General features: G+C 40.2%; 1 long non-coding RNA gene across 1 annotated transcript; it reads left to right on the top strand.

Moving 5' to 3' along the window:
* The first annotated feature begins 18,216 nt into the window (after positions 1 to 18,216).
* Positions 18,217 to 68,705, top strand: LOC117882054. Its single transcript, XR_004646927.1, has 3 exons — positions 18,217 to 18,538; positions 57,497 to 57,576; positions 68,653 to 68,705. It is a non-coding gene; the product is annotated as an uncharacterized LOC117882054 (long non-coding RNA).
* The last annotated feature ends 3,384 nt before the right edge of the window (positions 68,706 to 72,089 follow it).

Raw genomic sequence — 72,089 nt, 5'->3', positions numbered from 1 at the left:
TTGATGCAAAATCTACCTAACTCATTGCTTCTTTCTGTTCAAATACCCTCTTACTCTCAAGCCTTCTGAAAGTCAAATTTGCCCAGATGTCACCTGTTTGTTATAGCTAGGGTGCCATCTAGCTCACATTGAAGTTGCTTTGGATATATTGGATAAATGAGGAATAGAACTCCTCCTAGTAGCTGGGGGAGGGGAGGTATTAATTTGTATGTATTTAAATAAGATCAAGTTTCAGGATGCCCTAGTTTACTTTCTGCTCATTAATAAAGTCAACTAAATAGTTGCTCCCTGTATGTGCACCTTGTACTGCAGCTTCTCACCCAGGAAAGGAAAAGATTCAGGAGAAGTCATGGGAGCTCTGCCATTATGACCTCATGGGGACAGGCCCTTACTCAATATGTTGCATTGGGGGGGGCAATGATTGTGTCTTGCAGAAGGGCTTATGAAAAATGGTCACATGATGGGGTCATTGCTCCTCCATTCTGTGGCCTCTGCAACTTCAAATATCTTTCTCTCCAAAGCAAACTCCAAACCGTAGCACTCCTATATTTACAAGCACTGTGGTAATTGGACATCCTTTCCCTTTCCCCAAGGATCAATTGAGAAAAACATCAAAAAGTGTAGTGACTTTAATTAGCCAGTTATTCAGCATGTTTTTATCATTAAGCAGCTCTGTAACCACCATCTTAATCACAACTATAATGATGGAGTAAATTAAGTTATAGAGATTGGCCAGATTTAATAAGCAATTTCAAAGTAAACTGGATTTAACTAGAATCTAGTGAGTCAATGGGTCTGGCTGTCTCATCACTTCAGATTTATGTCAATCTGAGCTCCCCTCATTTGAAACCAATCCAGTATAGCTCTGAATTAAAACATCATAATGAACTCTCACACTGACAATATGAAAATCAAGATTAATCTAAGGAAACCTATTAACAAATTTAATATGTAGGGAGAAAAAACACTCTCTCCTTTAAATTAAAAGGAGTATAGCTGCAATATTCAGTAAAAGATTGATTATTTTATTTGCTGGTGTGTGTTTTTTCTAATATTAAACTGATGTTACTAATTTCCTACTTTAATTACTAAGCATCTTCAGAGATGAGAAAATAATAAATGTTTCTTAGCTGGATCTCTCCACTGAGTTTAGGAGAGAGTAAACTAGCAAAATCTCAAACTCTGAGAATTCTCCTCTTATATCATTTAAAAACTATCTAAAAATAACAAAACTTGAGTTAATTCAGACTAATCTATCTGAGGCACTAATAGGGCCCCCATTACTGTAACATCTGGACTCCTCACAATCTTTAACATATTCATCTTCACAGCATAAGGAGACCAAGGGCTAGACTCACAAAGGGGTTTGGACACCTAACTGTCACTTTCATAGAAATGTAGGGAAGGGACTTCAAAAGGTCATCTAGTCCATCCCCCTGCCCAGAGGCAAGGCCAAATATACCTAAAATATCCTTTACAGGTGTTCAACCTGTTCTTAAAAGCCTCCAGTGATGGGGATTCCACAACCTCCTTTGGAAGCTATTCCAGTATTTGACTGTTCTTATAGTCAGAAAGCATTTCCTAATATCGAGCCCAAATCTCTCTGGCACCAGATTAGGCTGATTACTTCTTGTCCTACCTTCAGTAGACATGGAGAACAACTGATCATCATCCTCTTTATAGCCACCCGCAATATGTTGGAAGTCAGTTATCAGGTCCCCCCGCATTCTTATTTCCTCAAGACAAAACATACCAAGTATTTTTAACCTTTTTGCATAGGTCAAGTTTTCTAACCCTTTTATCATTTTTGTTTCTCTCTTTTGGATTCTTTCTTCAATTTGTCTACATCTTTTGTGGCAAAGTACCTTCTTCTCCTCAGTAGGCTCAGTTCTTTTTAGCCTTGGAGACACAGGCTTGGGCAAAGCAAATCCTTATAGGTAGCACAGGGTCCAGCTGTTCCTTTCCTCAGTCAGTCCCTTGTGCTTGTTTTCCTTCCCTTCTGGGGAGGGTGTGCAGTCTTCCTTCCTGGGAGGGTTCGGTGTCTTGCTGCACCTAGCCTACTAGAAGCTTCCCTGCTTCTCTCACTCCCTCACCCCCCTCTTCCACGTAGGGGAGGGTTTAAAAAAGTCTCAAGCTGAACCTAATTAGTTCCCTGATAACCCCTTTTCCAGGTGCACCTTATTTCCCTGTGGTTCTCTCTCCTCAGTGGGTAGGGAGAGGCCTTTTAACCCCCTGGGACTAATTACTACCCCCCCTTGTAGCTGTTTGTCCTGGGTTTACCACATTACCCCTGCTCAACACTACGTGGTTGGGCTACTTGGGTCAGAAAGCAGTGCACTCTCGACAGGCCATCCGCATTGCCATGTTGGGTTCCAGACCTATGTTGTACTGTGAAGTGAAAGGGTTGAAGCGACAGGAACCATATTGTTACTCTTGTGTTTTTGTCTTTGTTTTGGTGCATCCACTGCAGAGGGGCATGGTCCGTGACAAGGGCAAACCTCAGTCCCATTAGATAGTAGCGGAGGCTTTCTACGGTCCATTTTACCTCTAAGCATTCCTTTTCCACTACGGCGTATTTCCATTCCCTAGGCAGGAGCTTCCTACTGAGGAAGAGGACGGGGTGTTCATCATCTCTGACCATTTGTGAAAGTATCGCCCCCAACCCTACTTCAGAGGCGTCTGTTTGTAGGATAAACTCCTTCCCCCAGTCTGGGGCTACTAGCACGGGGTCTGTGCAGAGGGCTGTCCTCAGATCTTCAAAAGCGCCTTCGGCCGTGGTAGACCATTTTACTATGTCTGGGCCCCAAGCTTTTGTTAGGTCTGTTAATGGGCATGCCCTGGTGGTGAAGTGGGGAATGAACTGTTTATAGTACCTCACTAGTCCCAGGAATGCTCTGACCTGTTTTTTCCGGAATGGTTGGCGCCACTTCCGTATAGCTTCGAACTTCTTGAGTTCGGCCTTCACCACGCCCCTCCCCACTACATACCCGAGGTCCTTGGCCTCAGCTAACCCGATCGAACATTTGGAGGGATTTGCAGTCAACCCTGCCTTCCTCAGGATGTCCAGGACCGCTTCTACCTTCTCCAAGTGTGTCTCCCAGTCCGGGCGATATATAATTACATCGTTGAGATTGGCTGCCGTGTACTTGCCATGCGGTCGCAACAGTTTGTCCATGAGCTGTTGGAACGTAGTGGGAGCCCCATGCAACCCAAAGGGGAAGACAGTGTACTAATACAGACCTTCTGGAGTTGCAAAGGCCGTCTTCTCTTTGTCGGCCTTGGCCAGGGGGATCTGCCAATAGCTCTTGGTCAGGTCAAGGGTAGACATAAACCATGCTTTTTCCAGTCTATCAATTAACTCATCTATCTGGGGTATATGGTACTCATCAAATTGGGACACCTCATTCAGCTTGCAAAAGTCATTGCAGAACCTCATACTGCCATTAGGGTTAGGCACTAAAACCATGGGACTTGACCATTGGCTATGAGATTCTTCAATGACTCCTAAGGTCAGCATTTTCCTGACCTCTGTCCTGATCTCTTCTCTTTTGGCCACCTTCACTCCAGGCTCTGTGAGGATGTGATAGTGAACCTCAGTAGTCCTGCCTGGCTTTTCCGAGAACACATCCTGGTTGCATTTGATCAGGCTGATCAGTTCCGATCGTTGTTCTGGAGTCAACTCCGGGGATATTTCCACCTGGTCGGGCTGGTTGCTTTTAGGGGATGATGCCCCTAGCGCAACAACAGGAGCTTCTCTATCTGCCATGGTTTCAGCAGATTTATATGGTAGATCTGCTCCAGCTTCCGGCGACCCGGCTGTCGGACCTTATAGTTGACTTCTCCTATAGCTTCTATTATCTCGTATGGCCCCTGCCATCTGGCCAGGAGCTTGCTCTCCGCTGTGGGTATGAGCACCATTACCTGGTCTCCCACCTGGAACTTCCGGGTCATTGCTTGGCAATTATAGTATGTCTGTTGTGTCCCTTGAGCCTTCTCCATGTGTTCGTTCACAAAAGGGGTGACTTGGGCTATCCTGTCTGTCATCTGCATCCCATGTTCAACAACATTTCTCCTTGGGTTCGGCTGTTCTTCCCAGCCTTCATTGGCCAGGTCCAGTATGCCCCTGGGGTGGCGACCATATAACAGCTCATAGGGGGAGAATCCAGTGGAAGCCTGAGGAACCTCCTGTACAGCAAACAGCAGGTAAGGCAGCAGGATGTCCCAGTCTTCCCAGCTTCCCTGCTTCTCTCACTCTCACCCGCCCCCTCCTTCCATGCAGGGGAGGGTTTACAAAGGTCTCAAGCTGCTGGAGCCAGCTGAACCTAATTAGTTCCCTGGTAACCCCTTTTCCAGGTGCACCTTATTTCCCCGTGGTTATCTCTCCTCAGTGGGTAGGGAGAGGCCTTTTAACCCCCTGGGACTAATTACTACCCCTCCCCCCGCCATAGCTGTTTGTCCTGGGTTTATCACACTTTCTTAAAATGCGGCACGCTAAACTGGACACAGTACTCCAGCTGAGGCCCTCACCAGTGCCAAGTAGATCAGAACAATTACCTCCTGTGTCTTACATGATACAACAGTCCTGTTAATACAGCCCAGAATATTAACTTTTTTCACAACTGCATCATATTGTTGGCTCATATTCAGTTTGTGATCCACTATAACTCCCAGATTCTTTTCTGCAGAAGTATGGCCTAGCTCGTTAATTCCCCTTTTTGTATTTGGGCATTTGATTTTTCCTTCCTTAGTACTTGCACTTGTCTTTATTGAATTTCATCTTGTTGATTTCAGACCAATTCTCCAATTTATCAAGGTTGTTTTGAATTCTAATCCTCTACTCCAAAGTGCTTGCAGCTCCTCCCACCTTAGTGTCATTCTCAAATCTTATAAGCATACTTTCCACTCCATTATCCAAATCATTAATAAAAATATTGACTAGTACGAGACCCAGGATTGACTTCTGTGGGACCCTACTGGATACATCCTCCTAGTTTGACAGCAAAGAATTGAGAACTTTGAGTTAGTTTTTTAACCAGTTACACACCTCTCATGGGACAGTGTCAAAATCTTTATTACAATCAATAGAAATCACATCTACTGCTGCCCCCCCATCATTAGACCAGTAATCCTATTATAACCCTATTATGCTCTAGGTGTGTACAAATTGACTGTTTAATAATTTGTTTCAGTACCTTTCCAGTTCTCAGTGTTAGGCTAACTGGTCTATAAACCCCAGGTCCTCTTTCTTCCGCTATTTAAAGATAGGTACGTTTGCCCTTCTTCTCTCCTCCAAGAGTTCTTGATGATAATTTCTGCTAGTTCCTGAAGTACCCTAGGGTGAATTTAATGAGGCCAAGCCAAGTTGAATATAGCTAGTTTAGCTATATATTCTTTAACCCATTCTTTACCTATTCTGGCTTATGTCCCTTCCCCCTTGTTGTTAATATTGTGTTGAGCATCCAGTCTTTTAGTGAAGAATGAAGTTAAATAGGCATTAAACACCTCAGTCTTCTTTTGTGCAGTCCTTACATACTAAGTAATGGACCCACTCTTTCCTTCATCTTAAAGTGTCCAAATCAAAACAGATCCTCAAAACCTCCACTGTGCTTCTGCCTAATCCTCTAGGTGCCTGAAGTGCCTAGCTACATACATTTCTGCCTGTGGACATGCACAAAACCATCTAAATCCTGATACCTCTGAGCAGCTCCATGCCTAGCTCATGCCTAAGCCCTGTTGGGTTACTCATTAGAGCAAGGACTGGAACCTGGGTCTTCCAGAAGAGTTTGCTAACCACTAGGCTACACAGTCAGTCACTCACTCTGTGGCCCAATGAATATTTAAATATTTCATATAAAATGGAACTGCTCTACTCTACTCTACAACAGTAGAGATTGGGAAAGACCTCCTGCTCCCACAGTAGCCTATAGCTCAGTGATCAGGGCTTGCACCTAGGAGGTGGGAGACCTGGATTCTATTATCTGCTCTAAATCAGGAAGAGTGAGGATTTGAACCTGAGTCTTCTACATCCTGGGTGAGTGCACTAACTGAAAATGTGTATGGGGTGGAGAGGGGCTTGTCTTTCTCCTACTTTTTTTTTGGAATACGACCAATCTGTCTTAGGCACCTAACTCCAGGGAAAGCTTTTAGGCCACAGCCCTCTCTTTTTGCCTTTTTTTACTGTGTAATTTATGCAGCTCCCCACTCAGCTTGCTTGAATCTGTGATTCTCATTCTTTCATGCCTAATCAAGGTCTCATATGAGTGATCCCATCAAGACTGTTCAGTGGGACAAGGCATAGTTCTTTTATTCCAATATATATTAATCAGTTGGGGTCCTCAGAAGATACATGCAAACTTAATGCTGAATCCTATAGAGTATCACAGTAATTCCACTGAGGCCCCAAATAATCATCGAGGTTCTATTGCTGGGCCCAGTAAAGTTGAAGGAAGTTTTTCCACTGATGACTTTGGATCAAGATAAGTCCCAATTTCCCCATTTTTATCCTCTCAAATTATCTAAAATACTACCAAAATCTGCAATGAGATGTTTGGTTAAAGAAATATCTAATGAAGTCTAAATCACCTCCTAGCTCCAGAGAATACAGCACATTTTTTTTAAAACAGAATCTTCTGTTCCTAATATTATTAGCTGCAATTATCCAGTATCTATTCTTAAAGCACAGTTATGTAGTATACTTGGGTTTAGAAAAGTGACAAGGTAAAAATGGCACCTTTTTACTCAGCAGATCTGCTTCCTGTTTTTATTGTGGATTATACTTTCTGATATAGTGCAAAGGTAAATCGTTTATTAGTTCTGCAAAAGCAAAACAGCTATGGGAGCTGGAGCTGGATTCTATTCTAGTTAATACAATTATTGACCATTCTTGGTCAAATTCTAAATGTACAGATATTTTTTGTAAACAGTTACACTTCTAAAACACCATTGAGGACAATGTAGGGGTGCATGTGTAAAATGAGTGAACTGATTTCACTGGTGTATTGGAGGTAATCATCTGAGCCACAGTATCTTAATTACTTAATGATGACATACAACCAGGGGGGACACAGCTTGAATTTCAGAACCCAGGTGACATTTGCAGAATTGGCATTTGATAAACAAATGTTTATGTATAAAGTGATAAAATTTGATCTGGGTATCACACAAATATCTTCCTTGAGAGATAATGAACATGGCAACCCATGATGCAACTTTTTACCATCATTTGCCAGAGCAGAACTACATGTTATTCCGGAGACTGTTGATTTAAATTTTTATGGAATAAAGGGTCAAAGGCATTGACATAAACCAGTCACTGTCCAATGTTAAAGAGTGTTAAACAAAGTTTGGGGTTTGGTATCCAGAGATGTTAGCCTGCTTAATACCATAGCAAACATATCATTAAAAAATCCTTTAAACCTTGTATTAAAGCTAAAGGAAAAACAGTTAAAGCATTTGAAAGTATTAAATAAGGCTTTCATTTTAACAACAGCCCTTGTTCCCTTTCCCTTTAACTGGATAGAAATGTTAGAAGGACCTGCACCCCTCTTATCTGACAGTTTCTTAGATGGATATCAAAGATGGTAACAACTGTCCTTTTGGGAAAAAAGAGAAATTAGTTTAGTTGGGCTTGAGCTGCTGTTGTTACTGATGCTGTTAAAGTCCAATCCTAGCAGGTTTTTGGGATACAGCTGAGCCTGGTAGAGGTGGTGATGTCACATGGGTCCTTCTCTCAGGACCCCAAATACCACTGCACATTTTTCTTTAGATACACACAAACAAACATGAATCGCAAGCATCAGCATTCAACAAATAAAACAAAAATGATACGTTATTTCCTCCTGAAACATAGATATATTGGGCTCACAGGCCCATTTCCTATTTCTAACCAAGTATCCAACACCCTTTTGCTCCTAACAGCCAGGCTTTCAGAATTTCTGAACCCCTCTGTGAGGAATAAGTTTAAAGGCCCCACGGAGTGTTAAATATAAAGATTACAATGAACTAGCATCTGTTTTTCAAATCTTCTAAACCAATTTTATTGCCATTATTAATGCCCCAATCCATCAAAGCATTTAAGCACAATGACTATGAGAAGTTATTCAGTATGTTCTTAGAATAAATGCTGAGTCCAGCACAACCACTGTGACACCTCAGGAAGAAGTGTGATAAACACTCCATTGGTTCCTATATAAAATTGCTAACACTGACATTAGAACAATGATACAAATAATTATGTAGATAAACCAACAGCATTTGATACACTAATAACCCTAACTTTAAAGATTTTATATATATATATATACACACAATACCAATGTAAAAGAAAAGCAAATCAAACTAGTTTCCTTTAGCACCTCATACAAAAACTATACCATAAGACCAACCACAGTCACAAACTGATCACATAGTGGGGGGGAAAACACAGAAGATTTAAGGTGAACAAGTTAGCCTATGCTACAATCATGTTAGGGGACTTAGTTACAAAGTGATTGTCACTAAATGCACATTGAATATTTGAACTATATTTAAATGTTATAGGTCCAGATATTTAAAGGTATCTAAGCATTGTTCCACTCAGCCTTGAAAGGCCTACGGTTATGCCACCAAGGTAATTGGAGGTGTGATTTGTGGCTCATGTATGCATACCTACATTAGCTTTAGTTTAGCTAGCTCCCTAAAAGTATTAGTAAAGATGTGGTGGTGCAGTCTTCTGCATGGTCTGTATTTGGGCATGTACTCATGTTGTCTTCTCACACTGTGGCATTTTCACTAGTATTTTTAGGGAGCTACCATACGTGAGCTGCAAATCACACCTCCAATTGCAGTGTAGATGTACCCTAAATGATGAAGCCAGATAAATAACTTAGGGCACAGCAATCAGAAACCTACGGCAGCAAGTCTCAGAGCCCAGGTCTATAGATGCAGGCTCACAGGACTCACACTACAGCACTAAAAATAGCTTTGTAGACATTCAGGCTCAGGTTCGGAAGCCCGGGGGGAGGGCTTCAGATCCCAGGCTACAGCCCAAGCCCAAATGTCTACACAGCTATTTTTAGCACTGTAGCACGAGCACTGCGAGCCCAAGTCTGTAGACCCAGGCTCTGAGACTTGCTGCCATGGGTTTCTGATTGCTGTGTAGATGTGTCCATAGACACTTAAGAGCCCAATGGGATAGACAATCAATGGGACTTGGACTCCTAAATCCCTAAGTCACTTTTGAAAATGGAACTTAGCTAAGTCTCAAAGGTGATACAGACCTGTCCTCGCTTACAGACAACCCCCCAACCTAAAGCAAATACTCACCAGCAACCACACATCACTGAACAAAAACACTGACCCAGGAACCTATCCTTGTAACAAAGCCTGATGCCAACTCTGTTCACATATCTATTCAAGTGACATCATCATAGGACCTAATAACATCAGCCATACCATCAGGGGCTCGTTCACCTGCACATCTACCAATGTGATATATGCCATCATGTGCCAGCAATGCCCCACTGCCATGTACATTGGCCAAACCGGACAGTCTCTACGCAAAAGAATTAATGGACACAAATCTGACATCAGGAATCATAATACTCAAAAATCAGTGGGAGAACACTTTAACCTGTCTGCCCATTCAATGACAGACCTGCGGGTGGCTATCTTACAACAGAAAAACTTCAAAAACAGACTCCAACGAGAGACTGCTGAGCTGGAATTGATATGCAAACTAGATACAATCAACTCAGGATTGAACAAGGACTGGGAGTGGCTGAGCCATTACAAACATTGAATCTATCTCCCCTTGTAAGTATTCTCACACTTTTTATCAAACAGTCTGTACTGGGCTATCTTGATTATCACTTCAAAAGTTTTTTTCTCTTACTTAATTGGCCTCTCAGAGTTGATAAGACAACTCCCACCTGTTCATGCTCTCTGTATGTGTGTATATATATCTCCTCAATATATGTTTCACTCTATATGCATCGGAAGAAGTGGGCTGTATGCTCTATGCTCTAATAAATGTGTTAGTCTCTAAGGTGCCACAAGTACTCCTGTTCTTTTTAAAGGTGATACACTAAGTCACTTGCAATGTTGAGTGGAACAACACGTACATATCTTATAAAACAGGGGTAGGCAACCTATGGCACGCGTGCCAAAGGCAGAACGCGAACTGATTTTCAGTGGCACTCACACTGCCCGGGTCTTTAATTTTAAATGAAGCTTCTTAAACATTTTAAAACCCTTATTTACTTTACATACAACAATAGTTTAGTTATATATTATAGACTTATAGAAAGAGACCTTCTAAAAACATTAAAATGTATTACTGGCACGTGAAACCTTAAATTCGAGTGAATAAATGAAGACTCAGCACACCACTTCTGAAAGGTTGCTGACCCCTGTTATAAAATCTAGGATATAGTGTGTAAGAATACATCTATGCTACAAAAAATACACTGCAACAGTGAGTCTCAGAGCCCAGGTCAGCTGACTCAGACTTGTACAATAGGGCTAAAAGTAGCAGTGTAGATGTTTAGGCTCAGGCTGGAACCCAAAGTTTGAAACCCAAAGAGAAGGGAAAGTCCAGGATCCCAGGGTCCTGCCCAATTGGGAATGTCTGCACTGCTATTTTTAGCCTGTAGCGTGAGCCCGACTCAGTTGACGGGGCTCTGAGATTGACAGCTGCGAGCATTCTTTTTGCAGTACAGAGGTATCTTGAGGTACTTTATTATGCCTCTTACATTGTCTTCCAAAAAAACAACAAGGAGTCCAGTGGCACCTTAAAGACTAACAGATTAATTTGGGCATAATCTTTCGTGGGTAAAAAAACTCACTTCTTCAGATGCATGGAGACTGAAGAAGTGAGGTTTTTTTACCCACGAAAGTTTATGCCCAATTAATCTGTTAGTCTGTAAGGTGCCACCGGACTCCTTGTTGTTTTTGTGGATACAAACTAACACGGTTACGCCCTGATAATTGTCTTCCAATGATACTAAGCCTCGATAACTAGGTGAAACTAGGGGCTGGTCTTCACTACGGGGAGATTGACAGTGCTGTAATAGATGCAGGAGGGACTGATTTAGTGGGTCTAGAGAAGACCCGCTAAATCGATGGCAGAATGCTCTCTGGTCGACCCCAGTACTCCAACTCCCCAAGAAGATTAAGATAAGTTGACAGGAGAGCATCTCCAACCAACGCTGCATAGTGAAGACATGGGGATAAGTTGACCTAAGCTACGTCGACTCCATCTATGTTATTCATGTAGCTGGAGTAGTGTAACTTAGGTTGACTTACCCTGGTAGTGAAAACAAGCCATAAATTCCCTGAAGTAAGTGTTGCATTTTCATTACTGAGATGATTCTGACTAGTTCTGCTTTAACTAGACTAGTAATCTCCTTCCCCATATCTATTACCAGTTAGAATTGAAGGAGATTTTTTTTCTTTTTTACTAAATAAGACAATTTAACAAGTACAGATATCAATTTGAATTTCTCTAGCGATAAACCTTCCCTGTCAGCTTTTCTCAGAATTAGTTTCTCTAGTCGTGCATAATGTTCTGCTATAACTATGTCATCTATATAAAAAAAAAATAATAAAAGTGTTATCGGGTGGAGGAAGGGAAGATTTTTTTCCTGAACATCTTGTGGGCTTTTAGCATACTAGAAAAGAGACTCTTGACCAATCAGTAAGAAGGTTTCATTTTCAGGAGTGTGATCTTAAAAGTTTTTAACCATCCATTTATCTAATTCAGATGTAAACTATAAAGCATGTGGTCAAGGAGACTTGAAAAAGAGTTTAGCTCCATGGTATAAATCTAAATGTTTCCATCCTGGCAAAAAAAAAACCTCATCAACTTAAAACATATTTTAGTAAGTGTGGCTGATGTTGCATAGTGTAAAAATCTCCCACATCCATTACTCTATTCTCTCTATTCCTCACTGCATTAAAGTAGCAATTAGAAGTTGATTAGAAATGTCCAAGAACAATAATACATAAAGATCAATTAGGAATACATGCTGTTAGGAAGATTAAATATTTGCTAAAATAACCACAGCCTTACAAATAATGGTTGAAACTTCATTATTCGAATACATTTTGAACTGCTATTTTCTGCCTCACTTCACTGTAATTGCAAAATATAATAGTGGCAGTAAATGTTTCAGACTGAAGAGCATAAAATACACAACGCATTTAGGTTAAAATGACAGCAATTGAGATATTATAAACAGATGCCAAAAGGTTTTTTGTTTGTTTGTTTTTTTGTTTGTGTGTGATTGGTTTTGGTTTTTGCCTGTGAGTTTCTAAAAATCTTTTTTAGCTGAAAATGGCAAAATTCTAGTTAACCTAAATTTAGCTGGAACTGATAGTATGAATCTACTAATCTTCCGGTTGTATAGTAAAACAATCACCATAAATCAATAATAAAACAATCACATATCCTTCTTCCTAACAGGGCTGGAGGAGGACAGAAATTGGTCGAACTGGGTAAGAATGGATGGAAGTGGGTGAGCAACACTTTGCAGAATAAATGCTACTCCCTTCTGAGCTCACTGCTGAAGGCAAGGCACTGCAAATCAACAGGACACAAGGCCCAATTAGACAACTGTGACCATGGTTGTGACTGGGCAATTATACAACAGTGTGGGAGTTTCCCTAATCATGGAAGAACAGAGAGGCAGCTACAGGTTCTGCATGCATCTGCAGTAAGAAGATGTCCAAACTAATCCCAGAGAGAAAGAAGAAAAGGAGGACAGGATTCTCAGATTACAGCACGGGTATTGCATGGGCATAGCAGGTGTTAAAGTGACTCTAAGCAACCCTACCACAGAGTAACAAAAACCTGTGAGTAAGTGGACCCAGTGGTGTCTTATATAACACAGTCACTGGTACTGTTTTGTGGACATGTGCTATAGGGATGAGGGTATCTTCAGTAGCTCAGTAGTGACTCCCACCAATTAACAGGGAATTGATGGCACGCTCATATCACAGTGACAGCAATAGATGACAGGGATCCCAAGAAAGGAAGATACAGGCTCAGAAGCCACTGGATAGGCTGATCCCATGTCATTGTCATCCAGTGCCATGTCGCTATCTGCTTGGTTATCCGTTCGTTCAATAATGCTCTGACCATATACAAGTGCACTCTGTCATCCACTGTCCATATCTGCCTGTGAACAGGCTGGTTTCTGCTCAGATTATTGAGATGGATATGTAAGACACCACATTTGTCACTATTTTTCACCATATACACTTTTATGCACAGATTCACCCAGTCGGGACCTGGCTGCGGGAGAGGAAGGCATGAGGTAGGGGTGGAATGTTTTATAGAATGATGTAGACGGATAGAAAGATCCCATGAGTTTGGGATGACTGCACAGCTCACAAATGCTAAAAAAAAAAATGAGCAAATGCTAGGAAAAGCTCATCCTTAGAAATAATACCATTTACCTCTGACAAAAATGACACTGTTGAGTGCTTGGGCTGCTGCAAAACATATTTTGTTTTGACTTTTACAAAATCCTAAACCTGACAGAAGTGGCTACCCAGTCATTGGAAAACTGTTTGAGCATATGGAATGAGCTATAAAAGGAGAACACATGGAGCTACAGCTAAACGAAAGAAGCATTAACAATTATAGCGATACTATCAGGACTGCACTAAATCATCCGTTACTGTGAAATGCTATGAAAAACTTTGCAAAGTTTATGCTCATTTTCCCCTTAGGTGAAGAAAGGCTGCTACAGAATGTTTGACTCTGATTGTTAAGAGGTGGGCTCAGTAAGCTATTTACAATGCATAAAAACAACAACTTTACTGACCCTCCCAATTTGAACAATGGCACATATTCTAATGTGTTAATCGATAGGACTCTTTCTATTACTATATATGAAGTGCTCAGAGTTTTTTGGATGAGATTTTTTGTTAAGAAATGAGCTTTTGAGGCCAACAATTTTTATTGGAGAAATTGTATTGTTGAAATATTGTTTCTGGAAATTGTAAATGACATTTTATTTTAAAAAGTCATTCTACATGGTGGGGAAAATATCCTGCTTTCCCTCATTTTTTTTTCTCCTTTCCTTCCCTTTTTTTGTCCCCACTAGAAAAAAAAAAGATGAGAGAAGGGTGGGAGGAACAAATATTTGAAATGAAAAATTGTCAATATTTTTCATAGAAAAAATGACAAATGTTGAATGAAATTAAAATTGTTCATTAAAAAAAATTAGCCTGATTTTTTAAAGCTTTATTATTTACAAAGACATAAATGTACAGCTCTTCACTCTTATATACCTAAAACTCACCCATGTGGGGTCTTAAACCCAATGCCAGCTGAAGCACACGTTAGGGCTGTAAGTCTCCATATCAGCCATCCCACAGGGGTGAGTCTGATCAGCACCATCTCACCTAGTGTTAATTCCCATGGCATTTAATGAGGGAAATCCCACCAAGTTTGATGTAAACCGATCCTCAACTCTCAAAAGAAGTAGTGAAATTGAATACAATTGTCAACAGATGCCATCTCCATGTGGCCTACCTTCCAGATGAACAAAACCATCAACCCTTCTAAAGCAGTCTGCTAGAGTATTTCTAAAGGAGGCTTTCCTTCTGGTAAAATAAGCAGATTTTGCACTGATAGTGCTTTCATAATGGGATCAGTGATCCCATAAGCAAGTTTGTCCTGCTCAATTCACATGAGACAGTTCTACTATCAGTCTTTTCAGTCTTTTCTAGCAAGCATAGAAGTAAAGGGAAATTGCTATTTTATACCTTGACCGAATAAAAATGGGAGTCTGTTGCTTGTAGGGACCATCAGCATAATGCAATAAAAGATACAAATGCATCCACAGATCAGAAATCTATTACAGAGATGCACCCCTCAATTGATTTTTATTTTTTGTCCTAATAGATCACTAGGATATTAATAATATAACATGAATCTGGCTTACACTTACTTTGTCCCGAGACAAAAAAACAAACCATACCCCCCCAAAAAATCAACAACCCCCACACCAGCCTGTGGCATTAGACTGTATTCTATTATCAAAGACTATATTGCAAAGCATCTCGTAATAATAAGTATTTTATGTAACTATTATTTTCATTCACATTATTTATGATAAATATCTAATGCTTAGGAAAATTAGAAAATGTTAATCTGCTGTACAATCATAAAATAGTGTAACGATTTTGTTCCAACATTTTTCATGATTTTAAATATTGTTTCCTTACACTGAACACATTCTGTCTCAGAATCTGTAAAACCAACAGTATTTCGCATTGCTAGATCTATATCTGACAGTGAAAACATGCTAATCATCTTGATACTTCTAATCAGTGTTCTGAAAATGGTTTCCTTCAGATTGTGCCATGCATGGTTATAATATGAGCATAAAAGTAACAGATTCCATCTCCTATTATGTAAGCATTTAAATCCCTCCTAGAAAGATGACTTCCTTTCATACTAGGAGTTAAATGTATGGCAGCATGACTGAAGAAGCTTCAAATGCTACTTCATATGGGTCATATGTCTAACTATAGTTTTCACAATTTTATTGAATTTTGTTTTGGTTTTCCCACCCCTTTAATTACAGATTCCATGCTCTGTAACACAGAAAATCTAAAGAAGTACTTGACTTTAGAGTGGACCTTCTGACTACCTGTTCAAGTTCATGTTAAAATGAGCCCATGGATTACAGATATAGCTGTCCCCTCTCATTTCTCCCATCTGTTTCTGGTTTGTGATCCTTATGTGTTAAACATAAGCAGGAGTGTACATTCCTTGGGGCAAGGATGTGCCCTCTCCTCACAAATCAGAAAAGGAAATGTAGAGGAAACTGCAACAAGAATTGGACTGTTACCAGCAGGAAGTACAGTAAGCTGTTCCTGATTGCAAAATGCTCTCATTAGGGTTGCAACTCATGATGTCTGACAAATTAAAAAAGCTAGTCCCTAGAAGAGGATGCTGGGGGAAAGTTCTCACAAGAGGCCAATCCTATACTGGGGATAGTCAGCACAGCTCAGGAAGCCACAAGGGAACATGATGATTTATGTATTTTTGTGGATCACCACTGAATCAGAAGGAAGCACTTTGGGCTTGATTTACTACTGTGCTGTATAGTTATTTACACCTGTGCAATTAATAGGGCAGTCAGATTACAAAGCAACAGCTAATAGAATCATACTCTCTCTTTGGGCTAGATCCTTAGCTATAATAGGACTACTGGCTTGATTTGAGCTATGTGATTTAGATTAACTAAGAATCTAGTCCTTAGTCCGCTGGATTTATTGGCTAGATGAAGCACTTAAATCCTGCTTTTGAAGGCTAATTCTTCAGCAGCATTTGAGTGGGTCTAGCCAATTTGTCTAGCAAGAATGGTCAAAGTTGTAAATCACAATGCTATGTTTTATAGAAGGTTTTAGTCATTTACAGTTGGTTAACTTTTTATGAAAAGGTTATAACAACAGAAAATGACAATATTTTTTCTTACTAGTGACAAACATAATGGGAAAGCAGAGAGAATAGACCAATCCCACTCCCTTTAGAAAAGAACAAATCTTGGAGTGAATCAAACTAAGACTATAATTGTTTCATTAAAATATACAAAACAATATGCCATACTGATGATATAGCAGCCTGATTCTGGAGGAAAAAAACAGAGGCTTGACTAGCTTTTTTTGCTTTTTTTTTTTCTAATTTGCCCGTAGCAGCAATATTGGAGCATGGGAAACAAGGACATTCAAATTTAAATCCTGAATTTAGCATCTGTATGTGCAGGGTCTGCATGCCCAAGAGAGAGACTTCTAAAAATAAATCTTTAAAAAAATTGCTTCTCTTGTATTTCACAAACTCATTATTTCACATACTTATAATGGTAGGAGACAGTACATAAAAGTTTTCATATAATAAACTTCCTGACTTCTCTCACCCTTCCCAATCATGCCAATGAAATAAATACTTTAGATAGATATAACATATTTTAATTGTCAGAGCAATCTCACCCCACTATTAAGAAATAGAACAATTAACTGTAACACATTAGCATTCATTCTATAACCAATAATTCATATTAAAAGAAAAAAAACACCTCAGCCACTTTGGCTATATTTTACTGCACAAATAAATAAGAATGTTAGACTTATTGTACATAAATAATTTGTATGGTATATATGTAAAACATGTAATCTTGATGTAAGGTAATTCATTTAAGTCCTAATAAGGCTAACTTTTTGGTAGCAGCTTACCACTGCTGCTGCTTCTAGCTTGATTGAATAAAATATAATTGTGGCAGAGAAACTCCAGAAAATTAGGTGACCCGTCAGAGCAGAACTGAGAACCTGAAAACTCTACATGGGTTTAAGAGAGGTTACCCTGGGAGGATTCATTTGGGATGGTGTGCAACTCCTGTTGATTTACAACAAATTGAAGGTATCAGTGGGTGCAGGTTACCTGAGTCACAGTCCCATTGTCTTCACTCATTGATAAAGAGGGCTAAATTTTACCCTATCACAGTTTCAGCTGAAAGTGGGTAGTGTAGCTGGTTGAATAGGGGCTTTTGGGGCTGGGAGGGAGGACAGGGAAGGGCAGGAAAAACCAGATCCATACCTTTTTGGCTTCTCCTGCCCACCCTGAGGGGGAAATAATTGAGTGATTCTCAATGATGGGAAATGTCACATATGGAACTTAACAAGACCTTTCAGTGAGGAAGATTACTCCATTTACACGAAGGATAACCTGCTGTCCTTGTATTTGTGTTTGAACAGTAAACTGTCCTAGTCCTTATCTCTGATCCCAGAAGTGCTCATATGTGTGGAAGAAAACAATGTGCTCACTCTGAGTTTGGAGCAACAAGCCAGAGGCAGCTTTATTACGAGTAATTGCAATTTGCACGGGAGAGTACACACGGGCAGGGGTTCCCTCTCTAGGCAGGTCTCCAGTAGATAAACAATTAGGGCAAGCTTTTATACTTTTTGTTACAAACAATAATGAGCAACAGCTGCATTTTGTTATACATATTTCTTCCTGATATCTCACTTTTCTCATTAATTTCTGCCACAGTCTACATTCCATTCTTATCTAACACAAGGTCAAAACAGTATCTCTTACAGTCTGTTCCCACTCGCTTTCCACCCTCCTAGGCCATGCCTTCAAGTCTCGCATTATTAGAGTCAGTGTCAGCTTGACTTTGTTATCCTGACTCTTGCTCTATTCCTAGAAACTAAGATATCTATGTTCAAATTCCCCATTACCCTTTCTCCACTTCCACATATGTAAAAGAAGTGAGCAGGAGCAATGCATGATGTGTTGGCAATGGATGCAGGGAGGATGCTCTTGAGGCAATGCCAGACAGAAAGATCTGTGACTGGGGCCTGAATACTTTGGATAGCTTCTGGCATTGTTGACCAAGCAGAGCTCCTAAAGAGGTTACAATAAAAGAAAGAACCTTTCCTACTCACCCTAAATGAGAGAATGTGGCTAAGGATCTTATCAACCATTGTCCTACCATCTGCCCGAGTTGCCAGCTGCCTAAAGTGACCAAACGCCCTGTATGAGGTAAGTCCCTGAAGTGCATTAAAGGTATGAAGAGTCAAAGAGCTACTGGCAGATAAGATCTGTTTTACACAACAGGAGCTATAAAGGAGGCTCTTGCACAACAATTGGAGAGACTGCGTGTGAGGCAGAGGAGAAGAGTGCAACATAAGTAGAAGGAATAGGAAGGGGAGCAGAGAGAAGCCAGTTCCATGTGGTAGGATGGGGCAACTCCATAGAAGATTTTGAAAAAGAAGGACCTTTTTGAGTTAGAACCTGAAGGGAAGCCAGTGGAGTTGTTTGGAGGGAGGAATTAGGAGATAATCGGGGAGCAGACAGGTTCTGAGAACAAGATGTCTTTAGTAGAAGCATGAAGTGATTGGGGAAAACAGGATATATTTTAGGGGAAGTCATACCTGAAGCAAAGAGGAAATGGTCAAGCAGTTTCAAGGGTATGGAGCAGGAGTGGGATGGGAGTATGAAAGTAAGGGATGCTCACCCTACCAATACAATCAGAGAGCAACAGAGCCCATTAGCGTGAGAAATCTCATGTATACTGGATTTTCCTCTGGTTTGTTCTATGTGGAAATAAATATAATGAGGCCTGTTTACTGATGTCTGTATGTTCTGGTTTAGGGAATACTAACCCAAAGGGAATAGAATGAATAGCCACCTTTGAGTTTAACACATTCAGATCTAAATGATTCATCTAGGCAGCAGTTACATTTCTTTGACTGGGATCATTAGTATAGTGGGTTTTACAAAATAATACCCATCGCTAGCACATAGAACAAAACCAAACTACTTGTATATGTTTATACCTAAGCTGCAGCATGCCAGTCTAATCTGATTCCAATTTAAATTCATTTTAGCCAACCTGTAACATTTCATTTTCCATAGGTAATATTATTTCAGGGGCAATGCTCTACACAAATTCACACATTTGAAAAAGGGATGATTTAAAACAATATTAATTGTAAAGTTCAGAACCATCTGCCATAATGAAGGATAATCAGGAAAAAAAGTTTACCTCAGAAGACTTCAAAATATTATACATTTTTCATATCCATATCAAAATCAGAACATTTATTTAACTATCATGTATTGGGAAAGTTTCAGGCCAAAGTATGTGTCTAACCATGTAGAAGAGAAGACTGGCGATGAGCGCATTAAAGAGATGTGCGCTGGAATCAAGAAAACTGCAGAATAAATAAATCCTTTGGCAGAGTTTACAAGCTCAGAACCCCATTAAGTTTTTCTACATTTTGGCCTGATGCTTAAATATCTGTACAATGACATACTGAGGTTAAAGTTCCCCATGAAGCAAAGTTGTGTAACTGACGGCATCTATATTGATTTTTATCACCAGAGAGCTGCATTGTGATAGCTGATGGATTGTAAGGAACACACTTCGTTAACTCTGCATGCCTGTCTCTTGCCAGTAGCCTTTTAAATTGCCTCACTTTTAAACACCCCACTCAATATTTTCTCTCAGAAGCATGTGTGTGTGGCTTGTACTTTAATAGTCTTTCAGGCTGAGGAGATCAATAATATTAATTACTCATAGAATGGGACTAAATAAGCTTGGTATAAATCTAGTTTTGTGTCTAATATTTTATTTGATCTAATAGCATTATGCAGAGTAGGATTCTATTCATGAAATTAACACTGATATTTATTCTTCTTCTTTAAGTAGTTATTTTGGAAAGTTTATTGTGTTCTCTTAGGAATTTCTTAATGAAACCCTGTTTCAGTAACATAATACATTGCAGTTCACTTGAGAAGAAGAAATAAGCAAACAGCTCTAAAAGAGAGATTTTACAGTTGAGTCTAGATTACATCCTGTACACAATTATACTTTATGAAATGAATCATCATCAAATTCTTATATCAATACAGTGAACACCAGAGGTGGCAAATTAATACACTAATTGACAACATGATTAGCAAACGTGTCTGTTGCGTAAGGTGAATATTTTTTAAATGAGAACACTTTGAGATGGAAGAGATCCTGCCATGGTCCATTTTTTGGTGCTTAGTCCAGGCTAGTTCTAAATGTCTCAAGTAATGGGGCTTCCATCATTTCCGCTGGATATTATTGAATCATCAAATAGACCAGAATATGAGAAAGATTTTCTTGATATTTTGAACTTTTTTCCCAAGGCAAAGTTACAATAAACCATTAATATATTATTTAGCACTTATTCAGTGTCCCATTACTCCTAATTATATCTTTGCATCACCTTAGATGCCCAGATTGATTCACTGCCTCCCAGATTCCAGCAGAGGGCCTCTTGGTGGCTTCCCCAAATTCTTTACAAACTGGACAAGCCTTAATGTGTTAAATTCACTCCAGGGTAACTACATTGGCATCATCTGGAGTCACCCCAGGAATGAATTTGGATTCTAGGAGTTACCTTGTGACCGAAGGGATAAACTATTTATTTATTCTTGTTTTGCACATCAGATTCATCAGCAATGTTAAAGAAAAGTTAAAGAAGCAAAATAGAATGTGATCTCTGTGAAGTATACTCTGCCCTGGATTCAGACATATATATACAACTCTCCTTGACAGTGATGAAAGCAGTCTGCCATGGATCATGCATAGTTATAGTCCTATATGGAATGGTTGGTTGGACTGCCTATTTATAATTTTTTTTGTAAAGCTGTTTCCCTAGAGACATTTTTACTATCCTGTATATACCGACGGCTTGATTCACCACCACATTATTTTCGTTTTATGTCTGCTTAAGGACATTGAAATCAATAGAGTTACACCAACATAAAACTGGAGTAGTGAATCAGGACCCACTTCTTTAACAATAGCACTATGATTTATAACAGTTGAAACATGGTCTTGTCATTAAGTGATGAGGCTGGGAGACAGGCAACCTAGTTTCTAGTCCCAATTTTTCCATGTGACAATAACAAATAATCACAGAAAGAGATACAGTTTATTTTCAATGTTGGAAGAAAGTGTTAGAATAAGGAAAATAAGATTTTCCTAAAGCTACTCTGTCTTTGTGTGTTTTACTGTAGGGGTTTTCCCCCAACTTCTCTCCTGCCTGGTTTCCTGATACAGTTGAAACAATATAAAATAAATAAAAAAATACACATATCAAAATGAGCTCTTATTCAAACTTCTGCATGAACATGGACAAATCACTTAAGTAGAACTTGGTTGTAAAATGGAATTTCTGTCATGTGGGGAATTTGGACTTTTCAAAATGTATTTACATGCCAAACTGTTTTTTTTTTGTTTTGTTTTGTAGAATGGAAATTCTGCAAAAAATTATTTGGAAACATCAAAACTACCTTATTGAAACATTTTGTTTTGATAATATATAATAAAAAAATCAGAAGACAATTAAGTAAGAGAGTTAAAATGAACTGAGAAAGCTGAAATGGAATACTCCATTTCAATTTAGTATCATTTCAAAAAATTTCTATTTTATTTTTTTTAATCAACATGTTCCCACAAAACAGCATTTTCCACTGTAAAATTGTTCCACTGAAAAAAATGCAATGTTTATACATTGCTTCGAAATCCTCAGATTGAAGGTGTTCTGGAAATGGACAATGTTGGTACTAACCATAAGAGAGGAGCCTGGGATTAGCTAGGTGAGGAGACTAGGACTGGGATGAGGAGCATTGGGTTGAGGGGTGGGATGGGAGAGACTGGGATGAAGCACCAAAATGGTTGGAGGGAAAGAGACAGGACTAGCATAGGAATATGTTGGAAGGGATGTGGGCAGGAGGCATGAGACTTGGGGGTGAAGAGGGCAGAAGGAATTTGTCCCACTAGACCACACTCCCCTTCAGAACCTGGAACTGAATCCAAAATTCTTGAGTCTCAACATTCCTCTGCTATCCCCAAATATCTGTGAAACCCACTGGTAAAATGTTTGTCTCTTCCCCCTATATTGCCTGGTCAACACACACATGGCAACAAGATACTGGTAGAGCAGACTAGGGGAATGAGACAAGGGCAGAAATGCTTTCTTCCCCAACTCGACACTTCACTGGAATGAGGGTAATCCCAGGCATAGGAAATGGTGCTATGGAGGTGGCTGAAGCCCAGTTTCTGGGTAAAGGGAAACCAATGCTAGATAGTTTTCTTGATGACTAGATCCTAAGGTTTTGTCCCCTGCTTTGTCTGAAACTCAAATTCCCAATATCAAAAGGTTAATTTACAATAGCAAGAACCATGAAAGACTATGTATGGCATAAGGGGTATGCAGGCTACAGTGAGCCTGGGTCAGAGTCCCAACATTATATAATGGCAAAAATGCCAAGCTTGGCAGAAATATGGTAAACATCCTTCCACTGCCTCCCAGCTTCCATCATTGGTCCCTCTTTGTTCTCTCAATCCTTGAGGGGGTCACTTAGGGGTCTGGGGCAAAAATCAGTACTTAGTCCTGCTAATGAAGGTAGGGGGCTGGACTCAATGACCTTTCAGGGTCCCTTCCAGTTCTATGAGTTAGGTGTATATCTCCACTTCCAGGGTAATTCCATTGGTAGGATTTGGAGTTACACCCAGGAATGATTTTGGTAGTGAAAAGTTGAGTCTTTAGTTTTACAGTGAACTGTTGAAAAATATTTCCCATAAGTCATTTGTACTGGATTCACCGTACTATTTATGTTAAAATATAAAATAAAGAAATGGAATGACCACCACTATATGACTTCATACAATGCAAGAGTGTAGAAACTTTCCATCTATTTTCCTACATAATTTACATGTTAGGTTCCCCATACAGTGTTGGCAGTCATCTGTCTTGCTTCTTTAACATAGCCGTATTGTTCTAAGGTTGAAAACTCTGACGTTTTGCGGAACCATATCCTTTACTCATTTTTGCCCAAATAACAATTCAAAAGCATGATTAAGAGAAGGAACCCAATTTTATTTCCTCATAGAAAAATAACATAATATTGATTTGGTTGGACTGATTTATAGATAATATATTATATAACAACATGTAATGAGATTTCATTACACTGTGGGACTAATTTAAGTGATCTGTTCTCCCTGGTAGGCAACAGGAGATACTTCTAAAATTGCTGTGATATTTTACAATGATAATGTAGTGAACTCTAGTATCATATTGATGAACACCTCTACTACGCTATCAACCACTGACACAAGGCCTGAAAGTTCTGTTGGTTTGCTTAATAAATTAAAATGTATATTTTATTTGCATGTCACCAGTTCAGTATGTGCTTAACAGTCTTCTGTTTGAGAATGGGAATAAGGAGATTTTAATGTAAAATAGAGGGGATAGTGGTGTCATGTGCTGAGCAAAATATTCACTCTGAGCTCAGCGCAGAGCTGTGTTACATGCTCCTGCAAAGAGGAATAAGTTCCCTTATGCTTCTGAGTGGACTACATATGGCTGGAGTCCACGTAGGGAAAAAGCAGCTGCCAAGACAGCTGCGATTCCCTCACCTGTGCTGGTGAGTGGAGTATAGGCAAGTGGGGGAGGCAGTGAGTGGAGCTTTGGCTTTATCCCCACCCTCCAATGCACGGGAGAAAATAATCTATACCAGTAAAAGGAAAAGATTACTTTCTTCTCTCCTCTCCCCAAGCAAAGAAGCAGCAGTAACTAGAAAGTGACTATCACAGCCACAATCTGGTTCCTGCCCAGCTTCCGAGCCATGCATGTTTGGGCTGAATTGTAGGGTTAAAATGCAGACCCTTATACAGCAAACAGTACTTCCTCTTACCTTTTACTCTATTTATACCAGTCTTATGTTTATGGAAGTAATAATTACTAGGAAATTAGCAGGCATTTTTATATTCAGATCTAATTATTTTTCTATGTCACTCCAGCAATATTTATGACATAAGCAGATGTGATAAATTATTGATGATTAAAAAAGCAACCACAGCTGATTAGAGCATCCTTTATTTGGCGCACCAAAAAAAAAAAAAAAGGAAGGATTTCAACTTCCATTCCAAATGGTGAAGTTTGGCTTCTGAAAACTTTCAAACAGGTGAGACATTGGTTTTGCTGGGGCAAATTTTCACCAGAAGCAAAGACTGTTTTTGACAACAAACCTTGTACATAATACAAAAGGAAAACTGGAGATCGAAGAAGAATTGTGCATGTTGTGCCAGTTTGAGATTCTGAATCTGATCCTCAGCCCCAATATGGATTGTAAATCTAACTTTTTTGGTCATTTTGTGATTTTACCCAGCATTGGGAGAAACCCCGGCTGGCAGAGAATTTGCTTAGAGGCTCTACATCACACATTTACAGGCCCTAGTGCAAGAGATGTGGTTAAGTGACAATGGGTGTGGCTAGAGTGCTACTTCACTTCAGTGACCCCTGGCTGCCTGAAAAGGTCCCTTGGGATGCAGGCAGCTAGGCACAGATTAGATTAGCACTGTTATCAGGCAAGGCACAGTTCTTATTCAAAAGTCTAAGGGCCTGCTAATCTACTCCAGTTTTATGCCAGTAAATCTCCCCTGAACTCAACTGAGTTTCACAGGCATAAAACTGGTGCAACTCAGGCCCTGGATCACTAACATAATAAAATAGAGTGACAAGAATGTGGGATCTTGACAACAAGAATGAATTCTTATTCTCTTTAATCTGTCCTTTCCCCCTTAGAACCATTAACAGAATAATGGAAACTTCACATTTCAGCATCAGTGTAATTTAGAGACTTTGCAAGATGCAGTCAAGATACTGCCCAATTTAAAGAAGACCATTCTCAAAACAACAAGGAGTCTGGTGGCACCTTAAAGACTAACAGATTTATTTGGGCATAAGCTTTCGTGGGTAAAAAACGAAGAAGTGGGATGCATCCGAAGAAGTGCGATTTTTACCCACGAAAGCTTATGCCCAAATAAATCTGTTAGTCTTTAAGGTGCCACCAGACTCCTTGTTGTTTTTGTAGATACCGACTAACACGGCTACCCCCTGATACTTGACATCCTCAAAACACTGCAGCACAACATGTGGGGAGGCACAAATTGAGAGACGATGCCAATTCTGAAAGACAGTATCAGCCGCTGACTTAAGACTTGGCTTTCTTCCTTTGGAAAGTATTTACCTTTCAAAATGTGAAATATATGACAACGTCATGCCCTTAACAAATGGACAAGTATTATAGCGAGAGAAAAGGAAACCAGGCCTTGGGGGTGGAGTTTGATCCTTGATTCTTAATAGATACACAGAATGAAGTGCCAGTATAATCAGACTGGAGAAAAGAGATGTGTAGCACGCCAATTACCGACAGCAGGGAAAATTGAAAGAAATTACATTCAGGGGAGTGTGAAATGTGAAAGTCAAGGAAATAAATTAGATGTTGTATGACCTCTAGTGTAATATGTGGAGAACTAATATATTTATCCTAGCTGTAATCACGTCATAGCTAGACTGCATTAGGAACTTTTTCACTTAAATTTTCCCCTGTCTGGCTCAGTACTGTACTTTTTAAAGTGCAAAATCACAGTGCAACCCAGAGAGCATCAGCATTTGTTATAAGAAGGGAAACTATCTTCCTCTATACAATGAAACTGAGCACAGATTTTGCTAGTCTTGCACCATACATGTCTGGGAACCCTGAGCAGTAGGTCACTGGAGACTTCTGCATAATTTAAGAAAAGTAATATATACACTGCATCCTATTGCATAATGAATTGATTGGTAGGTTTAAGTAACCGTACTTTAAAATGATCCATGAAGGCATAACTTTCTTAACAAGGATTCAATATCATAACACAATCACATGGAAATGTTCAGTCTCATGATGCAATGAAGACCTTCAGGTCTGGAACACAATAATTCATAATGACCTCAAATGATTGCCACGATAACAGCAGCTTACAGGTTTTGCATCTTGAAGAGCAGCAGCAGGGAATTATGGTGACAGAGAGAGGTCAGATGGAGACAAGACACAATCAAGGAAAGAAGTGGTTCCCTTCCTTCCAAGATGATGTGTGTTTTGGGAGTCTGGAACTCACAGTGATCTCGAAAGAATGAGTGGATTTCTGACTTCCATCAGTCCCATAAAAGATACAGAATAAGGAATATTCTCTGGAAAATATGAGACCAGAAGGAGAAACTATGGAAAAGATAAGGATCAGATGAACCAGGTCACACCTAAACACACTTGTGCCTCTATCAGTGTAACTTATGTCATTGAGAGGGGTATTTTTTCACACCCCTGAGCAACATAAGGTACACCGATAAAAGTGCTAATGTAGACATAACTACAAAGTCTGTCCTCTGCTTCACGGATGGGGGGAAATCTTGACAATATGGGACTATAATGGCTCATCTGCACACATTGGGAAGAGGGTGTCTCTTGGCAGAGTCATCTCTCATATCACTAAGGTTCCTCAGCAGTTTAGTCACCATTGAGGGTAATTCTTAGGCCAAAATACTCAATGAAGACAGATAGTTTTAAAATGAGATGTATGCATCTAATGATGCCTCAATCGTGGAAAACCATACTATACATTTTACTTCAAATATGATTGTGAACGGAGTCCCAGTGGGGACCAGCTGAGGTCACTCAATTAAGGTGAACTGCAAAGAATGGGGCAGACAAACCCCAGAGCTGGTGGATGATTCAGTACTTAGATTTACCAAGCCAGCATAAAACAGCTTCTTAATTACCTCACTGGTTATTCAGGGGTCAATAACACAGTTCCCTTAAAGTACTCAGCCTCAGGCCTCCATCCAGGTACCCAAGTCAAATATGATAAAGATTCCTGTAAATCTTATTTCATCATATAAAATAACAGTTTCTACCAGTCCAAAAGGATTGGACACATTACCTCCCAGGTTAATGAATATTCCAGATCTTACCCAAATACACGTATACAGCCAATTCTTATTAACTAAACTAAAATGTATTAAAAAAGAAAAGAGAGAGTATGGCCAAAGATCAATATACAAACAGACATGACTTTAATTCTTGAGCTTCAGATACATAGCAGAGATGGTGAGCTTTGCATTTGCAAAGAGTTCTTTCAGAAATAGTTTATAGGTTATAGTCCAATGTCCAATATCATATTCAGGGCAGACCAGTCAGCACTGGGATCCCAATCTGGTGTCTTAAGCTTCCCCTGTTGAAGCATAAAGCAGTTCTGAGATGACAGAAACAGGACCAAAAGCTCTTTTATACAGTATTCTAGTATCCACTTAACCACACAGTCCTGGGTAAACAATAGGCTTTTGATGTAACCTTCTGTTTCCTAAACACCACCAGTAATTAGTTACAAATTAACATAGGACAATTTATTCATTAGCCAGTCTATCACAAACTTCAAAGAGACTTATAGACAATGACATTACTTTACCCAACATTCATCGAAATGTTATTATTCCCTTTTGATCTCTGAATTACTAGTTATAGTGACAGACAGCTAGCATCTAAGGGTATGTCAACACTACGAAATTGGGTTGATTTTATAGAAGTGGATCTTTAGAAAGTGATTTTATACAGTTGATCATGTATGTCCCCACTAAGCGCACGAGTGCATCCTCAATACTGTAGCTAGCATTGACTCACAGAGTGGAGCACTGTGGGTAGCTATCCCACAGTTCCTGCTGCCCATTGCAATTCTGGGTTAAGCTCCCAATGCCTGATGGGGCAAAAACATTGTAACGGGTGGTTTTGGGTACATGTCATCAGTCTCCCCTCCCTCCTTGAAAGCAATGGCAAACAATCGTTTTGCGCCTTTTTTCCTGGGTTACCCGTCCAGACGCCATAGCATGGCAAGCATGGAGCCCACTCAGCTCACCGCTGCTGTTGTGAGCATTGTAAACACCTCATGCATTATCCTGCAGTATGTGCAGAACCTAGCTAGGAGACGCCAGCACGACAACAGTTGTGAGGAGGACATGGACACAGACATTCCTAAAAGCATGGGATGTGGCAATTGGGACATCATGGTGGTAGTGGGGCAGGTTGATATAGTGGAACGCCGATTCTGGGCCCGGCAAACAAGTACCGACTGGTGGGACCGCATAGTGTTGCATATATGGGATGATTCCCAGTGGCTGCGAAACTTTCGCATGCATAATGCCACTTTCATGGAACTTTGTGAGTTGCTTTCCCATGCCCTGAAGTGCAGGAATACCAAGATGAGACTTGCCCTGACAGTTGAGAAGCGAATGTGATAGCCCTGAGGAAGCTTGCAATGCCTGACTGCTAACGGTCAGTCGGGAATCAATTTGCAGTGGGCAAATCTACTGGGGAGCGGCTGTAATCCAAGTAGCCAAGGCAATCAGTAACTTTCTGCTAGCAAGCAGTGCCGTGGGTGTGGCGAGTGAGGCACTTGCCTTGGCCACACAAAGCCGGGGTGGCGCAGAAAGTGGTCATCACTCCTGCCCTATGCTGGGCAAGGAGGCAGCCCCAGACCTCACCCCCAGTGAAGCTACAGTCAGGGGCAACAGCAGGGGAGGAGGCACACGCAGCGCCCCCTGGCACCCACCCTGGGGGAGGGTGGGTGATTCCTGGACCTGAGAGGAGCACTGGGAGCATATGCAGTGACAGTGGTGGGTGAGTGTGCTGCTGGGGGAGCAGGAAAGGGGGGTTCCTCCCCCAGAGCTTGCTGTTGCCAGCAGGGAAAGGGCTGGGGGGAGTCCTCCTCTCTGGCCCCTGTCCCGGAGCAGCCTGCCTGCACCCCAAACTCATCCCCAGCCCTGCCCCACCCCAGAGCCCACACCCCCAGTCAGAGCTTTCACCTCCCCACCATACCCTCAACCCTCTGCCCGAGCCCTGAGCCCCTCCAGCACCCCAAACACCTTATCCCCAGTCCCAGCCAGAGCCCTCATCCCCCCACACCCCAACCCTCTGCCCCAGCCTTGAGCCCCTCCCACACCCCAAACCTCCCATTCCCAGCCCCAGCCAGAGCCCTTACCCTGCCACACTCCTACTCTTGCCTTGAGCCCCTCCCACACCCCAAACCTCCCATTACCATCCCCCGACAGAGCCCTCACCCCCACTCTCACCCTGAGCCCCTCCCACACTGCAAACCCCTCATCTGCAGCCACAACCCACAGCCCTCACCCCTGCATGCCATCCCTCTGCACCTCTCCCATCCCCAAACTCCCTCCCAGAACCTGCACCCCAATCCCCTGCCCCAGCCTAGGGCCTGCACCCCAGACCTCTTCCCTCACTCAAACTCCCTCCCAGAGCCTTGGGCGGGGGAGGGGGGCGGGATTCTGGTCACCACCGGAATTTCTACAAACCTGCCACCCCTGATCCTGCCCTGCAAACCTGAACTCCCAGCATTCTCAGGACACATGCTGATATCCAGTACCTCCCTCCTCTCTTAACCTGTGAGTCCCTCTCTGGATTGGAACTGGACTGGAACCAAAGGCCAACTTGGAAGCAACATTACTAGCCCAAACAGTCAAAAATCATGAGTTAGACCCCCCAAAATCACAGACAGGCTCTACCGCTGCCGCTTCATTCATTCTTCGGCGGCAATTCGGCGGCAGACCCTTCCCTCCGAGAGGGACTGAGGAACCCGCTGCCAAATAGCCGGCCCTGGGGGAGAGCGCAATTTTATATCCATGCCTTGGGCGCAAAAATACCTAGTTACGGCTCTGCTAGCAAGGGTAGTGTCTCTGGGAAATGTGCTGGTCATAGTGGATGGCTTTGCTACAATGGGGTTCCCTAACTGTGGTGGGGCGATAGAGGGAATGCATATCCCTATTTTGGCACCGGACCACCTTGCCAACCATGACATAAACAGCAAGGGCTATTTCTCAATGGTTCTACAGGCACTGGTGGATCACAATGGATGTTTCACCAACATCAACGTGGGATGGCCGGGAAAGGTGCATGACGCTCGCATCTTTAGGAACTCTGGGCTGTTCGAACAGCTGCGAGAAAGGACTTACTTCCCAGACCAGAAAATTACCAATGGGGATATTGAAATGCCAATAGTTATCCTTGGGGACCCAGACTACCCCTTGCTCCCATGGTTCCTGAAGCCCTACACAGGCAGCCTGGACAGTAGTAAGGGGCAGTTCAACTATAGGCTAAGCAAGTGCAGAATGGTGGCAGAATGTGTCTTTGGCTGTTTAAAAGCTTGCTGGCACTGTTTTCTGACTAGGGTTAGACCTCAGCGTAACCAATATTCCCATTGTTATTGTTGCTTGCTGTGTGCTCCATAATATCTGTGAGAGTAAGGGGGAGATGTTTTTGGCAGGGTGGGAGGTTGAGGTAAATCACTTGGCTGCCAATTTTGGACAGCCAAACACCAGGGCGATTAGAAGAGCACAGCTAGGCACACTGCACATCAGAGAGGCTTGAAAACAGTTTCATGACTGGCCAGGCTACAGTGTGACAGTTGTGTGTGTTCCTCCTTGATGCAACCCCCCCCCCCCGCTTTGTTGAATTTACTTCCCTGTAAGCCAATCTTCCTCACCCTCCCCCCTTCGACCACAGCTGGCAAAGTAAATAAAGTCCCTATTGTTTTGAATCCATGCATTCTTTATTTATTAAAAAAAAAGTGAGATCACTGACAAGATACCCCGGGTGGGGTGGGGGAGAAGGGTAGGACAAGGCCACATTGCTTATTGTAGCCACACTACAAATCAAAACTGTTTGAATGACAGCCTTCTGTTGCTTGGGCCATCCTATGAAGTGGAGTTGCTGAGTGCCCGGAGCCTCCCCCCCCCCCTCGTTCTTGGGTGTCTGGGTGAGGAGGATATGGAACTTGGGGAGGAGGGCAGGCAGTTATAAAATGGAAGCAGCGAGAGTCTGTGCTCTTGTTGCATTTCCTGCAGCTCCACCAGATGCCTGAGCATGTCCGTTTGCTCCCCCATTAGCCTCAGCATCTCCTTCTGCGTGTTATGATCACATTCACTGAATGCTTTCTTGGCTTCTGCCATCGAATGCCTCCATGCATTCACCTGTGTCCTATCAATGCGGGAGGACTGCAAGAGCTCGGAAAACATGTCATCACGAGTGCGTTTTTTTCGCCTTCTAATCCGCGATAACCTCAGGGACGGAGATGATACAGGGAGCATAGAAACATTTGCACCTGCAGGGGAGATAAAAAGGGAGAGTAAAATTTAAGAAGATACATTTCTGAGAATAAAAGGGAGACTCTTTCACAGTGAATCAAGCAATTCACAGCAGACAGCACAGTATGGTGACACATCACACATGGCTGGGCAACAGAATTTGATTTCCAGGAAGCCATGGTAATCCAAAGGGTACGCAGGGTTGGCTTCTTCTGCCTTCATAACATATGGGAATGGTTTCAAAATGCCACACCCTCCTTTCCGATAGCAAGCAAAGCCATTTCGGTTTGCTGTTTAAAAGGAGGGGGCTACAGTTATGGGTTGGATGTGCAGCACACCCCTCCCCACACTGCGTGGCTATTTGCCAGGATGATCTCTTTTAGCCAACCGCAAACAGCCCAGCATGAACAGGTCCTTTTACTGTTCCCTTACAAAAATTCCCCTATTTCAACCAGGTGACCATGAATTATATCACTCTCCTGAGGCTGACACAGAAAGATAAAGACCAAATGTTGCATGAATGCGACCAAAACCCAAGACCATTCGCTACCATGCTTTGTGCTGCAATGATTCCAGACTACTTGCTACTGACTTGGCGTGGTAAAGTGTCCTACCGTGGAGGATGAAATAAGGCAGCCCTTCACAGAAACCTTCTGCAAAGGCTTTCAGAGTAACTCCAGGAGAGCTTCATGGAGATGTCCCTGGAGGATTCCCGCTCCATCCCCAGACACGTTAACAGACTTTTCCAGTAGCTGTACTGGCCGTGAACGCATCCCAATTCTTCAGGGCAAATCAAACATTAAACACAATTGCTTTTAAACCCTGTACTGTAGTTACAAATATGCACTCACCAGAGGTGCCTTCTCTGCCTTCAGGGTCTGGAACCCACGTTGAGAGGGTATTGGTTCCAGGGTGATGAAAAGGTCCTGGCAGCTGGGGAGAATGTATTCTCTGTTTGCATGCTGCTCATTCTCCTCCTACTCCTACTCCTCTTCCTCATCCACAAAATCCTCCTCCATGTTGCATGAGACTCCCCCCTTGAAAGTGTCCACAGAGAGTGTTGGGCAGGGCCAGCTCCAGCATTTCTGCCACCCCAACCCAAAAAAAAAAAAAAAAAAAAAGCCGTGATTGGCAGCGGCAGTTCAGCGGCAGGTCCTTTGCTCCTAAAGGGAGTGAGGGACCTGCCGCCCCCGAATTGCCACAGGTGCCACCCCTCTCCCTTGACCTCCCCGAGCACCTGCTTGTTAAGCTGGTGCCTGGAGCCGGCCCTGGTGTTGGGGTACTGGTAGGGTCCCTCCCTAGAATGGCATGCAGCTGATCATAAAAGTGGCATGTATGGGGCTCTGACCTGGAGCGACCATTTGCCTCCTTTATCTTGTGGTAGGCTTTCCTGAGCTCCTTAACTTTCACGCAGCCCTGCTGTGTGTCCCTGTTGTAACCTCTCTCCATCATGCCCTGTGTAATTTTGGCATATATATTAGCATTTCTTCTTTTTGATTGGAGTTGGGCCTGCACAGATTCTTCTCCCCATTTAGCAATCAGATCCAGTGTCTCTTGTTCGCTCCATGCTGGAGCTTGTTTGTGATTCTGGGACTGGACGGTCACCTGTGCTGCTGAGCTCACCACACTGACCATACAGGAAATGAAATTCAAAAGTTCCCAGGGCTTTTCCTGTGTACCTGGCTAGTGCTTCGGAGTTGAAAGTGCTGTCCTGAGTCGTCACATTGGAGCACTCTGGGATAGCTGCCAGAGGTCAATACCGTCAAATTGCACAATGCTGCATCTGCATTATCCCAAATTCGACCCAAGAAGGTAGATTTTAGTGCTACTCCCCTCGCTGGGGAGGAGTACAGCAGTCAATTTTAAGAGATGTTTAGGTCGACGGAATGGTGTTGGTTGTGTAGCCGCATTGCTTATAAAATCTACCTAATGCGGCTAAATTTGACCTAACCTCCTAGTGTAGACCAGGGCTAAGATACACACAATTAGTATCTCTTCTAACTATATAGGTTTGCATTTCAAAGGTTTAGCCTATTTAGCATGAATGGCCCTAATTACCCTTCCCATACCTTTTTAACATGACTTTAAAGGTTGGCTTTGGGTCATCCAGACTACAAGCTGTTTAACCCCTTCTGGCCATGAGTTATATTTTGTATAAGATTTGTTGCAATTATGTAACAGTGGTAACAATAATTATTTACATGGTTATATTTTAATTAGAGAACATCACAATGATTATTTAGAAAGACATAAAGATATTGTAAGATTTACACTGTACTATACCATTTTGTATATCATTTAATATTGTTTTTGGCAAAATGCTCCTGAAAACAGCTCTTGAAACTACTAAAATAGTTCCTGAAATGAAAACACTTAAGTATCAGTTTGGGGATACAACAATCTGCACCCTACCACCATTTATATTATATTGACATGTTAGTTTATGAGGGATGAGAACACGTGCAGCTGATTTTTCAGCCCAGTGTTAAAAAAGGCTTAGTTTTTGTGGCCACAGCATTTCCATATATAGTTTGGGTCCTTAAATGTCTAAATGCCAGTTGTATAGGAAGACAAGGCGGGTGAGGTAATATCTTTTATTGGTCCAACTTCTGTTGGTGAGAGAGACAGGCTTTTAAGCCAAACAGAGTTCTCCTTCAGGTCTGTAAAAGGTACTCCCAGCATCACAGCTAAATGTAAATTGGAACAGATTGTTTAGCATTATTGTAAGGGGGCATTCAATATGAAGTGGCCCGTTAACACCCCTGTAATCATAGGACAAAAAGGGGGGGTAGTGGGTTACAGATTGTTGTAGTAAGCCATAAATCTAGTGTCTTGATTCAGTCCATGATTTTTAGTGTCTAGCAAAGTTATTAATTTAAGCTCCCAGCACTCCAATCTCCTGTAGATTTTAGGAACAGCCATACTGGATGAGACCCAAGGCCCTCTACTCTAGTGTCCTGTCTCTAATGGTTGCAAGTACCAGATGCTTCAGAAGAAGATGTAAGAGCACTGCAGTAGGCAAATGTGGGATAACCTACACCCACATAGGTCTCCTCCTGATTTCTACTAGTTAGAGATTGGCTTGAACCTTGAAACAATAGGTTTGTTATCCCTTCTAAAATTTGTCATCATTAATTATTATCTCATGTACTGAATGAGCTTTGGTCTCTTTGTGTATTCATCTGTGTAAGCTTGTTCTGGTTTCATGGCGAAAAACAATGTAATGACTGCAAAGTCGAAAAACTAGTGTATCCATTCCTGACATCTGCATAACTACCAAACTCATTTGGAGTAATTTAGCATGTCTATCTTTCAGAAGAAAGGCATCAAAAGCACCCACTCAGCTGCTAAATGCCTTTATCAACAAAACTTCTGAAAGTTAAAGAAAGTCAAAAGCTTTTACTTGGAACAACTGTAATAACATTGTTCTCACTAAGGTAAATGTTCCTTCTTAATGAAGTAAATCCACTGGAGAAAAAATAGAGATGACATGTATCTGAAAGAGAGGCTACTGCCAGAGAGGATGCTTGAGAAATGGAGGAGAAGAGGCTACTTTCTGGGACAAATAACAAATCTGATATTTTAACCTATAGACCCCAATCTGCTGAAGTGGGAGACGAAGCCTAAAAAGGTCTCTTCCTCTGATTCCATTGCCAGAAGAGGAGATTGTTTAGAGCAGTGCTCCCAGTGAGCGATCAACCCAAGTCCAATTTTCCCTGGCCTGTTCAGGGCCCCCAAAAATTATAGGCATATTGGGGTGTATAGACCCCACACAGCAGTAGATATTGAAGAGTTAATGAAGAAAGCAACCAGACACTCAACTTCAGCTAAAAGGCTGGTTAGTAACAGCTGGGATAGATAGCTGCAACCAAAGCAGAGCAGGGTGGCTGTTGAAGAAGCTGAGAGCCACTGTGGAGGAGCTCCATATCATGTGGGGAAAATCAACCCACAGAGATCAATTCCTGGCAGAAGGATCCAGAGACGATTGCTTATAAAGGCCATAGGTAGGAAACAGCCTAGGGATGCAGCAAGAGATGTAATCAAGCAGTCCTTGCCTGCCAAACACAGAGCTTCTTGGGTAGGACTCAGAGAAGAGGCTTGGGCTGTATCCTCCACCCCATCCCCATCCACACAGACAACGGGGGTTGAATGCTGAAGCTCCAGACTTGGGGAGGAGATCCTAACATAAAGCCATTGAACTTTGTTCCTATTTTTAACTTCCTTTGATCCTCCCCTGATGAAGAAGGGAGGGTATATCGGGCCCCATGTCTAGTAGGTGGAAGCCCATCATAGGATCCTTAGGCTCTTGGGAAGAGACTCATAATAACCCTGAAAAGGAAGTGACTCAAAAAACCCAGCTAGAGCCCAAAAGAGTGGTTGAGTGGTATGAGTCATGTTCTGAGCTGATACAAAAGGAAACTGAGGCAAGGCCATTGTTACCCAAAAGCGTGGCTGCGAAGGGGCACATTAGAAGGTTAGCACTCCAATGATAATGGGCTTCTGACAATCCCTGGCTATTTATGCTTAAAGCCATTCCTGGCACCAAAATGAATAGACAGTTACACATGCTTGTTGATTATAGTGCTGGTCATTACATACTCCAGCTCTATCCACACTGGTTCCTTGTGCTGCATCCACCATTTCTCTTCCCCCCTGGGAAGGGGAGGCAATATGTTGATAAGCAGGGCTTTGGAAGTCTTTTTCTCATTATATGAATTATAGTAATTTGAAGCATGGATAACAAAATAGGAGTACTTGTGGCACCTTAGAGACTAACAAATTGATTAGAGCATAAGCTTTCGTGGACTACAGCCCACTTCTTTGGATGCATATAGAGTGGAATAAATATTGAGGAGATGTATATACACACACATACAGAGAGCATAAACAGGTGGGAGTTGTCTTACCAACTCTGAGAGGCCAATTAAGTAAGAGAAAAAAAAAACTTTTGAAGTGATAATCAAGATAGCCCAGTACAGATTCCTTTTATTCCACTCTATATGCATCCGAAGAAGTGGGCTGTAGTCCATGAAAGCTTATGCTCTAATCAATTTGTTAGTCTCTAAGGCGCCACAAGTACTCCTGTTCTTTTTGCGGATACAGACTAACACGGCTGCTACTCTGAAACCTGTCGATAACAAAACAGTTGCTTTATTTTGCAATTACTATGGCATGACAATAAATCTGAAGTAACAATAAGTACTTGACTTTCATATTGTAATTTTAATCTCTTATTTAGTTTTCATTTTGAGGTAAACACAAGGAGCAATTTTATTTTATTTTTTGTACTGTACGTATAATGCAAATAAAATATGTCCGCATGGGGATAACATAGCTAAAAAGTCAGCACAAACTGGGGCCTCATTTTTAAAGATGTGCCGTACTCCCTGAAATTATGAGAACTATGCTATTTTCTTTAAGTCTGATAAATGCCTTTTCCAATCTGTACGAAATGGACTGTCCTTTTTGGTTAGTCAAAAATTACTTTTTCCTGAGTATTTCAGGAAATACATTCTCCTATATCTTTTTTGCTATTTAAGCCTTTTATTTGTCTCTCAATGTGATATTAACTGAAAATATACCAGTTGTGGAACAGCATAGAAGCAACACCAATTAAAAAGGTGCTTCTCTCCAGATTTGCTGTGAAAATGTTTCACACACACACACACAAAAACAAATTAATGTAATTTTTAGTTTCCATTGCTTTCCAGTCCTACTCATCTTTAGGCTTTCTTTGTTCCCCAGGGGTAGCATCTTGGCAACAGTTTTTGGAAACAGGCACCATCCTTTCCACACCCTTTAAAATTGTGCTTCTAGCTAGTTGCCTATCAGCAGTGGTCAGAAGTGTGTGTTCTGTTTCTTTAAGAAAAGTCTATAGTGTTTCCCCAGAAGAAATCTATTTGGAAATGAAATAAAATAAAAATGATCAGCATAAACTCTCCTGAGGTTAGTTTCTACATACCATCTAGCTGTACAGAGCCCAATTCTATTCATACTTACACTGATGTAAATATGGAGTAACTACACTGAGGTCATATATATAAATGTATATAAATTAATCACAAATGCTTATCTGCATTTTTAATTGCCAAATTTAATCTGATATCAAAACTAGAATCTGAAATTCAACTCATCTCATATACAGAATGATGAGTTAAGTTGTCTCATATGGAAATGTTATTATGCAAAACACATAAGGATGACTGGTTTTGTGCAAATGTATATCTTGAGTGAAGGAAAATATATGAAATAACAGAAGAAGAAAAGATACATGCAGAAATGAATATAGTGTGAACTCAGAAGTTGTTTATAAAAATAGGATTTTTCTTCTTCTTTTTTTTTTTTAACGCTGCAGAGATGTATAATTTTTACTAAGAGAAGACTGAGGTGGGAAACTAGTCAATTACTGAAGAACAATGAAAAATGCAAAGATGACTTCTCTGTATTATAGCCCACAGCTGCTGTTGCACATCATGGAAAATAAACTGCCTCAATTACAAACTTGGCACAAAGAATGATGTTTGTGAGTCATAATTAATGTAAGTTGTTTGAATGGATTTTTGTGTGTGCTTTATGACCAGTAACCTGCAGGTGAACACAACATTCTGTATTCAAGACCTATTTCATAATTTAGAACAAATTAACATTTAACATACACCTCATGCTCCTTAGCACATTTAATAGAGATCTGGCTGTCTTGTCCAATGAACAAGAATAATAGCAATAATGGTGCTTATGTTTGAAGGAAATATATTAAGTCCTTAATTCTGTTATATTTATTCATGCTACATTGTTAACATATTAACTGCCTTAAAAAATCCACCTTTGAACTGATCCACTGTATTTATATAATCTTCCTTTCTGTTCTGGAGTGACTATTATGCTAAGTTTTGGAATGAAGCCATTCATCAACTTGGAAATTTAATTGTCACAGGGACCAAAGGAAACATAGGACATATTGTGAGTGTACAAGAACCCTTATCTCCTACACAAAGTCAGCTCCAGTGTCCTGAGAACCAAAGCTGCTACTCCATGCAGCTGTTGATTCTAGCATAGTCCTAGTCAGCCTTCAGAACGGCTTAGGCACAGGAGACAGCACACACTGCACTCCTCCAAGCGTGGCAGAGATGCCTCTGCTATGTGTCTTCCTTTGAAGCCACAGGAAGAAGTCTAGTTCTCTCAGCCAGAGGTTCTCTCTGCACCCCAACCCCTGCACTCCTCACCCCTAAAGCAAGCTTGTCCATTGAAGCTCACAATTAATGATTAGCCCTGCTTTTCCTGTAACTTTCCTGTCCATGGTTTCAGAGTGGTAGCCGTGTTAGTCTGTATCAGTAAAAACAACAAGGAGTCCTTGTGGCACCTTAGAGACTAACAAATGTATTTGGGCATAAGCTTTCGTGGGCTATAACCCACTTTATCAGATGCATGGAGTGGAAGATACAGTAAGCAGGTATAAATATTCAGCACATGAAAAAATGGGAGTTTCCTTACCAAGTAGAGGGGGCAGAGCTAATGAGGCCAATTCAATTAGGGTGGATGTGGCCCATTCCCAACAGTTGACAAGAAGAGGTGAATATCAACAGAGGGGAAAATGACTTTTTGTAGTGCTAACGAGGCCAATTCAATCAATTTTCTCTCTGTTGATATTCATCCCTTCTTGTCAACTGTTGGGAATGGGCCACATCCACTCTAACTGAATTGGCCTCATTAGCATTGCCCCCCCTACTTGGTAAGGCAACTCCCATCTTTTCATGTGCTATATATTTATACCTGCTTACTGTATTTTGTGCTCCATCCATTTGATGAAGTGGGTTATATCCCTCGAAAGCTTATGCCCAAATAAATTTGTTAGTGTCTAAGGTGCCACAAGAACTCCTCATTGTTTTTCCTGTCCATGAGTCAGGAAGCTCCACTAATGGTATCTCCTATTAATTAGTTCTCAGTGTTTCCTGACTGGGCCTTTATGGGACATTGAACTTATGCAGGTGCAGAGGTCCACAAATGTGGTGATGAAGTTCAGTGAAAAATTATTGCCCAAGGCCTCAATCCTGAGAAATCATGTGCATCTCTTTAACTTCATGAACATGCACAGTCCTGTTTCCTTCAAGTATGTGTAGGACCGGGGCCTAACTACAAATGTATTTTCCTCAATGCCAGCATCAGAAGCACAAAAAAATATGAGGAGCTTTGTTCCATCTTCCCCATATATCATGGACCACAGATATGGTGCATTTTTCTTTTAGTTATTTGAGCTTTTTTCCAATTGAGAAACTGTGCAATTTCTTATCAAGAAGCCACCATATTGTCTCTTTCTGCCTTTGTGCGGTAGCCCTGTTTTCCTCCTTGATAACATCTCTCCCTGGGATATTTAAAATAGTGGCCTATTTTACTTCTCTTCAGAATAAAGCATTTTTACTAATGCCAAGGAAATAAATGTTCAATATTTAGGTAATTAAACAATCATGTTTCAATCTTCTTAACAATCTGCCATAGAAAAGCATGTACCTAGTTCTTCATTTATAACTCTTTTACATTCTATATAAAGTGTTTCCCACTGCACTCTGTAAAGAAAACTATTTCAAGAAATATTACCTTCACACACAAACAGTGCTTGCCTGTTAAATCACTAGTGTGTTAATTTGTGGTATGGAACATTGGAACTCGTGTTTAAATTGAAAATTCTTCCTCTGCAGATGAAATAATTAACAATATGCAATCATGCCATATAGGTGATATAATCAATTGGCCTAGAGATGGACCTGAAACTCCTCAAAAATTTGGAACTCCCCCTCACCTGGGAAAGAGTTGAATTGCAGATCCAAGCATTGTATCCCAAAATCATTCAGCTGTTCCAGCCTATGTCATGTTTAACCAGAAAGTTCATGGAATGAATGGGCCTGGAGAATGAACTATTCTTTCCCCTCCACTCCTTGACAGATACTGGGTTCATGCATGTTACTGAGTCAGCATGGGGAAGCTTGCACTGGCTGTTTCCATGTTGTAAATGTTGTGGACAAATGGAGAATATTAGTCTCCAAGGATATTTGTCTGGTGCTAACTATTCCTTAAATTTGAGCTCCTCAGAGTGGGAACTCTCATTTTTATGTACTTGGAAAATAACTTGTGCTATTTCAAATAAATAACAATAGTACCTTTCACAAACACCAAAAGACACATAATTACTATAAAACTTAATGAGACATGGAAACTGCACACAGGTAGTACCTGTAAGTTTACTTGTGTTCTTCTCTACAATACCTTTGCTGCAGGCTTCAGAGAAAATAAAATCTACTAGAGAGGGACTCAAGTCTCTATTGCTTCTGTAGAGACTTGTTTTTCAAGCTGAAGCTAAACTAACAGATGTAAGGCTTGATTTTTCCCTTTCAAATAGATAAATGACTGAATATGGTTTTAAAAAGTTATCAAATGCCTGGTTCCCCTGAACAACCTTGTAATTTTGTGTGCAGAGTGTAGATTGCATCACATTATTTTAGATGTTTAATACTGATGAATGAAGGGAAGAGTGGTACCAGAGGGAGGTTGTGGAATCTCCATCACTGGAGGTTTTTAAGAACAGGCTAGACAAACACCTGTCATGAAAGGAATAACTAGACCAGCCTTGAGTGCAGGGTACTGGACTAGATAACTTATTGGGGTCCCTTCCAATCCTACGCTTCTGTGATTTTATGATATATCTAATCTAATTGAGCTATTTGTTACAACTAATGCCCTCAATTATTTTAAAAAAAAACCTTATTCAGAATGACACTTAATAACTTTCATAGATTACAAGGCCAGAAGGGACCATTGGGATCATCTAGTCTGACCTTCTGTATAACACAGGTCTTAGATTCTATTCATAGGTTCTATTCTAGAACTTTCCCAAAGTACTTCCTAGAGCATATCTTTTAGAAGAACATCCAATCTTGATTTAATAATTGTCAGTGATGGAGAATCCACCACCATCCTTGGTAAATTGTGCCAGTGATTATTTACTCTCACCATTAAAAAAAATATGCCTTATTTCCAGTCTGAATATATCTAGCTTCAACTTCCAGCCATTTGATTATACCTGTCTCTGCTAGACTAAGAGCCTATTATTAAATATTCGTTTTCAATGTAGGATACTTACAGACTATAAGCAAGTCACCTCTTAACCTTCTTGTTGATAAACTAACTAGATTGAGGTATTTGAGTCTATCACTTTAAGGCACATTTTCTAATCCTTTATTCATTCTTGTAGCTCTTCTCTGAACCCTCTCTAATTTATCAGGATCATTCTTGGATTGTGGACACCAGAACTGGACACAGTACTTTAGCATTGTATCGTCAGTGCCAAACACAGAGGTACAATAACCTCTCTGCTCCTACTTGAGATTCCCATGTTGTGGTTGTGCACACATAATGTTCCCAGATAAGTTCACAATGTGTATAAACTCTTGTACACCAGCTACTCAATCAACTACAGTTCCCTTCTAGGGCAGAATGTCCCCTGATCCAAATCATCCTTCTCTTTCATCATCCAGTCAGCTCTTGATCTCCCTACAATCCAGCTACCCAATGTCCACACTCCACATGGCAAACCTGGGCATATATTCCTGTGAACGTTCCATGTTTTCCTTGACTATTACTCTCCTTCCATCAGCATAAATTCCCTCCTATCTACATCAGTCCTAATGTCACAGACTCCCAGGGCTGTGAAAACTGTTCAAATCCCAGCCCCTTCCCACTTCCCAGCCAACTCAATTGTTGATCTGATAGCTAACAATGACTCTCTGGTCCAATTAAAAAGGTTTACTAACAATTTAAAAAGCAGTGTGTGATTTTTTTGCTGTGTAACCATCTAACTTTTTTTATTGTAACTCTTTTAACCCCAAAGGAAGTACAATAATTCCTTACTAACAAAAAGAACCTAATCTAGTGAGACATTTGGCATCCTCGGCTTCTGTAAGGAAACAATGGGTTTGAAGCTGTTCAACACCTCACTGGATCAGGAACTTATGTAGAAACAGATTTCAGTCCTTTACATACCTTCATAAAGTCCTGTCCTGCAGTTAATACTTGAAATGTGAAAGAGATTTTCCCTCAGGTAAGGACAATATGATTGGCCCATGTATTGGGATTGCTGGGAAGATATAAAAATAATGGTGACCATTTAACTTATTTCTCCCTCCCCTCCTCCCAGGTTACTTTTTTTTTCTCTTTTTTTTTTGGCTACCGCTATTTTCAAAATAATAAGATGTTGCATGGGCCAGATTCACTATGCAGAGTGATGTGAATTACATAGCTTTGTGCCTCAGGGAGATTTACTCAAATGGAGGACAGGCAGCATTACCAGCTGTGGACTATAGGAGCCCTGCATGTTAGCTGCACTAAATAAACACATCTCTCTGCTATCCTGGCCATATTTCCTTCTTAACCAGAGGCATACAGTATTTGAGCTGTGCTACCCCTGTCTTAACCACAACCCTCAATTCAATTAAGGCTGTACCTCTTAATGCCATCACAACCTCTTATTGGTAGATTTGCTGCTTAGTTTAGACTAATTAACACACACTAGTAAAGCTGTTAACATCCATCATTATTAAGGCTGGTCAAAATTCTTTTGACGGAAAATAGACAAAAAAAACAGTGTCATTGCCCTTGACAAAAATTTCTTCATAGATTGTAGGAAGCTTCCCAATTTTAGGGTTTTTTTATACTCACCCCTGCCCATTGCAAAAGGGGTGGCGGGGTTTTTCTCCCTCTCAGTTTTTCCCACATGAAGGAGGTGGAGGAATGTGAGAGAAAGAGAAAATTCAAAATGAAATGTTTCAAAACAAGGCAACATTTCTTAAAATGAAAAAAAGTTCAAATTTTTTTTGTTTACAATATCTTAATTGAAAAAAAAGTGAAAAATTTTGAACTAAAAAAAAAAAAAACACCTTTCAAACTGTCTTTCTTTCCCCTTCACCGAGAAACACCAACAAAATTTCAACCAGATCTAACCACTGTTCATTCCAGTGACATAGTAATCTCACAGTGGTATCAGTGTAATATTCAATTCATGCAATTCCTTCCCTATAAATGGTTACAGTGTGACTCAGACTTCACACGCACACACAGGCATAAGAAACTATCCTTAAAACTGCCTGGAAGATAACACCACCACAACAGCTTTTGATGTTTCTACATTTCTTTTCATTCTGTACTGGAATGAAACTAAAGCCTTTTGAACTGATGCAACACACCCTGCTTCTTCAGAATGCAGTAGTACAATTGCTAGTGGGTTTGAGCTATTGTGATCATATTTGGCCCACTTTGAATTCTTTACTTTAGCTGAACATTAAGTGGTGGATCCAATAGTCTATAAAGCTCTGAATGGGACTGACTCCGATTATGAGGCCTCCTCCTGTAGTCTCCACCTGATCTTTTTTGAGCTTATATACTACCTGGTAGTTAGGCGTTCTGCCATCATGCTTAAAGTCATTAGGCGATCAAATGTTCACTGAGGTGTGGAACTCACTCATTCTTGAAATCCAGCTCATTTAATCTCTCTCCCCTATTTTTAAAAAAAATGCATAAAAACTTGTGGTCCCCCCCCCCCCGCAGGTATTTTGTTTACCCAATGAGCTTGTAATTTTATCAAGATTGAGATGTTTTATTTAACGTGGTACTGTTTTATGATTCCTGTTTAGCAGTTTGCAGGGGTTGCTTTATAAATACACGTTGTTGTTCTCAAAATGGAAGTGTCCAAACACCTGTTGTCTGATCAAAAACCTGAGATTTTCAGTTTGGGTACCTCAATCTCTCATCAGAAGTGACCAGAGTGCCCCAACCCAAAAAAACCATCTTCCTTACAAAGTCACAATCTTTGAAAACTTTTCAGTTTTGACAGAGAAGCATATTTCAACAAAATTTCATTCAATTGAAAATGTTCAAACTGGCTCTTCTAAGCAGGGCCACCCACATGTTTACTCCATCACCAGAGCAAGCAAGTGATTTGCAAAGGAGCTTGTAAAGGGAGGAGTCAACCCGTGGCTTGCTGGCTAGACTAGATGAGCCTGTGCAGAGAGGTTAGTACTTTACTGCTGGTCTACAGTGGTACATGATTACTGCCCGCTAAGAACATAGAGGAAACAGGGGGAATTGTGACTCCAAGGAATATCTCTGGTGCTAATTCTGGTCATACAGCTTATGCAGCACACTTTGCTCTGGGCTATTCCTAAAGCCTCAGTCTACTCCACTTAGTGATAGCTGGATATAAAAGGCAAGAATCTGAGTCAAGACTATATTTAAAAAAACAAACCCAAAACTAAGGCCAATCTTCCATATGTTGTTCTCCATACCTTTTGAAGCATATTGGAGAAAGAAAACCCTACATAGCAAAAATAAAGGAGGCAAAATGGTTCCCATTACAGTTAATGGCTGATCATTTATTTGAATTAAACATTTAAATGTGGCTAATTAACTCATTAACCTTTACATTAACAATTATAGTTCACACTGTGCACTATACCACTTCTCTGAGGTGGTTCATGTGCTTCTTAATTAAATCTAAGTCCAGTAGCCTTTCAAAAATTCCCTATTAATTTCAACTATTATGAGTCCATACATTGGGGGGGGGGGGGAAATTATTCAAGATTTTGCCTTGTGATACGTTTGTGGTTAAACTCTCATCACTTTAAGAATGGCAGTTCGCCTTTACTCATTTTGTTAAAACCACAGAACCCTGTGGTATTTAATTAGAGAGTCTATTTAAAGACTTTATGAAGTAAAAGACATAAGAAGACTGTTGTGACAAAGATTAAGGTTTCCTCTTGCTCAAGGTAGTTGCTTCTGCCCAAAACTATGTTCCCCTTTATTTTCCCAAAACACTTGCTCTGCAACAGAGTTCTGCACTGGTAAATGTCTATATAAATACATGGCCAGTTTTAACTCCTAAGATTTTGGATTATGTTCCTTTCCTCTTTCTACATGTGGATCAAATTAGCCTGAGACTTTGGAAATACTGTATATAGCTTAGCAACAGAGCATTCTTGTCAACAGATCTTGGATGGCATCCAAAGTTGCTGTTTGTAGGGAAATGCTATAATACATCATGCCAGAATTCATACTTTTTAGGACAGATTATCATCTCAGGTAGTCTGATGTAAATCTAGAATAACTCAATTAACTTTAGTTAGTTACTTCAGATTTACACCAGTGCAGCTTACATCATAATCTTGCCCCATGAGACATTGTTCCATTACTGAATAAAAAATATAGCCCATTAAAACATGTTTTTTTACAAGCAGCAAAACTGGGAATATAATATTTACTTTTGGGGGCTTGATTATTTTTCTTCCATAGTGTCTTTGGAAGTGAAAATTGGGTCAGGCAAATTCTCTGAGAAACACAACCTCTTAAATTATCTTTTCCCAGAATCATATGTACACACAAAAAAAGAGAAAAAGATAATTACTGAGGCTCAAGATGTATGATAGCCTTTTTAAGTATAACTATTCAATGACAGAAACAAGTTAAGTTATTGCTGAAATTACAGCATTAGATTTGTATTCTGGGTTTTATACATATAAAATACCTGATGAATTTAGATAGATAGATAGATAGATAGATATAGATATATAGATATATAGATATATTTGGCCTTCCTCTGTCTCCTGAGCTAAAATTTATTGGCATACCATTAGTCTATTCCACAAGGGCCCTGTTTCTGTTTGTCAATTTTCTATTGAAGACGATATACTGTACATTTTCATGATTTGCTATTTTATTTTAAGCAATTGAAGAATCAAGTCCTGTGGAGGCATTGTCAAATTTTCTAAAAAGCACCTTTGCACTTTCTCTCATGCAGCCTATCTAAGGAACTCCATATAAACATTCAACAAGCCACCTAATTGTTTGCATTTGAGTTTTTGCTTTAAAACTCTCTGCCTACAAAATGTCAACAATGGGTAAGCAACAGGTGTCATGTTACTAATGCTTATAATGCTCTTCATAATCATCTCATTGTTACCTTGTGCTTCCCCCATCAGTTTGTTGCATCCCTCTATTGACCCACCTTATTATTACATTTCAAGCTCATCAAGGCAAGGACCATCTTATTGTTGTGTTTTTACAGTGCTCAGCATGTTGGGGCTCTGATCCCTGATTGGGGCCCCTAAATTCTCCTACAATATAAATATATAATAATAATAATAATTAATTGAAATGAACGAGGGTGAAAAAGAAATATATAGACTTGCAAAGACTCACAATAAGAGAATTAATGACATTGGTTAGATCAAAGTAATTAATTTTTCCATTTTCATCTTTAATCAATGAGAACCAGAATAAAGAACACTGGCTAAATTACTTTGCTATTCACGTAACTTAGATCTAATTTCCCCTGTAGTGTAGACAAGGCCTGTGTCTATGGGGGCAGCCACAACCAAAGGTACATATGTTCTGTAGTACAGAATAATGGTGAACTCAATGACAAACTTATAAGCAGAACAGGGAAAGTCATGGACTAAATGGAGAGAAGTGTTCAGAGTGATCCTCAATAAAAGAATGCTTATCACACTGAAAAGTAAGATCTACAAGACAGTAATTAGGCTTGCACTTTTTTATGGCTTAAATGTTGGACAAGGAGGGAGAGACATGAGCAGATCTTGAATACAGTGGAAATGCATTGTTGAGATGGATGCTTGGAGTTATAAGAAATGATCATATTTGAAATGAATGAATTACTAGAAGTGTGAAGGTTGTTCCAATTATAGAAAAGCTGAGGGAATCCAGACTTAGACAGTTTTGGCATGTGAAAACATCTGAAAAATATATAGGAAACAAATGTTAACTTAGAAGGGGAGGGTAAGAGAAGGGTTACAAGACTCAAAACTAGATGGATGAATGTTAGACAAAAGGATCTGAATAGCTGCTGAGTGGAACTAAGGCTAGAAGAAGAAGCAGCTCCACTGAAGGCAATGGAGCTATGCTAATTTGCAGCTGGTGAGGATCTGGCCCCTACTATTCATTACAAGGAAAATTTAGCACTTTGTGCAAAGTAGATCTACTTCATAAGATACAGTGGGCAAGACTCTGCTCCAGTGTCAACTGTAGGAACCCCACTGAAATCAATTTACCAGAATAAGAGTAGTACCCAAGTTACTGTTTTTCCTGCAATAATTACCTCTTACTTTTATGCTATACATAATATTTGCCAACAAAAGCTGACTTGCACCCACTAGGAGAGAGATCATAGAAGCAATTATGGTGTCTCTAAAGGTAAAATACAACTACTTAATTATATGGCAACTAGTTATGTCTCTGAAATGGATAAAAAGTCCTCTCTCAATATACTTTGTATCATATTGTGAATAAAATGCCAGCACCTGCTATCATGGTGCTGTAAGCCCATTAGTAGTATCACAGTACTAATGAGCATACTTTGTGGAGAGGACCCCAAAATCCCATAATGGCTCCCAAGCTCCATTCTTCTCCCCTCAGATGCAGATAATTCTCACACATTCCCTCTTGAACCTCCCTCCTTTGCTTGGAACACACTCTACCCTTTACTTGCCGCTGACCCTCTTCTCAAAGGTCCCCAAGGTTCAGCCCCAACCTACGGCAACATTGCAACTGTTCATGAGTATGCTTCTCTGGAATCTGTGTACTCAGGAGCTCAGAGAAGCAGGATACTGAGCACTGAGAACTAGGATCACAGTACTAGAACATAAGGATGGCCATACTGGGTCAGACCAATGGTCCATCTAGCCAGTATTCTGTCTTCCATCAGTGGTCAATGCCAGATACTTCAGAGGGAATGAACAGAACAGAGCAATTATCAAGTGATCCATCCCCTGTTGTCCAGTCTGAGTATCTGGCAGTCAGAGGCTTAGGGACATCCAGGGCATGGGGTTGCGCCCCTGTCCATCTTGCCTAATAGCCATTGATGGATCTATTCTACATGAATTTATCTAATTTTATTTTGAATCCAATTATACTTTTGGCCTTCACAACATCCCCTGGAAATGAGTTCCACAGGTTGACTGTGCGTTGTGTGAAGAAGTACTTCCTTTTGTTTGTTTTAAACCTTCTGCCTATTAATTTCATTGGTGACCCCTGGTTCTTGTGTTATGTGAAGGAGTAAACAACATTTCCTTATTCACAGTCTCCACAACATTCATGATTGTATAGATCTCTATCATATCCCCCCTTAATCATCTCTTTCCTAAGTGGAACTATCCAGTCTTGTTCATCTCTCCTCACATGGAAACTTTTCCATACCCCCTAATCATTTTTCTTGTTCTTCTCTCTACATTTTCCAATTCTAATCTTTCTTTCTTTCTGTGTGTGGTGGGGCTACCAGAATTGCATGCACTATTCAAGGTGTGGGCGTAACATGGGTTTATGTAATGGTATTATGATATTTATTGTCTTATTATCTATTCCTTTCCTAATGGTTCCTAACATTCTGTTAGCGTTTTTGAACAGCAACTGCACATTGTGGATAGTTCTCTGAAAACATCTGGTCAATCACTTCAAAATCTTTCTTCAGTGGTAACAGCTAATTTAGACCTCATCATTTTGTATGTAAATTGGGATTATGTTTTCCAATGCATTTATCAACTTCGAATGTCATCTGCCATTTTGTTGCCAAGTCACCCAGTTTTGTGAGATCCCATTGTAACTCTTCACAGTCTGCTTTGAAGTTAACTATCTTGAATAATTTTGTAACATCTGCAAACTTTGCCACCGCACTGTTCACCCCTTTTCTCAGATCACTTATGAATATGTTGAACAGCACTGGTCCCAGTAACAGAACCCTGGGAGACACTCCCCATTCTGAAATCTGAATTCTAATAGATTGGTGAGGTATGATTTTCCTTTACAAAAGTATGTTGACTCTTCCCCAACAAATTGTGTTCATCTATGTGTCTGATAATGCTGCTCTTTACTATAGTTTCAACCAATTTGCTTGGTACTGAAGTTAGGCTTACCTGGCTCTAAGTCCCAGAATCACCTGTGGAGCCTTTTTAAAAAATTGGTGTTGAATTAGCTATCCTCTAGTCATCTGGTACAGACGCTGATTTAAGCGATAGGTTACATTCCACTGTTAGTAGTTCTGAAATTTCATATTTGAGTTCCTTCAGAACTTGGGTGAATACTATCTAGTCATCGTGACATATTACTGTTTAATTTATTTATTTCTTCCAAATGCTCCTCTATTGACACTTCATTCTGAGACAATTCCTCAGATTTGTCACCTACAAAAAAATGTCTCAGGTGTGGGAATCTCCCTCTTGTCCTCTGCAATGTAGATCAAAGCAAAGAATTCATTTAGCTTCTCTTCCTTGAGTGCCCCTTTAGTACCTTGATCATCCAGTGACCCCACTGATTATTTGTCAGGCTTCCTGATTCTGATGTACTTTAAAAAATGCTGTTAGTTTTTGTGTTTTTTACTAGTTGCTCTTCAAATTCTTTCTTGGCCTGCCTAATTATACTTTTACATTTGACTTGTCAGAGCTTATATAATTGGATACGCACGTAGAACTAGAAACATTTCAGAGAATGCTACCATGGAAGTCCTGGACCTTAATCTCTTAGCTACCAGCCTAAATTTGACCTCCAAGCTCTCTCTTCTACCTTTCCCTATGTCATTGGTACCTAATTGTACCATAAGCCCTGGCTCCTCCCCAGCACTGCACATAAGCCTGTCTAGATGTCTCAAGAGTTCCATAACCTTCGAATGCAGAAGACAATTTACCATGCAATTCTCCTGATCATCACAAACCCAACTATATATATTTCTAACAACCAAATCCCCTATTACTATTACTTGTCTCTTCCTAATAACAGGCATCCCCTCTCCCGGAGGGGTATCCTCAGTGAGAGAGGACCCTGACATCATCGGGAAGGGGGGTCCTAATTATGAGATTGTTTTTCTCCACACCAGTTTGATGCTCTCCTTCCCTGAGACTTTCATCCTCCTCAGAAGCACAGAGGCTGTACAAGTTGGGATAGGACTGCTGTACTGTGTCCTAGAAAGTCTCTTCTATGTACCTCTCTTTCTCCCTTTGCTCCTCCATTTCAGTCACTCTGGCTTCAAGAGCCTGTACTACATCTCTGAGGGCCATGAGCTGCTTGAATCAAATGAACACACATGCCACCTGCCCATAAGGCAGGTAATCATACATATTGCATTCAGTGCAATAAACTGGATAGCCCCATACTGCTGCCTTCTCTCCACATTATTTTTACTCTTGAAAAATGTTTTTGTTTGGGGGGAGGGTGTTTATTGGTCTATGTTTAGAGAATGTTAGGTATATGTGGCTCTCATGCTTCCTCCCTGAACTCCCATGCAAAACTCCCCTGTTTCTTGCTCTGGTCACTTAGGAGCTGGCTTTTTAAGGAATCCTAAAGGGATTAGGGATGAAAAGATGCAGGCTTAGAGCCTCGTTAAAAAGCTCTCGGGCTGGCCTAGCAGGTTGCTAGGCTCAGCACAGAGCCCCTCAAACAGACCATAAACTTCAATCAGGCAGGCACATGGCAAGCAGCAAGCACACAACAAATAACTACCAAGAAAATAATTACTTCCAAAAACATGGAGCTGAGTGGACCTAAAGAGACCTGGCTATTTTTTATTATTACTTCTTCCCTACTTCTAATCCAAAACTAGGGTCCAAAACTTCATTATATAAACACACAGTGAGTATCTCTGCAATTCACATGCCAATCAGATGTTCCAAATAATTTTTCTGATGAATCCCCTTAAAATTCAGGAATCTCTGACTTATTGATGCAAGTTCTTGAAAGACTGGGTCTCTTGCACAAATGATTTCAAAGAATTAACACCTCTGGTTTGTCTTTTATTTCAGGGCAAAGATATATGCAAGCAATAGCAGCAGCTGCTAATACCATTGAGATGCTATTGTTTTTCTATAGGCATCGAGAGTTTTAACTTCACTGTTTTAAAAGGCAGCAGTAACTCCTCTCCAATGAATTTTTAGTACTTTCAAAATTCCTTTATTTTTCTAGTATATATGTAGTTGATTTGTTTGAAAATAGCTGCATGGAAACATTTTGATATCCCCATAAATAGTTCTTAGGAAAGTAAGAGCTCCCGAGTTACCTCTCCCCTTCAAGAAAACCCCCATCCCATATTCATGACAGATTTAATTTACTTTTTTAAAAAACCCTTTGGTTAACTTCTTACTTTCATTGTTTTCCCACATTCATGCAACTCTCCACTTCATTTTTCTGGCTAGGGTTAGAAATAGAAGTGACAATATCTCATAGTAAGAAATGATGACCTTTTGGTATTTCTATCCTGATCAGAAGCAAGGTGTCTGATAAATCAGACAAGAGAGCCAATTTCTACAATATTTTCAGAACAGGTTTTTAGACAAAGGAGTTTCAGACATTTTGAAGAAGCATCTGAACTTTGAGTGCTTAGTCAAACAAAAATGAAATTTTGAGGATTTTTGTCCTCAAATGTCCAGGAAATGTCACTACTTCAAATCTTCAAAATCCATTGGTCCTATTCTTGGATAAGGTAAATTTATTCAGGCTGCATCTTCACTGGAATAATGCCGAGTTTACATCAAGTTAAGGGTCCAATATATTTTTAAAGTGCAATTGTAACTTAACAGCATAGAACTCAATTTTCAATTATCTTGTCTATAGGTAGTTCCAGGTATAAGGTCACATGATGGTTTCAGCCCACATGGAAATGGATGTAATTCCCAAAGATTTGAATGGAAAATATAGTTGCTTGCACAAGGACCCAGTTTAGTCTGTAAGGCTAAGATCCTCAAAGGTATTTAGGTATCTAACTTTCACTGAAATCAATGGGAGTTAGGCAGCTAAATACCTTTTAGAATCTGTCCCCAAGACATTAAAGAATACAAAGGAAAGTTATGGAAAAATCTTAAGAAGAATCATTTAGACAAAGTTATTCCATTGCGTAAAATGTAGGTAAGATGCTTTATCTGAACATCTTTGAATAAATATGGCACTAAATATTACTATTGCAACTGGGGGTTGTGATTCATTAAATTTCTTCCTATGGTTAGATGCACAAAGTAACAACTCTTTAGCAATTGCTAAACAGACAGAAGCAAACAAGACAGGTGGGCACTTATGCAGTAGAGCTTGCATCTAATTCTGAGTTTCAGCTAGGCATACTAATTAATGGTCTATCACATATATAACTGCAGACACATTAACTAGAACTTTTTGAAAACATTCCATCAATACTGTTTTTCAGTGGAAAATTGGGTTTTCAACTTTGTTTTTATTTATGTGTTTATTTTACAGAAAGTGTTGAAAAACTGAGCAACTAAAAGTTTGAGGCTTTTCAGCTGCAAGTTTTCAGTTTTTCAATGAAAAGTCAACATTTTCTATGGGGGGAGGGATAAGCATTTTACACCAGTTCTAATATTAGCAAATCTGAAATATTCATCCCCATTAAAAACATCTTGGTGATGGAAGTGGCCCACGAGTAAAAAGAGACATGATTCCTACATCTGTATTGAAGGAACTGCAACAGGTTAGAAGAAAGCTTTTTGTAGAAATGTCTCAATTCCAATGGCTGCATTCCTGCCAACTCCCACTCAGTCTTTAATTCTACCCCATTTTCTTCATATCATTATCCTAAACCACTGAAATGTGCTTTTTTCTCTGGTCATTAAGCATTTCTGATGGGCCAGGAGATCTGCAGCCCTGACTGCTATGCACCTTATGCGAGATGACCTTCTCTTTTGACCCCAAATACTGAAGGTTTCGGCTCCAGGCTCTGAGAAGTCAAAGGTTGTTTTCACCTCGCTGGGACAATTTGTGCAATAAAGGAATATATGGACATATACCTATCTCCTAGAACGGACCTTGAAAGGTCATCAAGTCCAGCCCCCTGCCTTTACTAGCAGGACCAAGTACTGATTTTGTCCCAGATGGCTCCCTCAAGGATTGAATTCACAACCCTGGGTTTAGCACGCCAAGGCTCAAACCACTGAGCTATCCGCATTGTACACAAGCTCTCCCCACAATGTTCCCTCTTAGTTGAAACTGTAAGCATTGTACACCAATCCCTCCCCCCAATGTTCCCTCTTAGTTGAAACCATAAGCATTGTACACAAATTATTAAGTTTATTAAGTAAAAAAAGGAGAAAACTATATTGAACCAGTATGCATAACACAGCTACTCCAGAGTCCCTGCAGATCCTAACCTATGCTTCTATGGTGCCGCTCTTCTTTTGAGTTTGTCCTGTTCTTTTCAGTCTCTTTGGCAAGGTTGCATGGTCAGAGCCCCAAGTTCAAGTGTGCAAGTAAGTGCCATTTCCTGACTTTGTCTGCCTTCAATCCCGCAGCTGATCTTCTTCCTTTCATTCCTCTACTCAGATAATTACACAGACATACTTATTGAGGATAGAAGTGTCTCCTGAAATATCCATAGTATGGTTACCACATCCATTCATGATTGAAATCAATGGCTTAGATAAAGAGCTTTTGGGTCTGTTTTTCCCGTTTCTCTTTCTGATCCTATTTCTAAATAAGCATCACCTAGTTTAAGGCTGTCAACTCCTTTTTGTTCTAGTCTAATGATTATGCCTTAGTATGCTAATTGTACTAGCAAATTGATACCTCCAGCTCACTCTCTTATTTAAAGAGAAGGGGCTTTTTCAATTAATACTAGTAACAGTCTCTCCTTCAATTTATCTCTGCCCTATAACAAATATGACTTATTAACGGTTTAAAGTCAATCTGTCACTCATATGTCCTGAATGTGAAAAGAAATACATTTACAAGTAACATGTTTTGCAAGGTCTTTTACTATAGTCAAAAGCTCTCACTGAAGCATATATTAACCAGTCTTCCTTTTATGAAAATCTAAACACTTGTTCTTATTTCTTTTTATGAAAATCTAAACACTTGTTCTTAGAAAATAATTACCCATTATTTTCTATGATGCTTCTGATCAGATCTAGCAAGGTTGTATTATACCAGCTCCCTAAAATACTGGAAAATGTCAGAAATACATTGGCTTTTTTTCCTAGATTCCACTGCAAATTAGTCAATAGCCAGATGCAGCTGATGTTGTTCCAGGCAAACTCACTCACTGGGCCAGCTGCCCTCAGACAAAACAACACACACATCTTCTGCACATGCATTGTTTCTCTTGTGTTTTGTATCCTACAGCAGCAGCTAAATCAATCAGCTGCAATCAGTGCTGACACTATGAAAATACAGTAACACCACCACAAAATGGGAACATTTGTGAGCAGGGTTGCTTTATGAATACACAAATAATAAACTCTAGCCGTGTTCTGCCAGGGTCTGCATCAGCCAGACAATCAATTCTGTTGGTTTGTTTGGGTTTTTGTGTTGTGTGTGAATCTGAATCCAAGAGTTTCTTTGTATGTATTGGCTTGCCCAACAGAAGGAAGGAGGAGATATCAGGAAGCTGTTTACAGTTCCTTGACTCTTGGGCCATTCATGCACCAGTTAGAATGTTCCTCACAGGTCCAGCCACCAGCTGGGGATAGCCAGAGCACAACATGGTCCATGAACATACCCCTTACACTTGGCAGTGCTGTGGAGAGGTAGCATAGAATCAAGCCATGATAGTTCTTACCTGATAGTGAACAATCAGGCGGAGAAAAGTGAACAGTACCTATCCCACTCTTAATCACCTCATTCACCAACCCCTAAAAACAATTAAAACAACCTCCCTTCCCCACCCTCACATAAAGGTAGTTTTATGGAATGCCAAATAAGACATATCAGGATATGGAATCATGAAGACTTTCATTTAACTTGCCACTAATTTTAAAGTATTTTCCTATTGCAGGTCTTTGTTTTGATTGATATTTACAAAGAGATACTCCTGATTACAAGGGATAGTCCTACTTAGACTATCGGTATATAGCTGATAACTTCTACCTCATGCACTGGATCCTGCGTTCTTAAAGTTAACTCATCCATAGAATTTACTTGCTCCCACAAGATTCTTTTCCATATTAATTCATATCTCCATGGAGATACTGGAGTATGAGAATTTGTGTTGTCTTTATGGATTATCTTAGAGTTTCTTCTGCAAAATATATGTTAGTTTAAAACTCTTTGGCTCTCTTGATTCTCACACACTGATCATTGCCATGTATGATTTTTGACTCCCAAATTAAAGAAACACTTTGATAGAGGGTGGCAGGGTTTCACTCACTTTTTACACTTTTTTTAGTAGTTTGTCTGCTCCTTAAACAGTATTTCTCAGCTTGCTTTGCATGAATCTTTGTTTAGGTTATGGAGCCAGGTCACCCTATTGGGATCTGTACTCAGAGGGAATCCTTTTTCATGGAAACCAATCACTTCCATGACACTATCCCACCTACTAAAGCTGATGTAAAGAGTTGCTGGACGAAGCCATTTGCAGCCCACTACAAGTTTCTCTGGTCCTACAAAACTCAAGCATAAAGCTATATGTTCCTGTGTGCCATCTATTGACAGTTTCTCTATTAACAAATTATTTGCATATACACAGATATAGAGGACTCCTGGAACAGAGCCCACCTTTGTAAGACCCCAGAATGAGCTCTCCGGAGTCCACAGTCTTCACACAGGGAGGGACATGCTGTGGTTGAGGTAGAAGAGAGACACACATCAGTTTCTTTCCAATCCACTCAGGAACTCAGATCATCAAAAGCAGAATTAAATTGTGAAGGGAGCACACTTCTGTGTTCTGGAACAGGCTCCATTACTGGGAATTATTGCTCTGACAGGGAACAGGAAAAACAACAGGCACTCTGTAGATAAAGAGGGCTCTGTCGCTTCAACAGATGTTACGAAGGGGGGCAATCCCTACTGCTCATTTTACATGTGCATAGGGCAGGTGATGACAGGAGTGACTCCAACAGAGCAATCTTATGGAAACTCAATGTAGTTTATTCGTTTCATGGAGCTTTCCTCCTCTAGACCATTCCCATGAGGTGTGGTTTTGTTTTGTTCTGTTTGTTTTTTTATGGAAAAAGATGACTGGCACACAATCCCTAAGGCTGCAATATCCATTAATATATCTGACTGAATGAAAGTATTTCACATATTTATTAAGATTTAGGTTATTCACAAATGCGCCAAATTATTGTCCTATATTTTATACTGTAAATTACAGGCTGTTGTTGTTGTTTGAATAAACAAATGTTTTTTCATTCACATAAAATATCTGAATCCCTGTGAAAATACATTGCTGCATGGGAAGACATTTCACCATGTCTGGAGAGAAGTGTGTTCACTGGCATACATTTTATCATAGGTCATATTTACAAATGATCAGGGACACAAATATTATACAAACATGGAGAATTCTGCAAAGTTCTAATTGGTACAATGTAATGATCATATTTGGATCCTGTTTTGTGATGGGTTGTTTTGGGGACTGAAGATTACACCTTCATCACGATAAAAACATTATCTCACAACATTTGATTTAAGAGTCCACCTTTGCTCTCCTTAAGATGGAAGGAGGGAGTTAAATTGATTTATTCATGAATGCTTAAAGACCCAATTCAGTTTCAGAGTTTCCCAACATTTTTGGTCAGAAAATTCTGATTTGTTTAAACTGAAACAACTTGCAGGAAATAGTTAGTTTTGACAAATCTCCGAATTCAAATGTTTTTTTGATTTACAAAAAAAATGAAATTGTCAAAATGTACAATTTTGACATTTATAAATAACAAGTTTTGTTTTCTGTTTCAAATGACTTTGTTCTGAATTTTTAGCTAATTTATTCTAAAAGAGAAGTTAATTTTTAAAACAACATTTAAACAAAACATTTTGAAATTGCTGAAACAAAATGTTTCCATTGACCAGATTTTTTTTCCCTTCAGATTATCGGTTCCCGGAAATTTAAATTTTTTACTTTTTCATCTTGATTTAGACCAGAGAACTTTTCTGAAATCTTGAAAACTCTCATGAGATGGGAAACTATTTCCATGCCAGTTCTAGTGTTCATGTCTTTCTGCAGGAGAACAGAAAACCATTCCCCTCTTGATGATGATGAGGATCACACCAGTTATTGATCTGTCTCAAATCTCCCTTTTTCAGGTAAGGTAATTAAGAAACTTGTGTTAAACACGTTTGCTCAGTTTACAATTCAGATTCCCTTGATGCTATTGAATCTGGTTATCAATGTAGGAATGGTACAAAGACTAGGACATTCAGCTATTATGTACTCTTCATTACTTTGAATGGTCTGATTATTTGATTAAATACGACTATCTTCTGAAGTGCTTTATATATACTGGTAGCAATGCAAGGGATCATTAACTTTAACAATGTCAGTGTGCTCATACTATCCCATTTACTATCATTAGTGTAAACCCTATTTTTAATATTATACTTGGCACAGAGCTCATGGAGTGCATTCAGTTCCAATAAGCAGAATGCTGCAGAGCATTTTTTTTCTTCACTCTCATTATGATTCAGAAAGACGTTTATAGAAGTTGCACATATTTGTGCTGAATAAGAAAAAGCAAGCAAGTTTTATGTGGATGGAATGGGGGAAAGCAAAGAATAGTCAACTAGACAATTATTGGGGTATTTTAAGCAAAATACAGTAAGGAGACAATTGTCATTTATGCCAATTGTAAGAGAAGTGTTATTTAAGTAATAAGGCATCCCAGGATATGGTAATAATGTTTTATATTACTGCTTCTAGGATGGATGGATGGAAAGTAGTGAACTAACAGAATTTTGCCTTACATTATAATGCAGTTCAAGCATGTTTATGCAAGTAGTAGATGTAATATTACCACACCCTGCAGTGTCTTATTACCTATATAAGGAAACTAGATTAAGAAATCTCAATTTTTAATCGGCCATCTGAAAATATACAGCTATGGAAGTGAGAGATCCTGGCTGTGCAGTAGAATGATCTATTCAGGAGGTAGGTGAGTCTGTGGCATACTGCCAAATTAAAGAAAAATCTACTTCAAGTGCAGTCTAAGTAACTATTGAGCAAAAGTCATCATAATGTATTATATGATCACTGTTTTGAAACCTAAACTGATTATTTCAGTCCAGGTCCTAGCGGACACCTCTCCATATCAAATTACCATCACTGTTGGCATCATTGTTGGAAGTCTTAGCACAGAGGTCAAGGATTGCATGGAAAACTACCCTCTCCTCTGTAGAGGTATAGAGGAAGGGAGTTGAGGAATATTATTAAAGCCATGTGGGGATGTGTGCTATTGCCACTCTCAGGGTGTAAATGGAAAACTTCTGTCTTTCCAGAAACACTTTTAGATTTTACCATGAACTCTTATCCTTTATCTCACCACCTCCTCCTGATTCCAGTACCTAAGGGCTTGTCTTTACTGTAACAGTTATCTTGAGTTAGTACACTCAAGTTATTCGCCTAGCTTGACTGTAGGGTGACCAGATGACAAAACTGAAATATTGGGATGCGGGGGTGGAGGGGAAAAAAAAAAGCAACCGGAGCGCCCCCCCTCCACACCAGCTCGCCTCGTCTCCACCTCCCCCCGTAGGGGAAGGTGCCCAGCTGGTGCAATCCCGTGGGCAGCCCCGGAGTGGGGCAGCCGACCCCAGCCCCCCAGTCCCGCTCAGGTCCCACGGGGAACAAATGGGGCTGCCGCTGCCTCCACGTGCAGGAGGTGAAGCCCCATCAGAGTCCCCGCGCGCCGCGCGCAGCTGCTGCCCTCCCACCACCACCCATGGGCGCGTACAGGGAGCCGGTTTCCCAGGCCGGAGCTGGGGCTGCCCCTGCTGGTACCGCCCCGCCCTTCTGCCTGTGCTCGGGGCCAGGCTGGACTCACTCACCCCGCGCTCCCCTGCGTCCCCTAGGCCTCCCTCCAGCGCTTGCGCCGCCATACAGCTGATGGGTGCAAGCCTGGGAGGGAGGAGGAATGGCGTGCTTGGGGAAGAGACGGGGATTTGGGGAGGGATCCAATGGGGCAGTGAGGGGGCGGGACTGGGTGCAGGGCCAGGGTGGGGATTTGGGGAGGGATCCAATGGGGGAAGAAGGGGGCAGAGTTGGGGCGGGGGGGCGTGAGCCTCTCCGTGCTCCGCCAGTGCGTGGGAGCGGAGAGCAAAATTGCTTGTTTATCCCGTGTCCCGACCGAACATCGGTCGGGACGCGGGACAAACAAGCAAATATCAGGACAGTCCCGATAAAATCGGGACATCTGGTTACCCTACTTGAGTGAGAGTGACCACTTTGTTAAACAACACTTGAGCTCCACAGAGTGATTGGGTTTACAGCACAGATTGATTGGATTCACATCTGATGAGCTATTGTATCCCCACAGCATTACAAGCTCCAGCATCAGCTGGGCTCCTTCATATTACCACCCTTCATCCCAACAAACCAGTTAGGTTGAGTTAAAAGCACCCCTGAACTAGAAATTTGTGTATATGGGTGGGAGCCAGGTTAGGGGCAAAACTCAAGTTAAACCTCGAGTTAACAATGTAGTGAAGACAAACTCTTAGTCTATCTCCCCTTCCTGCCATGGATACTGTGTGGCATGTAGGAATTACTGATGTCAAAGGGCCCAGTAGATAGACAAATTGTACTGGGTAAGATGTGTTGCCTCTCCATTTCTGGTCATCAGAACAATGGCCTGTTCTTTACTGAGCTGTTTGCTGCACAGCCAGGATCTTTCACCCTGAAGGCTATGTGTTTTTGAGTAGATAGAAACCTTAGTTCTTAGATTCCTTATAACAGTAATAAACACTCCAGGGTGTGGTAATCCTACATCTACTTGTTATAGCACCACATGTAGGGTTCATTATAATGAAAGACCACCCAAAGCTGATGGCTGATTTCCTTCAGTCATTAGAGATGTGGTAATATTACACATCACCATCTCCTGGGATGCCTTATTGCTTAAGTAACTCATAATCACAAGTTCTCTTACAATTGATATAAATGATAATTACCCCCTAGCGGGATTTTATCTAAAATATCCGTCTAATGATCATGGTGGAATCTTGATAGATAAATGATTATATTTCACACATACATACACACCACCCCTTCTCCCTGCAAAATCTTTGAATCTTGTGTCTCTCTGTGCTTTCTTTTTTATTCAGAACACTACACATAACATTTCTTCTGGGTCACTTTATAATGAGACTGAAGAAAATGCTTTGCAATATTCTGTTTATTGGCATAGGAGACTGCACTCCATGTGCTCTGCACCAAGTATAATATTAAAAATAGGGTTTACACTAATGAAGGTAAATGAGATAGTAAGAACACAGTGACATTGATAAAGTTAATGATCCGTTGTGTTGCTATAAGTGAATATATAAAGCCCTTCTGAAGATAGTCATATTTACATATTACCAAAATAATAATAACATTAACATTTGTAGAGAGCATATAATAAGATGAATGCCTGATTTTATTTTATTTTTTGATTTTTCTTTTCTGCATTAAGGCATCTGAACTTGCCTTTTGCTCACAAATATTTTCTGTCCTGAGTTTCGTTGTATTTTGCCATTAGAACTGTGCAAAACTGAGTTACAAGCTCTAATTTGGATCCTATGTAAAAAGTCTGTCAGAGAACACAGCTTGTTCTGGTTAGAAGTGAAATTTCACTTCAGGTAGAAATGTTGCCATTTTCACAGAGAAATTGCTTTTTTCTACCATTTTTCCATATTTACTCCACCTTTAATTCTTCAATTCCATACTTTTAAACATTTAGATATTTTGTGTGTTTGTTTTTCTTAATCATAATGTTCTTTGGTTTATGTTTACAGTACGTAATAGCTGATGTGGGCCTGATCGACCTCTGCATTTTTCTAGATCCAGACCAATAAAACCAATTATTTCAGTAGAGTTACATCAGCATAAACTGGAGTATTGCAGGGGTGAATGAGGCCCCTTCACTGCAAGTTAATGCATTTCAATTTTTCCCCTGTTCATATATAGTTGAGGGATAGCACACATTCTAATCATAAAAAATGTATTAGCATATGTACCACCAAAGTAAGCATTTAAGTAGAAAATATATACACATCATTTTGCCCAACTGTATCCTTTGTTGGATTTGGTTTGCTTTAATAGAGATAGGGGAAAACAAACAACTCCTACTCCCATCTTTAGGTACTTTTAGATGTAAATAAAGAACATGACTGAGATTTTCAAAGGGGCCTAAGGGAGTTAGGTACCTAATTCTCATTGAAAGTCAATGGGATTTGGACATGCAATTCTCATAATCTTGTTTGATAATTCTAGCCCCAAAGTCATTTTTTAGTAGCTCAGTGTTGGGTGATGAGATTCTTATATCAAACAAAAGTGACAAAACCAATTATTAGCAGAGTCAACTTCACTTCACTCATATACTGCAGAAGTTGTGTTGGGATTTCATCACCGTTGAAAAAGAAAAAAACAGACATCATGATAATACTTTGCTCTCACAGTATCTTTCATCCAAGGGCTTCAAAGGGTATGTCTATACTGCAGCTTGGAGTGATCCTCTCAGCCTGACTGGACAGATTTACGCTAGTGGGGCTTGAGCTTTTATGCTAAAAATAGCAGTGTGGATATTGCAGCTTGGAAGGGTACACATAAACAAAGTGATTTTACAATCATAAATTAACCTTCACCACATATGTGTGAGATAAAGTAAATACTAGAACTGGTTTAACTTCTTCTTTTTTTTTTTTTTTTTTAATTAAATTTTGGTTTTGGAGAGAAAGCAATATTTGCATTTCCTTTGAAAGTTTCATTTGAAAATTGTCCACTGAAAATGCTTACTATTTTTTTTCTACCAACCCTAATAAGTAATACTATACTTATACTGTACTAATACTATAGTTCTGCAGATGGGTAAACAGAGACCCAGAGAGATTAAGGGCCCTATCCTGCAAACACTTAAAGTGAGTTTAACTTTAAACGTGAATAATCCCATTCACTTCAATGGAATATAAAGTCAAACGTGGTCAAGTGTTCACAGGATCTGGAATTAATTTAGACTGTATATTCCTTTGGGAAAGGTCTGTCTTTGTTTTTATTGTGCCTCGAACAATGGGCCCCTCTATGTGCTACAACAATACAAATAATAAATAATAAAAATGATTTGCCTAAGATGTCACAGCAGCTCAATGCCAGAACCAGAAATTGATGCCCAATCGACAGCTCTACCTATCAGTACTCCTTTCCATCACATGACAGACTTGAAATATAGCCCTCTGAAGCTATAATTATGAGAGATGCATTTCCTGCTAGCTGACAGTTTGAATTCCATTGCAAAGATTCTGGGAGAGAGACAGAGAAAAGGAAAAACGTCTCAATAAGAGTTAAAGTTCAGTGGAATTAATTCTTGATCAGTTTCCTTCCATAAACTCTCTAAAATAATTATCTATAAATTCCCGTAAAACTCAGTTTTATTGCAAAAAAGATCATTTTTACAGAATATAATAAGCTGGGTGAGACTGTACATTCATTCTGATTAACTGTACTCTATAGTTCCAAAGTAGAGGAAAAAGGTAAAAGCTTCTCAGCATGTTAAATCAGATCTGAATTTACTGAGTATATTTAGAATATCATATCTGAACATGACATTCATAAATGGGGTTATCCAAAGGTACAGATACTAATGGCCTTGTGAGAGTAACTGGTAAGGAAAAGAGTAAAATTAAGCCTGATTTCTTTCATTGTAAATGTCCCAGTACTAAACTTCAGATTTCTTATAAATAATTAGATAACCAAATTAATCTCTCTACACATATAGCCATAGGGCAGCAGACTTTCAATTGTGTGCAGGATTTTATATGGAGAATTATACCCTGAGACCTTCTGGTTAAAGGGGCCATGTGCAATTACGTATAATTCATGATCTTGACACAAGGAAGAAAGGAGAGCAGCAGAATATGGACCCTGGACTTCAGAAAAGCAGACTTTGACTCCCTCAGGGAACAGATGGGCAGGATCCCCTGGGAGAATAACATGAAGGGCAAAGGAGTCCAGGAGAGCTGGCTGTATTTTAAAGAATCTTTATTGCGGTTGCAGGAACAAACCATCCCGATGTGTAGAAAGAATAGTAAATATGGCAGGCAACCAGCTTGGCTAAACAGTGAAATCCTTGCTGATCTTAAACGCAAAAAAGAAGCTTACAAGAAGTGGAAGATTGGACAATGACCAGGGAGGAGTATAAAAATATTACTCAGGCATGCAAGAGTGAAATCAGGAAAGCCAAATCACACTTGGAGTTGCAGCTAGCAAGAGATGTTAAGAGTAACAAGAAGGGTTTCTTCAGGTATGTTAGCAACAAGAAGAAAGTCAAGGAAAGTGTGGGTCCCTTACTGAATGAGGGAGGCAACCTAGTGACCGAGGATGTGGAAAAAGCTAATGTACTCAATGCTTTTTTTGCCTCTGTCTTCACGAACAAGGTTAGCTCCCAGACTGCTGCACTGGGCAGCACAATTTGGGGAGAAGGTGACCAGCCCTCTGTGGAGAAAGAAGTGGTTCAGGACTATTTACAAAAACTGGACTTGCACAAGTCCATGGGGCCGGATGCGCTGCATCTGAGGGTGCTAAAGGAGTAGGCGGATGAGATTGCAGAGCTATTGGCCATTATTTTTGAAAACTCATGGCGATCGGGGGAGGTCCCGATGACTGGAAAAAGGCTAATGTAGTGCCCATCTTTAAAATAGGGAAGAAGGAGGATCCGGGGAACTACAGGCCAGTCAGCCTCACCTCAGTCCCTGGAAAAATCATGGAGCAGGTCCTCCAGGAATCAATTATGAAACACTTAGAGGAGAGGAAAGTGATCAGGAACAGTCAGCATGGATTCACCTAGGGGAAGTCATGCCTGACTAACCTAATTGCCTTCTATGATGAGATAACTGGCTCTGTGGATGAGGGGAAAGCAGTGGATGTGTTATTCCTTGACTTTAGCAAAGCTTTTGATACGGTTTTCCATAGTATTCTTGCCGCCAACTTAAAGAAGTATGGGCTGGATGAATGGACTGTAAGGTGGATAGAAAGCTGGCTAGATCGTCGGGCTCAATGGGTAGTGATCAATGGCTCCATGTCTAGTTGGCAGCCAGTTTCAAGCGGAGTGCCCCAAGGGTCGGTCCTGGGGCTGGTTTTGTTTAATATCTTTATTAATGATCTGGAGGATGGTGTGGACTGCACTATCAGCAAGTTTGCAGATGACACTAAACTAGGAGGCATGGTAGATACACTAGAGGGTAGGGAACGGATACAGAGGGACCTAGACAAATTAGAGGATTGGGGCAAAAAAAACCTGATGAGGTTCAACAAGGACAAGTGCAGAGTCCTGCACTTAGGACGGAAAAATCCCATGCACTACTACAGACTAGGGACCAAATGGCTAGGTAGCAGTTCTGCAGAAAAGGACCTAGGGGTCACAGTGGACGAGAAGCTGGATATGAGTCAACAGTGTGCTCTTGTTGCCAAGAAGGCTAACGTCATTTTGGGCTGTATAAGTAGGGGCATTGCCAGCAGACCAAGGAACGTGATCGTTCCCCTTTATTTGACATTGGTGAGGCCTCATCTGGAGTACTGTGTCCAGTTTTGGGCCCCACACTACAAGAAGGATGTGGAAAAATTGGAAAGAGTCCAGCGGAGGGCAACAAAAATGATTAGGGGGCTGGAGCACATGACTTATGAGGAGAGGCTGAGGGAACTGGGATTGTTTAGTCTGCAGAAGAGAAGAATGAGGGGGGATTTGATAGCAGCCTTCAACTACCTGAACAGGGGTTCCAAAGAGGATGGAGCTAGGCTGTTCTCAGTGGTGGCAGATGACAGAACAAGGAGCAATGGTCTCAAGTTGCAGTATGGGAGGTCTAGGTTGGATATTAGGAAAAACTATTTCACTAGGAGGGTGGTGAAGCACTGGAATGTGTTACCTAGGGAGGTGGTGGAGTCTCCTTTCTTGGAGGTTTTTAAGGCCCGCTTGACAAAGCCCTGACTGGGATGATTTAGTTGGGAATTGGTCCTGCTTTGAGCAGGGGGTTGGACTAGCTGGCCTCTTGAGGTCCCTTCCTACCCTGATATTCTATGATTCTATGATTCTATGATAACCCTAACTGTGGGATCATTAGTTGGCACAAACAATAAGGCTCTTTGCAAAACCTAGCTTCTATCATATCTTCAGGTGATTTGCTAGGAAAAAAATCCTAGTTTAAGGAGAGTAATTCCAAAGTTGAATTCATTCTAAAACAATACCTCTTTATTAGGGCTGTCGATTAATCACAGTTAACTCATGCAATTAACTCAAAAAATTAATCATGATTAAAAAAATTCATCATGATTAATCACAGTTTTAATCACACTGTTAAACAATAGAATACCAATTGAAATTTATTAAATATTTTGGATGTTCTTCTACATTTTCAAATGTATTGATTTCAATTACAACACAGAATACTAAGTGTACAGTGCTCACTTTATATTATTTTTATTACAAATATTTGCACTGTAAAATGATAAACAAAAGAAATAATATTTTTCAATTCACCTCATACAAGTACCATAGTGAAATCTCTTTATCGTGTCAGTGCAACTTACACATGTAGATTTTTTTTTGTAACATAACTGCACTCAAAAACAAAACAATGTAAATCTTTAGAGCCTACAAGTCCACTCAGTCCTACTTCTTGTTCAGCTAATTGCTCAGACAAACAAGTTTGTTTACATTTACAGGAGATAATACTACCCACTTCTTATTTACAGTGTCACCTGAAAGTGAGAACAGACATTCACATGGTACTTTTGTAGCCGGCATTGCAAGGTATTTACATGGCAGATCTGCTAAACATTCATATGTCCCTTCATGCTTTCGCCACCATTCCAGAGGACATGCTTCCATGCTTGTAGGCTCTAAAGTTTTACATTATTTTGTACATATGTATTTTGTACATTATTTTCTACATATTCATTTTTTGTACATTATTCTACATTTGTAAATTCATCTTTCATGATAAAGAGATCACATGACAGTACTTGTATTAAGTGAACTGAAAAATACTACTTTTATTTTTACAGTGCAAATATTTATAATGAAAATAAATGTAAAGGGAGCACTGTACATTTGTGTTCTGCGTTGTAATTGAAATCAATATATTTGAAAATGTGGAAAACATCCAAAAATATTTATATAAATAGTATTCTATAATAGTTAAACAGCGCGATTTTTTAAATTGTGTGATTAATTGTGATAAATTTTTTTTATTGCTTGACAGCCCTACTCCTTATTAAATTAAAATGTTAAATAAGATGAGTCAGTCTATTTAAACAAAACATATCTTGGTTTCCATATAAAACACTAGGAGTCTTCAAAGGCTTACACCTGACGATCTTTGTGTCCCTCAAAACCAAGTCACTTACGAGAGTTGCGCTTCCAGCTGAGCCATGTAGATGCCATGTAGTCTGCTTGAATGCTTATTTTATGCTGCAGAGGTGTGGTATCCAAGTTTAATCCAGTTAAAGCTGACAAGATGCTGTCTGAAAGAAGGAAATACTTTAAAGGACTGGCAGAATAAAGTGGCTGTTTGCTTCCTCTCTTGGGGGCAATAGTCCTCTGATCAGCCATGCAGTGCATAGTCTGTCGCAGAGTTGTACTAGGCTCGTAGCTACACCTTGACACTGAAAGAAGAGTCACAATCACATTTTCTATTTTCTGTTAGCCAAGAGACTACATCTCTTCCTCACAGACTTAGCCATGGCAATCTGTCACCTCCAGCTGGACTGCTGCAATGTCCACAACCTAGAAATGAAAGTAAAACCCATGTACAAAAACACCAGCTCTTCTCTGGACTGGGACAGATTGGCAGGAGCACATCAGTATCAGTGCTCCATATCCATGGGAAGCTTTTGCTTCCCATTCAGTTCAGATTCACTTTGAAGTCCAGGTTTCAGTATTAAAAGACAATGATGAGCATACATCTTTCTTTTTTAAGAACACAATGTAAAATACATATTCTTCTGACTCCAAATGAAGTTAATTGTAAAATTCCCATTGACTTCAACAAATCCAGTGTATCCTATTAACTCCATCCCTCTTCCCTACAGACTTATCTCACTTAGAGATCTTTGGGCACTTAGACATCAGGAGGAGTAAGTCGGATCAGATACGTCGAATTCAGCTACGCTATTCCCATAGCTGAATTTGCGTATCTGAAATTGATCCCCCCTGTAGTGTAGACATAGCCTCAGACTGCTTTCATGAACCTTTTAATGCTGTACTGTACTCAGCACCTGGATTCTACAGTTACGGGCACTGTAGAGGTAAATAGATAGATCCGTGGTGGTTGTGATGGCTACCTTGTCTCCAGAGCTCTCACCTGTGCAATTATGGAATCATGGGATCTTATTGGGCTCATGATCTTACGTAACAGCTGTGTTCTTCAGGAACAACAGAAGGCTGAAGCACAGAGTGAAACCTGTGAGTGTAGGACACCGAGAAATCTCTTACAGTAGCTGGACACATGGGGACTGACTTCTGCAAGAGATCAGAATGACAAGGAGTTTTACCATCTTCAGAACAAATTTGTTACTTCCTCACTTAGCTTTGCCATACAAAAATAATTTCAATAAAAAAGTCTAACTATTCAGAGATGGGAAGGAGAGTAACAGTAACTGGATCTATTGATGGAGTATGTAATTGTGCAAGGCACTCAGATGGCATGGTGATGAACACATGGGGATTCTGTGCTGTGCCTTTTAGAGTCTGTGACCATCCTAGAATAATGATGATGGAACTTTGCTGATTTATACCAGCTGAGGATCTGTCCCCATATATTGTGTACTATAGAGTGGACACAGGGCATGGCAGACCTCTTTACAAATTCATATAATTAAATTCATTTAGTGAATGGCCATTTCATAATGTGAATATTTGTTGTACAATAGCTTTTTCTGTTGTTATACAGATAAAAACAATCCAACTACAATATGGTTAATTAAATTATAAGCATAGTGTTTAATAATACATAATTGATTTTAAACACTAATAACTATATAATAGTAGTGATAATATCTTAAAGTCTACTACAGATATTCTTGTCTGTAGGCAGTGAAAAAGGCCTAATTAAAAAGGAACTGTAGTGATGTTCACCCAGCATGTGATATGCCTTATTATAAATTCATTCCCATATTAATTCAGTATACTCTTTTTGTGGTTTCAGGATTAATAATTCGGAAGGGAGGAGGGGAAATGAAGGTAATTAATTTGCTCTTTCTACAGTGCTGACACTTTTCACCTTAATGAGCACTTAAAATGTAAATTATGCAGTGGGATTTAAAAAAAAATAGAACAAAGGCTAAGTGTGTGAGGCTCTTTTTTATTATTATTCACATTCAAATTACCTGCAATTATGATAGGTTTTTGTTATGTTCCACAATATTCTATATCCAAAAGTAGCAAGCATGAGGAGAGGGCTCAGTGTTTTCAGGAATCCCAGTTATTTTGCCTAAACTGATGCTAAAACATATGAGTATGTGATGTGGTGTATAAACCCTGCATTGGTTAACAAAGAGTTAACAGACCCTGAGCCCAAGTAGGCAAAGAAGTGGCACCTGGAGAAGTGTTAGGCAAAACTGATGATCAAACCCAGGTATGGAGGAGCTGGGTCCTTGTAATAGGAGGAGCACTGAGCAGTACAGAAAAAAGGGCCGTAGAGGAGATTCCTCTCTTGGGCTAAAGGCTGAGAGAAGCCTGGGAGATCTGAAGTTTGCAGCCTGAACTAGGAGGAAGTCTAGGAGGCTTACGCTCTGAAATCAGAGCAAGAAAAAACATTGCAGATTTTATGGTAAGCCCTAACAAGGAATCCTGAGTAAGGAGTGCGTGGCACCTGGAAAGGAAACCAGGGAAACTGAAGGTGTCAGGAAAAGCCACTAGAGAGAGGGAATAAGCAATTAAAAGGCAAAGGCTACAGGAGATGGTAATCCTAACTGCAGCACTTGAAAGAGTGTTCAACAAGGAGTTGAGACTGAGGGAATACCAACATGATGGGATAAGGGGTTCTTGCCATGGTGACCCTGAGACAGTTTGGTAAAGCACTGAGAGCTGAATGGGACTAGAAATACACACGTTGAGAGTTCTTTGATTAGTCTATGTTTACAATCCTGGATGAGGGCCTGAGAGCCTTAGTAACCCCAAGGAAGGGGTGCTGAAGAGATGGGAGCTTTGGGTATTATTTTATGTGGACTTGGGACTGAAGTGCTGTGGAAGAGGTGGATTTAAATATGACCTGGACAGAAGGCCAAGAGCTGAGTCTCAAGAAGGAATGCCTCAGGACTGGGGCAACCATTGGCAGACAGTGATAGAGAAGAGACCTGTGACACCAGGGCTAATAATGAGGGGCAGATCCCCAGGGGTGAGTGAACTCTTCTTCTACAGGCTATTTTTATACTTAATGAGGGAATGGTTAGAGTAGAGGATTGATTAGGATCATAGGACCCTGGTTTAGGAAAGCACTTAAGCAAATGATGGCCTGAATAACAATGGTTTCCTGAATCAATACAGGATTCCTAGTCCCTACGTTTCTGCAGAAGGTAGTAGATGACAGGAGGTCACTTAATCTATGTAATTCCTTTAATACAAGAATCTTACAAATGTGAGACTTACACATTTTCTGTAGCTGCATTTGGGACTCGGAGCTCCATCCTGTGGCAATTTTTTTCACCCTCCCTCTTCCACCCCCCCCCCACCCCCAAAATGTCAACAATTTATTTTCCAAACCAACTTGTTTTTTAAAAAGGCCATATTTGATTCGGGGAGAGGAGAAAAATTTCAACCCGCTCTTCTACTGAATTATTAAACTGTTATATACTAGCCACCTTTAAAATAAGTTTGTTTCTCCTCTCACCCCTGCTACCCCAAAAGAAAACCAATCCTGCTGCATATTAGATTAAGGATTATCTATAATAGAGTTGTGCCAATTTAAACCAGCTGAGAATTTGGCCTGGAAAGCTTGTGGCACAGTCTAGATCCTTTTCTCTATAACTGCTCTTCTCTTCTCTCTCTCTTCCCCCACCCCCACCCCCACCCGCCCCCCATTCCTTTGCTCCCTTAGCTGATGCTTTATATAATCATTTTGGACACAATTAATTTCTTCATGGAGTAAATACTAATCAGCACTTTTTGGGGCAACAGAATGATGTGAGGTTAGCGAATTACCTGCCAGCCTTTTGGTGGTGCCCATGCTGGGTAATGCAACTTATTCCTGACCCATCTAGAGTAAAAACTTGAAGTGAAAAATCAATCTTGTTTTGTTTTCAAACTAGATTTGGCTAAGGTCCTCCCTTCTCTTGTCAGTATATAATGCCTCCAGCTGTAACTTTCACTCCATGCATCTGAAGAAGTGGGTTTTTTACCCATGAAAGCTTATGCCCAAATGAATCTGTGAGTCTTTAAGGTGTCACCGGATTCCTTGTTGTTTTTGTGGATACATACTAACACGGCTACCCCCTGATAGTAAGTGCTGCATATTTCCCACTCCAAGCCTCATCCTGATGCATTTCCCGTCACAACTTGCCTTTTGTTCTCAAATCATTCCTCCTCATCACCTTTTGTGCACCCATCTGTTCCGATAGATTGACAAAGCCTGGGTACTGAAACTTGATTGTGTTTGTTCTCCTGGATACTGGTACATTTGGACAGTTTATTCATGGGTGACTAACTTCATTGCTTCTGCTGTATTAGCACTGCCTGACACATGGAAAGGTTCACCACTACTGATGAGAATTCTCTCAAGCTGTTCTCCTAAGAGGAAGAAGCTAAACATAGGGTTTGATCTATTTGCTTGCAGCAGGTTCTATTTATAACTCCATCACTTTTTATTAAAAAAGTCATGAATCAAAGTGAATTTAGTTGCAAACCTATGAGGATTTGGATTTTAAGGTTGAAATGGAAATATAAACATAAACATTGGCTGCTCCTAAGCCTTGTGAAGCATCATGAAAAATGAATCTGCTTCTAGCATTAAATATATGTTGTGAGTAATTATATTCAAACCTCCTACACACTTTAGATAATATTCAGATTGTCACAAACCAGCAAGAGCAAAGAAATTCCAAGTTAAATTGTCCCATTCTAACCCTGACTGACCCTAACATGTAGAGCTTTGGCATCACAGTATCACAGCATACATAGAGTGTGATGTTGCAGATTTACCTGTGAGTCCTTCAATGCCTCTAACAGCTATTTCAGAAAATAGCTTAATTTAAATTATACACACACAACCATGCTTAATAATGTTCAAGATACATATCAAACACTCAAAAGTTAGGAAATGTCAGAATTAAAGCTCCTTTTACGACTTCTAATTCAGCCCCATGTAATTAAGGACTAGCTTATAATAATATCCACATGCTATTTTTTTCCCCGCAGGACATCTGCCTCCTTTAGCATGCAGGAATTTGTGGAAGAGCAGAGAAACAAACACTGGGCTTTTGAATCCCAAGCTAGCACCTTAACCACTGGACCATCCTTCCTCAGAACACAGCCTGGACCAGCTCTGGGGATGAATAAGGGTTGTGTGGTGAAGGATGTTGTCTCTAGCACACTGCCTCACTTGTAGAAGTTGGACAGTGTATAGTGAATGAGGCAAGGGATAAGTCT

This window comes from Trachemys scripta, chromosome 8 (genome assembly GCF_013100865.1).
Source record: "Trachemys scripta elegans isolate TJP31775 chromosome 8, CAS_Tse_1.0, whole genome shotgun sequence".
In the NCBI taxonomy this organism is placed as follows: domain Eukaryota; kingdom Metazoa; phylum Chordata; order Testudines; family Emydidae; genus Trachemys; species Trachemys scripta.
Note: the sequence above shows the minus strand (reverse complement) of the source record. Positions and strands in the feature narration are given on the sequence as shown.